This window comes from Cololabis saira, chromosome 1, assembly GCF_033807715.1.
Source record: "Cololabis saira isolate AMF1-May2022 chromosome 1, fColSai1.1, whole genome shotgun sequence".
NCBI lineage: Eukaryota > Metazoa > Chordata > Actinopteri > Beloniformes > Belonidae > Cololabis > Cololabis saira.
The window spans coordinates 51,262,180-51,334,268 of NC_084587.1; the positions used below are offsets into that span (position 1 = coordinate 51,262,180).

The 72,089-nt window shown below is 38.1% G+C and overlaps 3 protein-coding genes across 6 annotated transcripts in view; 1 reads left to right on the plus strand and 2 right to left on the minus strand.

The window, feature by feature from the left end:
• The window catches only part of dctd (dCMP deaminase), an 11,588-nt gene extending 10,745 nt beyond the window's left edge, over positions 1–843 (minus strand). Inside the window, exon 1 of the mRNA XM_061733136.1 lies at positions 741–843. Within this exon, the coding sequence (XP_061589120.1) occupies positions 741–775 (35 nt within the window). The 5' untranslated portion in view covers positions 776–843. The remainder of the gene's footprint in view (positions 1–740) is intronic.
• A 13,393-nt stretch (positions 844–14,236) lies between these two features.
• On the minus strand, positions 14,237–23,393 carry cep44 (centrosomal protein 44). Of its 2 annotated transcripts, XM_061733138.1 has the most exons (5): positions 23,324–23,393; positions 23,026–23,119; positions 20,604–20,751; positions 16,334–16,471; positions 14,237–15,139 (listed from the first exon to the last, which is right to left on the minus strand). In XM_061733138.1, exons 2-5 carry the CDS (start codon positions 23,115–23,117, stop codon positions 15,002–15,004), a joined length of 516 nt encoding a protein of 171 aa, XP_061589122.1. In that variant the 5' UTR covers positions 23,118–23,119; positions 23,324–23,393; the 3' UTR covers positions 14,237–15,001. The 2 variants fall into 2 exon arrangements, with proteins under 2 accessions (XP_061589122.1, XP_061589121.1); XM_061733137.1 differs by having other exon boundaries at positions 14,238–15,139; positions 23,026–23,389.
• A 2,570-nt stretch (positions 23,394–25,963) lies between these two features.
• fbxo8 (F-box protein 8) lies at positions 25,964–51,475 on the plus strand. Of its 3 annotated transcripts, none has more exons than XM_061725772.1 (8): positions 25,964–26,127; positions 30,415–30,526; positions 37,960–38,043; positions 40,263–40,407; positions 40,525–40,651; positions 43,720–43,838; positions 45,071–45,267; positions 47,049–51,475. In XM_061725772.1, the coding sequence occupies exons 2-8, from the start codon at positions 30,415–30,417 to the stop codon at positions 47,234–47,236; spliced, it is 972 nt and encodes a 323-aa protein (XP_061581756.1). In that variant the 5' UTR covers positions 25,964–26,127; the 3' UTR covers positions 47,237–51,475. The 3 variants fall into 3 exon arrangements, with proteins under 3 accessions (XP_061581756.1, XP_061581765.1, XP_061581775.1); XM_061725781.1 differs by having other exon boundaries at positions 45,140–45,267; XM_061725791.1 differs by lacking the exon at positions 37,960–38,043.
• Positions 51,476–72,089: the final 20,614 nt, after the last annotated feature.

Genomic DNA, 72,089 nt, shown 5'->3' on the forward strand with positions numbered 1-72,089 from the left:
AATCAACTGAAATATTGCAAGCCTTTTATTATTTCAATATTGCTGATTATGGCTTACAGTTTAAGATTAAGATTCCCAGAATATTCTAATTTTTTGAGATATGATATTTGAGTTTTCTTAAGCTGTAAGCCATGATCAGCAATATTAAAATAATAAAAGGCTTGCAATATTTCAGTTGATTTGTAATTAATTTTTGTTTTTGTAATTGCATTACAGAAAATCACAATATTCAAATTTTCTGAGACAGTCCTGTAAGAGGGATAAAGTACATATGATTCCTTCTCAGAATGGTTTAACCTTGTGGACTTTAAAGTGCATAATGTTAAAGCAGATCTTAAAGCCTGATTTATGGTTCCGCGTTAAATCGACGGCGTAGCCTACGCCACGCACCGTACGGTGAGCGTCACCGTGTTCCCTACGACGTAGGCGTCGACGTCGATTTAACGCGGAACCATAAATCAGGCTTAAGCCAGCAGGCAGCGCCTCGGCCGTAAAGCATCGCGTCAACTGCAGCTAGAACTCTGCACGCAATAAAAAAAACACTAGTAGCGCCAAAAAGAATGTTTGCAAGCATCTACAACCCGCGTTAATTAGGCCTAATTAATGATAAAAGCAATACAAAAGTGATAACGCATTAAAAAAGAAAAAAATATAGACAAAAAAGCTGAAGCAGCAACATTTCCGGGTACACTCAAGCGTCTTTAAGTGTTTGGCCTGTAATAAAAAAACAAACATGTTACCTTTGTGCAGGACCAGAGTGTTGAGTTTCGTCCATGACCACGTGGCTCAGAGCAGAAGGAGAGGAGACGGACAGGAAACCAAAACAACCCAGCTCCCGCGCTTTCAGCCTAATTTATGCTTCCGCGTTAAATCGACGTCGCCGCCTATGCCGTACGGTGCGCGTCGCCGCGTACCCTACGGCGTAGGCTCCGCGTTGGTGTAACGCGGAACCATAAATCAGCCTTTATATTTGGGTTCTGGGCCCCTGCTCTTTACCTCACAGGAGAGGGACTGAAAGTAGTCCGAAACGACAACTTAAAATAACGAAAATGAAACTTTATAACCTGTTTGTTGGAGTGCCAGTAGAAAAAGACTTTTTCAAAAATGCATTCATTAGTTATTTTCAAAAATAAGACTTCATTATATCTGTTGCAAATGGTAAATTTGATATATGACGTCGGCTTGATATCCTTTGCGACGTCACTCACAAGCAGTATATTTATCTGTAAATATTCCTCTGGACCGAGTCAGTTCAACTGAAAATTCGAAAAATAATTACAGTGAGAAGATACCAAGCTGAATGTTAATAACCAACTGACTCAGTTGGTTATTAACATTCAGCTTCGTATCTTCTCACTCAAGGACGTCGTGGAAACTGATCTCATTGAGGTTAGTTGTGTTTCTTTCAGTTATTTGGTGGTATTTGGTTGTATTTGGTGGTATTTGGTTGTATTTGGCGCCGTATTTGGTTGTATTTGGTGGTATTTGGTGGTATTTGGTTGTATTTGGCGGTATTTGGTGGTATTTGGTGGTATTTGGTTGTATTTGGCGGTATTTGGTGGTATTTGGCGGTATTTGGTTGTATTTGGTGGTATTTGTTGTATTTGGCGATATTTAGTATTTGGTGGTATTTGGTTGTATTTGGTGGTATTTGGTGGTATTTGGTTGTATTTGGCGGTATTTGGTGGTATTTGGTGGTTTGTCCAGCGCAACATCAGTCCGTCTCCCTGTGTTTGAGTTTTATGTAAAAGTTCTGTCAATTTAGCTTTTTTTTTGGTTTCTTTTCTTGTTTTTTGCCAATAGTCATTTAAAAAAGTACATGGCATAATTACTGCAACTGGTAGCACAAGAAACTGGCCCTTTATAAAAAAAAGCTGTTGTTGTTGAACGAGATCGAGAGTATGATCAAAACAATGCGTCGGCCCGTCCACTTTTTGTGAGATACCCATTGATTCTAGAAGAGAATTGAAAGCTAATTTAAGATTATCGCTTTCAACATCCATATGAATATTAAAATCACCCACTATGATGAATGTATCTGTACTGATCAATAATCCAGAAAGGAGATCTGAAAATTCAGACAAAAACTCTAGATAAGCGCCAGCAGGGGGCCGATACACTACCACTAACACAACTGGCTTCTCTGATTTCCAGCTCGGAAATTTCAGACTAAGCGTGAGGCTTTCAAATGTATTATAATTGCACTTAGGTTAAATTTTTGTTTGGAGACTGGAGTTATAAATTGCTGCGACTCCTCCGCCTCGGCCCGTGTTTCTAGGAATGTGATGATTAAAGTAGCCGGGCGGAGTTGATTCATTCAAACTAACATACTCTTCCTCCTGTAACCATGTTTCTGTTAAGCAGAAAACATCACTCCTGCTCTCTGTAATTATATCATTTACTAACAGAGACTTGGAGCTTAACGATCGTATATTTAGTAGTCCGCATCTAATTTTTCGGTCTCTTATTGGTACCAAATGTGCATTGGTTTTAATTTTTACAAGATTATTTTGGTTAACGCCTCTAAAACGCCGCACCTGGTGAACTTGTGGAGGGCGGGGAACTGCAACCACTTCTATTTTGCTAGGCACCTGGTTAGAGTTACCAGTTACATCATGTAATCCTACAGTTTTGTTGGCAGGCGTTGGTCCTCGAGAAGCAGCAGAGAAGTATCTTAAACTGCAGCTCTGCATCCTGGCCTGGACCCTGCGATGTCAGGGAGAGGGTCTAATGAAACAGGCCAAATTACTAGAGACAAGAGCAGCACCATCCCGGGTGGGATGAATGCCGTCTCTTCTAATCAGACCGGGCTTTCCCCAGAACGTTTCCCAATTGTCAATAAAGGCCACGTCGTTTTCTGAACACCACCGATACAACCAGCGACGGAGCGAGACCATGCGACTAAACATGTCATCGCTGGTCAGATTTTTTCAGTTTCCTTGCTAGTAACACTGCTGATTTGTTGCATTCAGCTTTAGATGAAGTTGCTCCTTTGAAAAGGAGGGTTTCCACCCACAGGAGCTTAACTCCCTGGTATAATTCAGATATTCGCATGTTGAAATAAAACATGCGTAAAATGGAAAGGAAGTGGTACTCTTGTAAATCTGTAGACTCCTATCGTGAATGGAAAGATATGCTAATTGTATATAAAAAAGCCATTCCCAAAGCCAGAACAGCTTATTATTCATCGTTGATAAAGGATAACAAAAGTAACCCACGTTTTCTGTTCAGCTGTGTAGCCAGGCTGACAAAGAGTCACAACTCTGTTGAGACGTGCATTCCTGCAGCTCTCAGTAGTGAAGACTTTATGAGCTTCTTCAACAGTAAATCATCAATATTAGAGAAGAAATTAATCAGGCCCACCCGGTAACGGTTGTGGGCGTTTCTTCAGCTTTAGCGACTTCCCTAGGCTCTGACTTGACTCTAGACTGTTTTGATCCTATAGACCTCCCTGAGCTGACCTCACTCGTCAATAGAGCTAAATCAACCACATGTATGTTAGACCCCATCCCGACTCCACTATTCAAAAATGTTTTTTCTCTTATTGGTGCGACAATACTGGACCAGATCAACTTATCTCTAAACTTATGATATGTACCACAGGTTTTCAAAGTGGCAGTAATTAAACCTTTTCTTAAAAAACCTTCTCTTGACCCAGATATCTAAGCTATTTATAGACCAATTTCCAACCTTCCATTTGTATCTAAAATTCTGGAAAAAGTAGTTTCAAGCCAGTTGTGTGACTATTTGTATAGAAATGATCTGTTTGAAGTCTTTCAGTCAGGGTTCAGAATGCATCATAGCACAGAGATAGCACTGGTTTGAGTCACGAATGACCTTCTTATGGCCTCAGATAAGGGATTAGTGTCCATACTGGTTCTACTGGACCTCAGATAAGGGATTAGTGTCCATACTGGTTCTACTGGACCTCAGATAAGGGATTAATTCAATTCAATTCAATTTTATTTATATAGCGTCTAATACAACAGATGTTGGCCGGGTTTCCCAGATCAGTTAAGTAGTTCTTAACAGCGAAAGACTTCTTTCAAACCTTCTTAAGGAGCCTGTTAAAGAAAATCGCGTTTCCCAGAGTCGCTCTTAGCTTAAGTATGTCTTTCATTAAGAAGGAAATGAAAGATGCTGCTGACCCAGTCTTTACAACCATCTTAGTGAACAAAGACTCACAGATCCAGCCGCGTCAGGCAAATCAATATCACACCAAGCAATGAGATATTAAAACAATGCACCCCGCACAAATTTTGATCTATTTTATACTTTAGATTTATATTGTTTAGCATTTATTGGTGACAGCAAAAGGGGAAAAAAAAGAAAAATAAGGAATAACAAGTGTGTTCCTGTATATGCTTTATGCATTACGCACAAATAAAACGATCATCATGAATATCATTTATTTGATAATTTGGCTGCTATACAGCATGTTCTCTCTGCAAATCAACCGCGTCGCCGTGCGCGAAGCAGAACTGTTTTTATGAACGCATTTGTGCGTCAGCACTTCAGTCCCCTGGACGTGCTGTCGGACCGCGCTGTCCAGGCAGCCGGGACACCGATCCTGCCCGAGCCCGAGCCCGAGCACCTACATGTGATGACAGGGAAGCAGCAGCTGAAAGAACGGGATCCTTTGATGAATTGTTCATTACAGTCTCAAATATAATCAATGGTGTCGGTTTATACACTTTGACCGAATCAGACGCCATCATGAAGAGATGGGCAGAGTATTGTAACCAACTCTACCATGAACCACAACACCACCAATGGGAAAACCCCAATGAGCATGAGGAAGAGCCAGAACCAACAAGAGAAGAGGTACAGTCAGCTCTGAAGGCAATGCCCAACAACAAAGCACCAGGGACAGATGAAACACCAGCCGAGTTATGGAAAGTGTCAGGAGAAGAAGGCGTCACATTATTATGGAAGATAAGTGTGAAGATATGGAGGACAAAAGAATGGCCCAAAGATTGGTGCAGAGGAATATTCATGCCTATCTTCAAGAAAGGGAATGTGAAGGAATGCGCTAATTACCGAACAATCAACCTTATTGTACATGCCAGCAAAATACTCCTGAAAATCATCATTGCACGAATACAACTCAAGTATGCATATGAAATCTCTGAAGAACAATCAGGCTTCGTGAAAGGAAAGGGTACAAGAGAACAATTAATCAACATCCGGATCATCATGGAGAAATGCAAGGAATACAACATCCCCCTATACATGTGTTTCATTGACTATGCAAAAGCATTTGACTGCGTCAGTCACCAACTACTCTGGCAAGATATGTACAAAATGGGCTTTCCAGTACACACGATCAAACTCCTGGAAAACCTATACTCCAACCAGGAGGCCGCAGTCAAGACCAAAAGCGGAACATCAGAGTGGTTCTCGATTGAGAGAGGAGTGAGACAAGGCTGTATTGTATCACCAGCTCTATTTAACATCTATTCGGAAAACATCATGAGGGAAGCCACGGAAAACACAAGCACCGGAATAAAGATTGGAGGAAGACTGATTAACAACCTGAGATACGCAGACGACACAACACTGCTATGCGAAAGCAAAAAAGACCTCATGGAACTACTGACCCACGTGCAACATCTGAGCGAAGAAAAAGGGCTACTCCTGAACACGAAGAAGACCAAGATCATGGTGATGGACAAGAACCGGACAGATTTCAGCAATTTCACGCTCAATGGAGAAGAACTGGAAGAGGTGAAGAGCTTCGTCTATTTAGGATCCACCATCACAACGGAAGCTAACTGCATGGCAGAAATCAGTAGAAGACTGTGCATGGCCCGGAGCACAGTGGAGAAGCTTACACCAATATGGAAGAGCCAAGAAGTCAGCAAAAGCCTAAAACTGCGCATAGTCAGGGCCACAGCTTTCGCAGTTGCCACTTATGGCAGTGAATCTTGGTCTTTCTCAAAGAAAGCAACAAAGAAAATTGAAGCCTTTGAAATGTGGACATACCGACGCCTGCTGCGTGTGTCATGGAGGGAGCACAAGACCAACGACTGGGTTCTAGAACAACTAAGAACAAACCCAATGCTGATGAAGCAGATAAGGAGGAGAAAGATGAAGCACTTCGGCCACACCATCAGACATGACAGCCTGGAGAAAACCATCATGCAGGGCATCACGGCAGGGAAGAGATCCAGAGGGAGACCGGCAAGAACCTGGGAAGTTGACCTTACCGAATGGAGAGAGCCTAGGGGCAGTTACAAGAACGGCCGAAAATCGGGATCTGTGGAATGCTTCCGTCGATGTCACAGCAGCTCAACCAAGAGCCACCTGACCCAGAGAGAGAGTCGGTTTATATTAAAGAATCTTTTTGCCCAGAAGAAAAAAGAGCGAAGACAACGACCCATAACTATTTTCTTCTCTTGAAAAAACCCACCTGCACCGCGGGGTTTAGGATAAAAAGACGCTACAGAGTCGGGATGCAGCGTCTCAGAAGAGCAGTGGAATGCGTGGCGGGGATGATCTCTGCAATCTGAAGCCCTCTATAATTGTAAAAAGAATTTCACTTATCACGGGTTCTTTTTGGAACATAACCCCTGCGAAAAACCAGGGATTGCTGTAATTCCACGTTGCGATTTGCGAAACTCGCCTTCTCTTGGCTCATGTTTTTGAACGCACACACACGCCCACCACGTTTCCTCCCGGTCTCTGCGTGTGGGGAAAAAAAGCCTCACTGTAGCCAGAAATAACGGAGTAACGCACCGTTTGGATGAAAAAGGGTCATTGAATTATATTTATCATCTTAATTTTTTATTATAACGCACAGGCAGCAGGGAATTAGTGCGTTAGGTAGCAGTGTTGCATGTGAAAATGCGCTGATAGTGATCGGTGATCGATTTGCCTGGCATCGATTGATTTGGTTTCAGAACCAGACAGCTGCTCCAAAGAGCTTCTGAAAGAGCGAAACTAAAGGACGGTGTTAAGAAGTCATCTGGGAAACACCCATATCTTAGGATTCTCTCTTAGTTCAAACCTTCTTTGAACCTCTCTTAAATCCTTAAGAGAGGTTGGATCTGGGAAACCCGGCCGTTGTCTCTAGACGCTTTCCAGAGATCCAGAACATGAACATGAACATGAACATAAACATAAACATAAACATAAACCCCCGAGCAATTATTATATAAACAATGGCAGGTAAAAACTCCCATAGTGGGAGAAAAGCCTTAAGCCAAACAGTGGCAAGGAAAAACTCCCCTTTAGGAGGGAAGAAACCTTGAGCAGGACCGGGCTCATAAGGGGGGACCCTCCTGCCGAAGGCCAGACTGGGGGAGTCAGGGACGTCGACAGCACACAGCAGGCAGGTGGAAGCAGCAGCGGGATGACCAGAGGGGGGGGGGGGGGCGTCAGCTGCACACAACAGTCATGTGGAAGCAGCAGCGGGATGACCAGAGGGGGGGGGAGTTGGGGTGCAGGCAGGCGGAAGCAGCAACAGCAGACATCCACGTAGGCAGGTGGAAGAAGCAATGGGATGACCAGAGGGGGGGGAGGGCCGGGAACACAGGCCAGAACGCAGCTCCCGAGGCTCCGGCCTGCAAACATACACAAAAGAGAAAAAAGGGGGGCCGGCACAAGAAACTACAGGAACGATGGACAAAAATGATAGCTATGAGATATTTATAATAAATAAAAATGGTAATGGAGAAGAGAGGCAGGGAAAAGGAGAGGAGAAGAAGGGTGAGAGGCACCGCCCAGCGGATCATGTCGGTGCCCCCCTGCAGCATAAGCCTATAGCAGCATATCTACCGCGAAGCTATATTTGAGACTAACTATTATAGTTTTGTTCTATAGCTGCAACTATGACTACTGACTCTAACACACTAAAGTTTACACTACCTAGAGATTTACCAACACCAGCTAGAGGTTTACTAAACACTAACTATAGGCTTTACTAAACAGAAAGGTTTTAAGTTTAGTTTTAAAGGTGGAGGTGGTGTCAGCCTCCTTCATAGGCGCCGAATTATGTTTTTTCTGGTGGGTGCTGAATGTCATGTAGTGTCGTTTCGCACGAGATTCAGCAATTCAGCAACGTAGATTCAACAGCGGTAACGGACATGAACGCCGCACGCACACACACACACAAATAATAATCAAATTCTTAACAAATTCGGGTGTTCATCTGAGAAAAAGGAGGCTATATTTCTATAGTTCATAACCAAGATCATTCTTTCTTCCCTCTTGATCGTTTCTAATCTACAACAGTAGAAATTATTTTTTTTTTTATTTCACCGTGCGCCCTGTGACGGCATCTCGGCGGTGTAGGAGAGAAGGTGGAGGGAGAAAAAAAAGTTGCAGCTTGTAGATCAGAGACGATCAACATGGAAGAAAGAATGATCTTGGCTGTGAGTCTGTGAGGAGCTGTGGGATGAGACTGCAGGACTATCGGGACATCAATAAAAAGGGACAAAAGTGGAGAGAAATCTCACAGAATTTGGACACACCTGTTTAAGTGGTAGAAATGTGATATTCTTTTGCTCTTTTAACAATAAAATGTCAATTTAAAATAAAATATAGCATTTCCATGCCTCATCTGGGGACCAATTGAATCATTGATCAATATATGGTTATGAAAAGACCACATGTCAATACTTTTGCAAACTGAAGCACTACAGGTCCGCTAAAATGACTGACATGAGCTACAAAAAACAACAAAATAGTTCGGAAAGGTTTTTTAAGAAAATATGATTCAGCCTGAAGTAGACCTGGCCATCATGGAGCTGTAGCTCCCGAACGAGCCTGTATTCCCCCAAATCCTGTGTTCTCATGAGGATTTCATGGACCCATCCCCTCCTTGCTGCTGCTGCTCGTCTCCTCCTCCTCAGAAGAAGAACTAAAGCCAGAGCTTTTCTTTGAATCAGGGACACATGCATTTTGCAAACCGAGCTGTAGCTACTGTACGTCCAAATGAGTGGGAAAACGGCGCCATGACCGGAAAAACTTTTTTTCGGTCGCCAAGCAACTTGCAACAAATGTGTAGCCTACACAGGTGTATGCGCGCAGGCTCTGCGCCGAGTTCTAGGTGAAAGCCGCGTTGCGCCCGCCGTGCGTCAGGAGCGCGCTCTTGCGCAGCGGCAGCACATACACTTGAATGGGAAAGCCGGCACCGGCTGTGCGCCCTCTATTTGAAAACCGCTTTAGCCAATCAGTGATTGTTGACATGAGGGCTCGCCTACTCTGCTCTCCCCGTGGGTGCTCGGCCATCTCCGTGGCTCGGGCCCCGAAGCACCCACGGTTCCGGCGCCTATGGCCTCCTTAACCCAGATTGGAAGTTGGTTCCAAAGTAATGGTGCCTGATAGCAGAACGCCCGCCCTCCAAATCTACATTTAGATACTCTAGGAACTACGAGTAAACCTGCACCCTGGGAGCGGAGAGCTCTGCCAGGAACACAAGGCACTATCAAATCTTGTAAATACTGCGGAGCTAAGCCGTTTTGGGCTTTATATGCAAGTAATAACATTTTAAATTGAATTCTGAATTTTACAGGTAGCCAATGGAGCGACGCTAACACTGGAGAGACGTGGTCTCTCCTGCTGATTCCTGTCAGCACTCGTGCTGCTGCATTTTGGATCAGCTGGAGCCTATTCAGCAAATTACTTGGACATCCTGCTAACAACACATTACAGTAATCCAGTCTAGAAGATACAAACGCATGAACTAGTTTTTCTGCATCCCTCTGCGAGAGGATTTTCCTAATTTTTGCAATATTACGGAGATGGAAAAACGCTATTTTACAAACCTGATTAACATATGGTTTAAACGACAAATCCTGATCGAAAACAACACCAAGGTTTCTCACAGTTGCACTGGAAGCCATCGCAACACCATCTAGTCCCTTCCTAAGATGCTCTGGACCAAGAATGATAACCTCTGTTTTATCTGAATTTAGAAGCAAGACATTTCTGGACATCCAGTCCTTGATGTCCCTAAGACATACCTGAAGTTTAACTAACGGTTCTGTTTCATCCGGCTTCATAGACAAGTAGAGCTGCGTATCATCAGCATAACAATGAAAGTGTATGCCGTGATTCTGGATTATACTTCCCAACGGCTGCATGTATAAACTAAACAAGATTGGCCCTAGCACTGAACCCTGCGGAACACCATAACAGACCCTTGATTGTTCTGAAGAAACCTCATGTACATGAACAAACTGGAACCTGTCAGATAGATATGATTTAAACCAACGTAGAGCTGTCCCTTTAATCCCAAAAACATGCTCTAACCTGTGCAGTAAAATGCCATGATCAACAGTGTCAAAAGCAGCACTGAGGTCCAGTAAAACCAATATGGACACTAATCCCTTATCTGAGGCCATAAGGAGGTCATTCGTGACTCGAACCAGTGCTGTCTCTGTGCTATGATGCATTCTGAACCCTGACTGAAAGACTTCAAACAGATCATTTCTATACAAATAGTCACATAACTGGCTTGAAACTGCCTTTTCCAGAATTTTAGATACAAATGGAAGGTTAGAAATTGGCCTATAATTAGCTAAGGTGTCTGGGTCAAGGGAAGGTTTTTTAAGTAAAGGTTTAAGGGTTAAACCTTTAAGTAAATGATTAGTGTCCATACTGGTTCTACTGGACCTCAGATAAGGGATTAGTATCCATACTGGTTCTACTGGACCTCAGATAAGGGATTAGTTTCCATACTGGTTCTACTGGACCTCAGATAAGGGACTAGTGTCCATACTGGTTCTACTGGACCTCAGCTAAGGGATTAGTGTCTATACTGGTTCTACTGGACCTCAGTGACACTGTAGATCAGCATTTTACTGCGCAGGTTAGAGCATGTTGTTGGGATTAAAGGGACAGCTCTACGTTGGTTTAAATCATATCTATCTGACAGGTTCCAGTTTGTTCATGTACATGAGGTTTCTTCAGAATAGTCAAGGGTCTGTTATTGTGTTCCGCAGGGTTCAGTGCTAGGGCCAATCTTGTTCAGTTTATACATGCAGCCATTGGGAAGTATAATCCAGAATCACGGCATACACTTTCATTGCTATGCTGATGATACGCAGCTCTACTTGTCTATGAAGCCGGATGAAACAGAACTATTAGTTAAACTTCAGGCATGTCTTAGGGACATCAAGGACTGGATGTCCAGAAATTTCTTGCTTCTAAATTCAGATAAAACAGAGGTTATCATTCTTGGTCCAGAGCATTTTAGGAAGGGATTAGATGGTGTTGCGATGGCTTCCAGTGCAACTGTGAGAAACCTTGGTGTTGTTTTCGATCAGGATTTGTCGTTTAAACCACATATTAATCAGGTTTGTAAAATAGCATTTTTCCATTTCCGTAATATTGCAAAGATTAGGAAAATCCTCTCGCAGAGTAATGCAGAAAAACTAGTTCATGCGTTTGTATCTTCTAGACTGGATTACTGTAATGTGTTGTTAGCAGGATGTCCAAGTAATTTGCTGAATATCCTCCAGCTGATCCAAAATGCAGCAGCACGAGTACTGACAGGAATCAGCAGGAGAGACCACATCTCTCCAGTGTTAGCGTCGCTCCATTGGTTACCTGTAAAATTCAGAATCCAATTTAAAATTATATTACTTGCGTATAAAGCCCAAAACGGCTTAGCTCTGCATTATTTGCAAGACCTGATAGTGCCTTATGTTCCTGGCAGAGCTCTCTGCTCTCAGAGTGCAGGTTTACTCGTAGTTCCTAGAGTATCCAAATGTAGATTTGGAGGGCGGGCGTTCTGCTATCAGGAACCGTTACTATGGAACCAACTTCCAATCTGGGTTAAGGAGGCTTACACCACCTCCACCTTTAAAACTAAACTTAAAACCTTTTCTGTTTAGTAAAGCCTATAATTAGTGTTTAGTAAATCTCTAGTTAGTGTAAACTCTAGTGTGTTAGAGTCAGTAGTCATAGTTGCAGCTACAGAACAAGACTATAATAGTTAGTCTCAAATATAGCTTCGTGGTAGATATGCTGCTATAGGCTTATGCTGCAGGGGGGCACCGGCATGATCCACTGGGCGGTGCCTCTCACCCTTCTTCTCCTCTCCTCTTCCCTTCTTCTCTTCTCCTCTTTCCGTCCTCTCTTCTTCTTTCCCATTTTTATTTATTATAAGTATCTCATAGCTATCATTTTTGTCCATCGTTCCTGTAGTTTCTCCTGTAGTTTCTTGTGCTGGCCCCCTTTTTTCTCTTTTGTGTATGTTTGCAGGCCGGAGCTTCAGGAGCTGCATTCTGGCCCGCACTGAATTGAATTGAATTGGATTGGATTGGATTGGATTGGATTGAATTGAATTGAATTGAATTGAATTGAATTGAATTGAATTGAATTGAATTGAATTGAATTGAATTGAATTGAATTGAATTGAATTGAATTGAATTGAATTGAATTGAATTGAATTGAATTGAATTGAATTGAGTTGATTATATTTGGGCTGACTTTAACATTCCTCATTAAGATTTTTATGTCTTTCCAAATTCTTCCTTTTACAGTTGGTCTCTTCAGGACAGATGAACTCTGCATGGACCTGTCTGTGCTGGCAAACATTAAAGTTTTCTCCAAATCTCCTAAAGGGTCTGATTACTGTAATTCTATGCCTCATTACTTGACGTTTAGTTTTTTAGACTATGACTCTTGGAAGCAGCCGTGGAAGGCCGATCTGGAAGTGACGTTCAGCACTGTAGACTGGAATAAGATTTGCAACAAGGTTTTTCCAAATTGCACTCCTTCCTCTATACATGAACAAAACTGAATTTTTTCAGCAGATTTATTGCACTCCTATTGGCCTCCAGAGAAAGTTTCCTGAGAACTCCAATCTTAGTTATAAATGTAAAGTACAAAAAGATACATTTATCTAAGGAAGAGTATTAGAGCCATGCAGGAGAAAAATAAAAGTAATATTTTAAAGGAGGAAGATTTTTTTTTTCATTATGCACTTTGAGAAAAAAGTCGAAATGTTGAGAAAAAAGGCAAAATTTCGACTTTATTCTTGAAATTGTATTTCAACATTAATCACGACTTTTTTATTGAAGCGCACAATAAAAAAAAAATCCCCCTCTCAAATATTTTTTCTCCTGTATGGGCCTGATACTCTCCAGTATTTATCCACTTGTGTTGGTCATGTGAAAGTGTTTCATCTTTCATTCTGTATTTCAGGTCATTGCTAAACAAGTTTTCACTGACTCCTTTCTGTCTTCTGAACAATACTCCAGACAATCTTTCTGACACTAATACTGATTCTCTGTTAGTTGCTTTTATTTTTGGCTAGAAATGTATTTTGTTGTGGTGGTCCATTCTTCAGGTACCTGCAGTCGGCATGTGAATTTCAGACTCATGATCTTAATCAGAAATGGGTCTGGGTTCTCCGGGAGCCGCTGCACTCCTTTTGCAGACACCGTAACTCAGAATCTGGCCCTAAGACAGGATGACTGGCGGTTTTTCCACACACTTCATATACGTGCTACCTATTTACGTCTCTCCCGTCATCCGCTTATGTACAGAGGTGGGTAGAGTAGCCAAAAATTGTACTCAAGTAAAAGTACTGTTACTTCAGAATAATATGACTCAAGTAGAAGTAAAAAGTAGTCATCCAAATAATTACTTGAGTAAAAGTAAAAAAAGTACTCAAGTACTGAGTAACTGTTGAGTAACGTCTTGATTTTTTTTTAACACAACCATTCAAACAGACAAAAGTACAAAATAATCATCTTCAGGTAAATTAAATCAATAAAATAAATTAAAATTAATAAAAAATAAAAAATAGCTTAAATTAAAATAATCTTAAAGTAAATTCAAGTACTTTAATAAAAATTTCAAGCCTTTGTACTTTTCTTTTTTAACCAGGCAGAACTAGAACAAACATGAACTCATAGAAACTCTGTGTGTGTTTGAGTCTGTGTAAATGTGACAAAACATGCAAAAACTAACATTTTTTCCAAAGAATCACCCAGTGATGTGACAGTGATGTCATGAGATTGACGCGTACGTGGATAAAAGGAATAAAAGAAAAGTAACAGCTCAACGTAGCCTAATGTAGCGGAGTAAGAGGAACAGTTTCTTCTTCACAAATCTACTCAAGTAAAAGTAAAAAGTATAGTGATTCAAAACTACTCCTAAAAGTACAACATTTCCCAAAACTTACTCAAGTAAATGTAACGGAGTAAATGTAACTCGTTACTACCACCTCTTATGTATGTGTATAGTATGTCATAACCTGTCCTGTTTATACTTGTGTATGTATGTGTGCATGAATATAAACACACTTCAACTGCCATTTATTTGGTGTATTTTGGATACATTTTATTGTCACATCTTTAATTCCTTCTCTCACTTGTGTATTACTCAGTTCTAGCGTGCGTTTAATAACAGAACTCTCCCTGGAGACAGAGATAACTATATAAACTATCATTCTATAACATATAATAATAAAAGCACATAAGGTGGCACTACGCTGTTAATAAGATACAACTCATTTTTCATTATATTGATTTTGGAACTTAGCTAGTAAAACAATAAATACATTTAAAAAAAAAGAATTTGAAGAATATATTAAGCAAGCACAGGATATGTTGTAAACCTTTTCTATGTTTCTGAACTTCCTCCAGATGTTTCTCCAGAATATTCAGCGTGTTGAGACGACCAGACAGACCAGGTGGAACAGACGGAACTCCAATGCCAAGATGATTGAACAACAAAAAGGGCCGTTTATATCGCATAAAATATTCAACCACCAATTAAAAGACCCACACTTCAGATGTTATTCCCAAATGCAAGGAACTGTAAAGGTCTAACAACATTACAAATGGTGTTATAGTAGTAATAATAATCAATCATCATCATATAGGCAATCATTGTATTCTGAAATGGGCGATGTGATGTAAAGTTTTCTTCAACTTGTGTCTATAACAAGCTTTCAGTGAATCATTTTACTTTCATAGACGCTTACACACAAAAGGTTATCATTGTGCTTCTCTCCTTTCAGCGGTTTTATGATCCCATCTCAAGAAGTATTGGAATAATAACTTTGTTTATAAGAAGTACTGGTCACATTGTGAGAGGAAAAGGCGTCTGCATGAGAGGAACGTGCAGTAAAAGCTGAATCCTGCTTTATGCCCTTCACAACTGGCTTCCTGGACACCTAAAACACACAGAATACAATGGTATTAAAATCAGTTTACATTTCTAATCATAAATCTGATTCATCAGACCTGGCTGTCAACTTAAAGCTTAAAGTCATCCTGTGTGTAAAAGTACACAAAGTACACGCAGGATGAGGGCAGAGGATATGAGAGAGCATATCACATGTAAATATTATTCTTTTTTTTTAGTATTTCTGTTGTACATTGATATACTTTTTTTAATATACCTTTTCATACTTCGTGTGTTTTTTTGTAAAACTGTTGAGTGTGTACAGGACTGTCTCAGAAAATAAGAATATTTTGATTTTCTGTAATGCAATTACAAAAACAAAAATGTCATACATTCTGGATTCATTACAAATCAACTGAAATATTGCAAGCCTTTTATTATTTTAATATTGCTGATTATGGCTTACAGCTTAGGAAAACTCAAATATCCTATCTCAAAAAATTTGAATATTCTGGGAATCTCAATCTTAAACTGTAAACCATAATCAGCAATATTAAAATAATAAAAGGCTTGCAATATTTCAGTTGATTTGTAATGAATCCAGAATGTATGACTGTGAGAAAGTGAGCAACCCCTCCCCTTCTCACCGGACTTTTTTTTAACGTGTGTGTCAGAGTGGAGGATTGGGCGTGGTCTGCGGGGGAGCAGCACACAGGTGTGCCTGGTTCTGCTGATTGTGGCGCACCTGTGTCCAATCAACCTCTCCACCTGCCTGGGTTTATAAACAGCAGCTGGATACCAGAAAGGGGGGGCTGCTGAAATGGAGGAAGCTTGTTGAGAGGCTATGCCCCTTTGTGCCTTTTTTTTTTTTTTAGATTACTGATTTTGCCCTCTGCCTGTATGTGTTTTTTCACATGGAATAAAAAGCCTTATTTTTTGGCATTCTACGCTCTGCAAGGTTTTTTTTACACCTCATCACCCAGGTCCAGTTTTGCCTTGTCCCCTTGTACGTGGGGAGGCCGCTCTGGTTCCTCACAATGACATTTTAGTTTTTTTTTTTAATTGCATTACAGAAAATAAAGAACTTTATCACAATATTCTAATTTTCTGAGACAGTTCTGTATGTTTGCTGCTGCACAAGCAAATGTCTCCTCTGGGGGATTAATAAAGTTTTATTCTATTCTATCCTCTGCTGGGACATATGATGTGAACATTTGTGAGAAGCCAATCAAACATATTGTACCTTCTTTAGCTGATTGTGTCTCTGTAGGACCAAGTTAATGACGTCACAAATGAAGGAAATCTTTCTCTGAGCGAAGCCCCACTGGAGGAACTGCTGCTTGGTGAGGACGGGCTTGTAGTGGAAGACGTCCCGCAGAACCTGGAGACACACACACACACACACACACACACACACACACACACACACACACACACACACACACACACACACACACACACACACACACACACACACACACACACACACACACACACACACACACACACACACACACACACAGGGATATTAGATTTTGTCATTCTAAACACAAACTATACATCTACAAAACATGGGGCATTACCTCTACATTTCATGGAGAAAAGAGACAGATGTGAGACAGAGAGACAGAGACAGAAAAATCTTAATTGCACAAGGATTCAAAAATGATGTGAGGACCTGCGGTAATCTCTAATAATCTCTACTAATCATGGAGGATGTCTTGAGTTTTTAATCCCGTCCGACATTTCATGTGTATACGACGGAGTATTAGGGCCAAACTAAGACAAAAAATTGGAAGTCATAATATTACGAGAATAAAATCGTAATATTACGAGAATAAAGTCGTAAAATGACGAGAATAAAGTCGTAATATTATGAGAATAAAGTCATAATATAACGAGAATAAAGTCATAATACTATGAGAATAAAGTCGTAATATTACGAGAATAAAGTCGTAATATTACGAGAATAAAGTCGTAATATTACGAGAATAAAGTCGTAAAATGGCGAGAATAAAGTCGTAATGTTATGAGAATAAAGTCGTAATATTACGAGAATAAAGTCGTAAAATGACGAGAATAAAGTCGTAATGTTATGAGAATAAAGTCGTAATATTACGAGAGTAAAGTGGTAATTTATGAGAACTAACAGGAAGAGCTTCTTCTCCCAGTGTTAAAATGAGGAATATTGAGCATCTTGTGAAGTTATATTTTGGTATCGGTTTCACAAATAAGGAAATACTTAATCTTTTGGCACATCAGCATCTTTATAATCATCCTCATTGTTTCCTGAGAAACAACAAAACCTCTTTGAATGGAAGCAGATGGAACCACCGCTACTATACTATACTATACTATACTATACTATACTATATTATACTATACTATACTATACTATACTTTACTATACTATACCAGACAGCTTCTCTTCCATAAAAGACCTATGTGCTCTTCCTGTTAGAGTTCTCATAAATTACCACTTTATTCTCGTAACTTTAAGGGTTTATTCTCATATTATTACAACTTTACTCTCGTAATTTCCAATTTTTGTTTGTCTTAGTTTGGCCCTAATACTCCGTCGTATGTCTATGATTTGTAAAGTAAAATTTCCATAGCAAATTACCTCCCCTAATTTCACCAAACACTCAGGACGCGAGATCATTTTAATTCGGTGATGTGCAGGCTGGAAAAAAAGGCCTTTTTCTGCTTTTTTGTCAGCGTAATTTTGGCAATTGTGGTACCTAGTATATTATATTACAACTTCAACCTATATCCACCCCATATAGTGGAATGATGGGATATTTAGCTGATAAAAATACGTGAATTAATAAACATCAAGCTTCACATACAGACTTATGAAACAAGTCCAGATCAGCAGAAGAACAATGAGATGAAGACACATGTGGCTGCATCACGCAGTAACAAACTTTATCTCTCAACCGCCAACCCTCTTAGGCCCAGTCCCAATCCCCCCTAGTCCTACTTTTCATTCCTACCCCTAAATTTTGCGTGTTCCCGTGAGGGTAGTGGTGTCCCAATTCTTCTTTTCATCTAGGGTTAGTGGACATAACGAGGGTTAGTGTGTATGAATCTAGCCCTTCACAGCGAGGGTTTTCAGATACTGACTCGCCGACCGAGGGCTAGAAAAATTTTCCAGAATGCTTTACGTCATTTGCAGACTGAATGAAAAAAAAAAACATGGCGGACATTTCTTATTTTTAATGAATAAAATCAATATTTTGAGTTAGTTTCTGCATAAAAATGCATTTTGATTACATTTCTAGCGAGAAATATATATTTTACTTTCATAATATTCACTCAGTGGATGTACATAATCACTCGCTTGCCTGTTGTTTCGCGAAGATCTCGCCAGAATAAAGGCTGATTTATGGTTCCGCGTTACACCAACGCAGAGCGTACGGCGTAGGTTACGCTGCGACGCGCGCCGTACGCCGTACCCTACGCCGTACCCTACGCCGTACCCTACGCCGTACCCTACGCCGTAGGCTCTGCGTTGATTTAATGCAGAACCATAAATCAGCTCCCGAGCCGGCAGGCCATTCTCATCCCGAAAACATCAGATCAAATTTCTTATCAGGCGTTATTTGGATAAACTGAGCCCAGGTTGGGGATCTTAACGGTTACTTTTACGCCTGAAAAAATATTAAAACTTAATAAAGTGGCATATTAACAGCGCTACAGCTGAAATTAAAACAGCTTTTATCTCTCAGCTTCCTGATATGGTGTGACGTTTGTGCAAACGTAACTACACAGTCGCTTACGTACCCGAACGTAAACCACGCAGTGACGTAGCAAGTGGTGTCCCAATCCCTAGGGAAGATTACAAGGGCCCTACGGTTTGTGGCTTCATTTTTAGGGTGAAGTGGTAGAAAGTAGGGGGTGTATTGGGATTGGCCCTTTGACAACGCAAACGAGTTTGAACTAAAGCTTCAGTATCATGGCAACTTCAAATATGCCAACACGACATTTTCCCATTTTGTCACTTGTGAAAATGTGACGTGTCGTCACTCAAATCCAGCTCTTGAGTGTCTGATCAGATGTATTTCTCTCGTTTTTCAAATGTAATGTTAAAGAAAAGATAATTGTTTTATAAAAAGCAAGGCCCCGAGGTCACTCCAATGTCTGTAAATTACAAATAGTTCAAATAGTGCATTAGCCTTCTGGATTCATTCATTCTACTTTACACAACGGTCCTAAATCTGATAAATAGAAATAGAAAGCCTTTATTGTTTTACTTCTGAATACATTTCAACAGGAACTGAAAACCCTAAAGCCATGGTTTGAAACCAATAAATTATCATTACATTTAAATAAAACAAAATGTATATTATTTGGATATCGGAAAACTAATAAATCACACAAAAATTATGATAAATTATTTTGAAATAGAAAGAGTTTATGATCATACATTTTTGGGTGTTTTTATTGACCATAAATTGTGCTTGAAGCCACATGTTGATCATTTAAAGGCAGAAATACAAAATGATTAATACATATAAAACAAAGGTATAATACACATAGGCATGTACCTATGGATATATATATATATATATATATATATATATATACATACACATATATGTGTATTTATGTGTGTGTATGTATTACTGTATATACACAGTATGCGTGCGTGTATGTATACATGTAGGTATGTGTATACATTACTGTATTATTGCTGCGTTTTTTGTTGTGAAAAGGGTAGGCGTCATTAAGCTCAGCCTTCAGTCTACACCTTTTGGTTTTTAGTTAAAATTTCATTCAATACTATATATATATATATATATATATATATATATATATATATATATATATATATATATATATATACATACATACATATACCAAAAAAATAATATTTTTTTGTATAACACTGACGATTTACACCTGTACTTTGGGTTATTTGTGTTGTGGAAATTGAAAGGACCAATAAAATAAATTAAACTAAAATTGTCATTATAGACCAGGGGTCGGCAACCCAAAATGTTTTAGATCCATATTGGACCAAAAACCCAAAAAACAAATATGTCTGGAGCTGCAAAAAATGAAAAGTCTTGTATAAGCCTTAGAATGAAGACAACACATGCTGCATGTTTCTGTATTAGTTAGAACTGGGGGAAGATTTTGTTTTTCATTATGCACTTTGAGAAAAAAGTTGAAATGTCGAGAAAAAAGTTGAAATGTCGAGGAAAAAGGTCGAAATGTTGAGAAAAAAGTCGAAATGTCAAGATTAAAAAATGAAAAAGGAAGAAAAAAAGAGGAAAAAAGAATAAAAAAGAGGAAAAAAGAAAAAGATCAAGGTCAAACATTTTTGAAAAAGCTCCAGGAGCCACTAGGGCGGCGCTAAAGAGCCGCACGCGGCTGTAGAGCCGCAGGTTGCCGACCCCTGGTCTAGAATAATGAGATTAAGCCTCAGCTCCATAAAAGTACACACATAAAAGCCTTTACTAATTCTCCATACACTTCCGTACTGCAATAATGAAGATACTGGTTACCTTGTAAAAGGCATCAGTAAATCGTAGGTCTGTTTTTCCAGTCAGTTCCAGCCCAGCTGCCATAAGTTGCTCAGCAAAAGGTTCAGAGAAAGATGTTAGGGTGAAGCCCACAAGTGGAAGAAAGGCTGAGGGATCTCCTTTGGAGAGCCTGGGGGAATAAGATGGCATTAGACATTCCCCAATAAAGCTGCATCCATCCGGCATCACAATACACAAGTGAACTTTACAGAAATCAGATCAACAAAGTGTTACAAGCGGAACCAGATAAGTACGAGGAGCCTCTGCTTTTGACGGTCGCCACATAAAAATGTCTCAACAGGACATGTTGGCCTTCTGGCTATATGGGAAGACTAGAAATAAGGGACTTATTTTCATTTAAAATATTTCAAATATTGTATTTGGTTATATTCCCAAGTATCAAAAATGACCTTTGATTAGTTAGGATTACTCGCTGACCAGTAAGGCTTACAGTGACAGATATCTACAAATACATTTGCGTGTCAAAAAAACCCACACAACTCACAATTCAGCTCTAATCAGTATGTTCCTTGATCACTAGCCTGAGATCTTCCACAAAACGATATCATAGTTTATGAAATAACTGTTATTTACCCATAACAAAAATCAAAAACTCATCCTTCTGTGTCTATACACACACACACATGCATACATACATATTTAGATAACCTACACCTAGAAAACAAGTTTGGTCAAATTATCTGATAACTTTAATATCATATCATTATTAATATATATTAATAAAACGATTTAGGAAACTATCTGCGGACTTTGATTCTTCAAAACAAATCTATTTCCTGTTTGTTACTGCAGCATAGCCGAGCGGAGCTGAGCGGACTAGAATATCTCCCGTTGCTGAGTCGTATCTCAGGTCCGTCCTAGTTCCTGCAGAATCAACACTGTGTCCATTAAGGACCTTATGGGACGGTAGTGATTGTTCCAGGTATTAGTCAGACCCTCAGGTCTGACTAAGGAAACTGAGTTATGGCTTGTTAAAAAACTTTGTAACTTACCAGGTTCCAACGGCTGCAGACGAGAGATTAAATAGTCGCTCAGCTGTGGCTGGTTATAAAACTAATGATTTACACTGAAAACACATTAAAGCATGAATAACTCATTTAATATTTATGTTTTTTGGTAAGTGACCGTGGTATAAGCGGATAATGCCCTTCCAGGTGACATTATCATAAATATATGGACGACACGGGGGCGGTTTGCCTCCGCAAAGTTAATATACACCTCGTCGGGCATTACACACACACACACACACACACACACACACACACACACACACACACACACACACACACACACACACACACACACACACACACACACACACACACACACACACCCCTGTCTCAGAAAATTAGAATATTGTGATTTTCTGTAATGCAATTACAAAAACAAAAATGTCATACATTCTGGATTCATTACAAATCAACTGAAATATTGCAAGCCTTTTATTATTTTAATATTGCTGATCATGGTTTACAGCTCAAGAAAACTCAAATATCCTATCTCAAAAATATAATAGAATATTCTGGGAATCTTAATCTTAAACTGTAAGCCATGATCAGCAATATTAAAATAATAAAAGGCTTGAAATTTTTCAGTTGATTTTTAATGAATCCAGAATGTATGACATTTTTGTTTTTGTAATTGCATCACAGAAAATAAAGAACTTTATCACAATATTCTAATTTTCTGAGACAGCCCTGTTCATACATACATACATACATACATACATACATACATACATACATACATACATACATACATACACACGAGAAGATGTGTTGCTGCTATTCATCAATCTGTGCTTTTTCCTGCTCCACACCATTAAACCCAGAACTATTCAGAGTAGGTTTTGTTCCGGCCATTCTTCAGTATTCTTAGCTGTGTTTTGTCTCGTCCCATGACCTGTAACTGAGACCCGGGGCAGTAGTTTCCCTTCTGAATGCCTTGCTAGTTTTAGATATCCTTGTACCTGCAGTCCCCACACCCCAGACCAGACCATGACACTCCCTCCTCTGTGTTGCACCTTAGACACAATATTAGTTTCTTTCAATGCTTCACTTTTGTGTCTGTTTTTTTTTTTTTAAACGGTTGTGCTGAACCACAATTCAAAAGGCAATGTCTGATTTTCTATAGTTGATTTTCAGTGAATTATTTATTATTACTTTTACCAGTTTCAAATGGATTCAGCGACGTTTGTGGGCTTTTCTTAAGGCTGATTTATGGTTCCGCGTTACACCAACGCAGAACCTACGGCGTAGGGTATGCGTCGCCGCGTACACCACGCCGTAGGCTACGCCGTCGATTTAACGCAGAACCACAAATCAGCCTTTAGTTGTATGGAAGGGAAATATGCGATACTCCACCGTGTGTTTTCATGGCTTACCCAGCAAAGTCCACGTATCCAGGGTACTTGATCCTTCGTATGTGGGTCTCCAGTTTACGGAGACAACTTTGGACATCTCCAGTAGAAAACATTTCTAACATTTAGGAGGAGAAATACGCTTAAAAAAGTCTAAATGTCCAGGTCCATTACTAATGTTACAACACGTGAGGTAATGTCTATGCTTCAACTGTAACGGTGAGCTACAGCTCTACTGGAAAACATGCGGCAGACATTAAAGAATCAAAGATATACTTATCTAAGGTTCTACGGTTTGGTGTTTGATGTAATCATTAATTACCACTTAGTCACTGGGTTCCAGAAAAGCTAGAAGCCTAGACGCCTTCGATTTGATTCTGCCGGAAGCCGCCTGCAGCCCGCTGATTGGCTGCTCCGGTTGTGACGTCAGTACCTGCAACCCGCCTGATTGGCTGTTCCGGTTGTGACGTCAGCGAATGGATTCTTGTGGATTTTTTTTTTTTTTTTTTTTTTTTTTTTTTTTTTATTAACAGAACAAACAATCAAACAATACAAACGCAAGTCTTATCAATGAAATATCAAACATCAGCCAGGGGGTAGGCTGCTAAATAAATACAGAAAATAAGGTGCACAAATCACAAGTTTTCATAGCTTTCTTGTTATTCGAGTCACAAATACTTTTTAAGTACTGTTCAGTTTCCTTTTGGAATGCAATAAAGCATGGTTTCGAGTGAGTAAATTTCCCTTTGTGTATGTGATACTTCCCTAATATTATTAACAAGTTTATGACATACAGTTCTTTCTGTTTCTTACTTTTGACATCGTGGACACCAAAAAGTACATTGTTCCAATCTAAAGAAAAATCTGAGTCAATCTTCAATGTGATGTAACGGGTTACTTCTCTCCAGAAGATGGCAGTAGAGTTACACAACCAAAATAAGTGTATTACAGTTTCAGGTTCAGATTCACATGGATTCTTGTGGATGTTTGTGTTTTATATTAATGAATGATGTCTGCCATTTATTTTAATGTTATTGTATTTTCTGGAATTGATTTAATTTAATGTTGTTGTAGAGGATTAGCTTCACGGTGAAAGGAATGACAAAATATGAGGGAATAAACATACAAACATGATTTTCACAAGGTACAAAGAGGAAGGGGTTTAGCAGCCTTTAGGGGCCTGAGTATTTGTTTATATTTATGTACAGAAATGGGCAGCTAATTATATGTGTATGTATGCATGTGTATATATATATATATATATATATATTATATACATGTATGTACATGTATATTATGTATGTATGAATGTATGTATGTATGTATGTATGTATGTATGTATGTATGTATGTATGTATGTATGTATGTATGTATGTATGTATGTATGTATGTATGTATGTATGTATGTATGTATGTATGTATGTATGTATGTATGTATGTATGTATGTATGTGTGTGTGTGTGTGTGTGTGTGTGTGTGCATCCATAGAAATAGTAATAACAGTAATAATATCAGTATGATACACTATAAACAGTAAACTGGTATATACAATAATTATAATAATGAGAAAAATAAATAATAAGAATACTGGTATATAAAAAAATAACAGACGGATATTTACAGATGGGTATTTACATATTGCACGTTGCAGTAAGTGTGTGAGTACAGTATGTGAGTATAATTATAGAATAGTTAGTTATTATAAATACGTGTTAATAAATGATTAATCAATGGGGGTAGGCAGAGCCGGATTAAATAAATGGACTACACTAGGCAGACTGTGATTTTTGGGCCCCCCTCCATCGATGTTATTTATGAATTGAAATCTTAAACTTACCAAAGTTACTAATAAAAGTTAATTCACATTTTACATAGAATAGTCATAGGCAAGTTGGTTCTTTGTATTCCAAAATAAATCATGTGTTGTATATTAAACAGTCTATCAGACTATTTTTTTATTTTTATTATTTATACGTTATTACACCGCTCTATTAAATGATATTAAATTATCCTTATCTTATCGATTGCGAGTGTCATTGTTAAGGTATTAGTACCAGTAAATCACCAATAGGTGTCAGCATTGCTATGTAAACAGAGTAAAATAAGATAAAGGTTTTAAGCTATTGCATTTTGCAGAAAATCTTAATTAATTGTGTTGATTAAATTGAATAGTTAAATAAGAAGTCAAATCTACAAAGACCAATAAAATTTGCCGTACGTGTGCCTCCTTGTGTTCCTGCTTCCTGGATTGGCAGTGAATGTCACCCACCCCCCCTATCGGCGGGCGTGTGTATGTGTATGCGTATGTATGCATATATATATGTATTTATACTAAATATAGTATGCCTTAGGTTTTTACCGGCATGGTATCAACCATTAATATGTGAGCAGACAAAAAAAAAAAAAATGTTTTTGTCCCTCTGTCTGGGCCCCTCCCCTGTCAATCGGGCCCTAGGCACATGCCTAGTTTGCCTTTGCGTTAATCCGGCTCTGGGGGTAGGATTAAATAAATTTAAACTTCTTCCTACTCCTTTTTGCACATGTAATTATTAAGATATTAAGTGTTAAAGTATGAAATTCTTTGTTTTGTTGCTTTTTTTGTTTGCTTTATTTTGTTTTCTTATCTTCTCTTTAATTGTTGTCTTTTACATGTACAAAATAAAAAATCTAATCTAATCAAATTTGACTCGCAAAAACTGTGGGATAAAAATAGTTCCAGCAGATGGCAGTAACGGGCAGTTTGGGCTGCAAGTTGCCGTTAAAAACCGAAGAAGAAGAAGGTGGGGAGTGAAGGGGGCGGGGCTTAGGTGACAGGATGGGCGGGGCTTAGTGACATGAGGGGCGGGGCTTAGTGACATGAGGGGCGGGGCTTCATGACATGAGGGGCGGGGCTTAGGTGACAGGAGGGGCGGGGCTTAGTGACATGAGGGGCGGGGCTTCATGACATGAGGGGCGGGGCTTAGGTGACAGCAACAAACAGCAGCGGAAACATCTTCCTAAATCAAAGCAGCAGATCTATGTGTATCACTACTTGATTGGACATGGCAGCGGGAGACGTCTGATAACAGGGAATCCATACTCCCAGCTGTTTCAGCGTGCGGTTATCAGAGAAATATCTAAACTCAGGTAGGTAGCACGGTTTGCTTTTCTCGTAATCGTTAAGAAGTATTGTCTCATGCTTGTAAACCAAGAAGATATGCGTCTTTAAAAATAACAGAATAAAGTCTTTTGGACTTTTTTGTTTGTACTCGTCAACTTAAACTAGCCTGTGAAGCTAACTGTGATGTTTGTAACGTCTTGGGGGATGAAAACGAAACAACCAATGACATTTCAGTTCTATTGGAGTGACGGTGCTCTCAGCCAATGAGGGTGAAGAGAGGGCGGGGCTACGCGCCAACCTACCTTGATACTGAAACTCCCAACGTTGTTGTTTACAGCGTTGTTTCACTTGTTTCTGCTGCACATCTGACGCTGGCAGTGGACATGTCTGCTGGAGACGCTGCAGAAGTTATCTGTGGAAATACCCAGTACTGGAGTTGTAAAGAAAATCAGGGGGGATGGTGGATTTTATCATATGGGGACAGATAATTTGTGCTGACTGGGCTTACATCAAATACATCAAAACACAACAATAAAAAACAGTTTTCTGAACTTATCAATATGACTCTGTCCTTCACAGGATAAGTAAAATGGATCACTGCAAAAACTCAAAATCTTAACAAGAATATTTGTCTTATTTCTAGTTTAAATGTCTCATTTTAGTAAAAAAAAATTCATTACACTTAAAACAAGATTCATCACTGGAAAAAACAACAATTTTCACCTGTTTCAAGTAGATTTTCACTTGAAATAAGTAAAAAAATCTGCCAGTAGAACAAGATTTTTTTTGCTTGTAATAAGAAGATAAATCTTGTCCCACTGGCAGATTTTTCTATTTATTTCAAGTGGAAATTTACTTGAAACAGGTGAAAATTGTCAAATAAGTTATTTTTCTGGTGTTATTTTTCTGGTGATGACTCTAAATGTTGAAATAGCAGTAAAACCACATTCATTGATGAAATGACATAAGGGATGGAAAGGGGGGATGGCAGTTTTACAGGGGGGATGATTTGGACCGTTTTTATTTCAGGGGGGGGATGCCATCCCCCCTCACCCCCCCTCGACTCCAGTACTGGAAATACCCACTTATGATGGTTAGAGAAGACATTCGTCACTCTCAGGTCTCTCCTGAACTGAAACAGCTCTGCATTAAAGGTTTATATTTTTGTGACTTTAAATGTACTAACAAACTCATTAGAAACATTTTGCCAGAATAATATTACCCTAACTCAATAAAAAGATGGTACATCCTAAAGGAGTTTGAAGTGGAAAAGATTAGGAAAATTAGAAAACATTTTATTTCATTTCCACTTCCACCAAAAATAAGAGGTAAACTTCAAATTTTAAATGACATTTACCCAACAGACGAGTTTTCTAAGATTAAAATTTAATTTTGAATTGAATAATTGTGTTTTTTGGGAAAAGAGAAATTGAAACTTTGCAACTTCTTTTCTTTCATTGAGATTCAGTGCAGTATTTGTGGAGTGAGATGCAGAGCTGCTACAGTCCAAGGACATTCAGCTACATTTAACAGTGAAGACAGTTATATTTGGTGTTTTTGTTGAAGACAAGAATTTGGACTTTGTCCTTAATAATTTGGTTTTATTGGGAAAGTTCTTCATTCACAAATGTAGATTTTTTTAAGTCCAAACCGTGTTTGACCCATTGGAGAAATGAGCTAGAGCTCTTGAGTAAGTCCTTGAGTCTTGTTAAAGAAAAGAAAGCCCTTAAACTGTTTTCTTTACTTGAAAGATATGATTTAATATGAGATGGCCCTTGTGTGTTATTTATTTATTTATTTTTTTAATTTAATTCTAATTTTATGTTTTACGATAATTAGATTCTCAGTGTATATTTTGTGATACTGATGTTGCTCAACCCAAGGCAAACGTTTGTAAGTCTGATATGACTTTTATGTGCCTTGTTTGTTTGTATCTATGTTTCAATTAAAAAAAAAACAAAAAAAAAACACTTATTGACAAAACCGATTCACTCATGTGAAAGGAAAATGGATGGGTAACTTATATACAAGATCAGCTAAAGCTAATAGTTTCAGTTGAATTCGCAATGACAATATTCAAAAACGCTGATTTATAAACATATCTTAATAGCATGCAACACATTAACGTTAGTGTAATTAACAAATAGCTACTGGGATTGCTGGCATACTGTCACACATTTAGTCGACGTTATCGCTGCAATTCGTTCCTTCTATCAGAAAGTCAGTGACCCAAATCTAATGTAACTTTGTAAATCCGTGACTGTAGCAGTGCAGTCATTTCAAGCACCTGATGTTACTGACAGTCAGCTGGATTAGGATTAGTTTACTTTCTTAGGTTCTGAACTATTGAAGATCATAACATCCAGAGAATCTTATTCAGAGGTGTCTAGTAACGAAGTACAAATACTTCGTTACCATACTTAAGTATACATTTTGGTTATCTATACTTCACTGGAGTAAATATTTTTCAGACGACTTTTTACTTTTACTCCTTACATTTTCACACAATTATCTGTACTTTTTACTCCTTACATTTTAAAAACAGCCTTGTTACTCTATTTCATTTGGGCCTTTAAAAAAAACTATCCAGTTAAATTGCTCCATCCGGATAGAGTGAATTTGGTTGTGGTTGTTTCAGATGTTCTTGTCCAGTTTTGTTCTTACATCCGTTCCCTCAGATTCCTGCAACTAAACTTGGATGTACATTCCAATAAAGGTTAGGATAAATGATAACATGCCTCTGAAGTTTGACTTTTTGCACCATTACAATACTTATAGGCAACTAGTCATCATATCTGCTGCTCTCTGAAACACATGTTAATACTCAATAGTACACATATATGCTTCTTTAATATATTTGCATTATACTAAGATGCATTCATTTTCAATGGCTTTTGTCCTTAATGGCTTTTTTCCCCTTACATTACTTTTACTTTTATACTTTAAGTAGTTTTGAAACCAGTACTTTTATACTTTTACTTGAGTAAAAAACTACAGGAGTATTTTTAAACTCTAGTATCTATACTTCTACCTGAGTAATGAATGTGGATACTGAAGACACCTCTGCCTAGTTTTAGTACTCCTATGGCACTTTTCCAGAGCTGGTAGAGTAGCCAAAAATTGTACTCAAGTAAAAGTACTGTTACTTCAGAATAATATGACTCAAGTAGAAGTAAAAAGTAGTCATCCAAATAATTACTTGAGTAAAAGTAAAAAAGTACTTGGTGAAAAAACTACTCAAGTACTGAGTAACTGTTGAGTAACGTCTGATTTATTTTTTTAACACAACCATTCAAACAGACAAAAGTACAAAATAATCATCTTCAGGAAAATTAAATCAATAAAATAATAAAATAAATGTAAATTAATAAAAAATAAAAAATAGGTTAAATTAAAATAATCTTAAAGTAAATTCAAGTACTTTAATAAATAATAAAATAAATAAAATAATAACAGAATAAAAAAAAACTAATTAAGCACAAGTAGCACAAAATTTCAAGCCTTTTCTTTTTTAACCAGGCAGAACTAGAACAAACATGAACTCATAGAAACTCTGTGTGTGTTTGAGTCTGTGTAAATGTGACAAAACATGCAAAAACAAACATTTTTCCCAAAGAATCACCCAGTGATGTCATGAGATTGAGGCGTACGTGGATAAAAGGGATAAAAGAAAAGTAACAGCTCAACGTAGCCTAATGTAGCGGAGTAAGAGGAACATTTTCTTCTTCACAAATCTACTCAAGTAAAAGTACAAAGTATAGTGATTCAAAACTACTCCTAAAAGTACAACATTCCCCAAAACTTACTCAAGTAAATGTAATGGAGTAAATGTAACTCGTTACTACCAGCTCTGCTAATTAGAGAGGATGCTTTTTATTTGAGGTATCCATGAAGGAAAGAAAGACGAGGGTCGACCCCTTGTGGCAGTTTCATTTGGGTCATTAGAAATGGATCCTGCTATTATCATGCTATTACAATTCAATAATATTCAATTTAAGATCTCTTACTGAGATATGGAATTCACTTCCTCCCCACCTGGTCAAACTTTCTCATGGATTATTAAAAAAATCTGTGAAACATATTTTGCTATATCAATAATATGATGTATGTTGGGTATGTACTTTTTTCTTTGTCCGTGTGTGCGAGTGTGGTGTGTGTGTGTGTGCGTGCTGTGTGTGTGCTGCCTATGATATGTATTCATGTCCATGATAATGTCCATTTTTATGCTCATTTAAGGAAGTCCTCTTGTAAAGCCCCTAGAGGGTTTTTAGTTTTTTGTTTAAATGACGTGCCTGCAACTGTGTGTCCTCCAGATGGGTCAGGCACTGTGGAGGCTCCCGCCCAGACACCAGCAGCACCTCCAGGACAAGCTAGACGAGCAGATGAACGACGAGGGGGGAGGAGCAGCAGGCAGACGAGAACTAGGTGGTTATTATTATTATTATTATTATTATTATTATTATTAGGGCCCGAGCACTGAAAGTGCGAGGACCCTATTGTATCTGTGATGTTTATTATTATTATTATTATTATTATTATTATTCTCGCCGTAAATAAATTGCCTTTTTGGAGGCCTTAAAATGCTGGAAAACTCACCAAATTTTGCACACGCTTCCAGAGTCGCGTAAAATTACGTATTTTATGGGCGACAGGCATGGGTCCACAAGAATGGGCTCTATAGCGCCACCTATTTTATGTTTTTTGACGAGCCCCACAATATGGTTTGACTTACAGCAATGACCTTTATGTGAGTATTATATTAGACAAAGAGCTACAAAAAAGTCTTTTGGACCCATGGTCTAAGTTACACAGGAAGTCCGGCATTTTGAACAGAAAATGTCATTTTTCATGAATTCTGATCATTTCTAGGCCTCGTACTTTAACGAACTCCTCCTAGAAATTTTATCGAATTGGCTCACAACTTGGTTTGTACAATCTAGACACATGGCCGACGCTAAATTGCGAAGCTTTTAAGTTTCTGCCAGAGGGCGTGACCGTAGTGATCCGGCGAAGTTTGAGGTCATTTTTAAGCTTCGCCATGAAACATCAATTGGCTGTAATTCAGCAATACATGATTTGATGTGGTTGAAAACGTATGTGCATGATTGTAGGTTGAGCCTGAAGACATCTATGGTGGAATATTCAGGATCGGTTGTAGCGCCACCTGTTGGCACCAGGAATTGTCATGTCTTCTAGTTTGCATCTGTGCTCCAAACGAGATCAGTTTCTTGATCTCAAAGTTGGTCAGATAATAGGTAAGGCATTGACGATGACTGACAGAGAAAACTGTACGTTCTTATCGAAGGGCGTGGCCGTTAGAGGGTGTCAAATTTCGGTGTCTCGCCATGAACATAAAAGTTGTTGTAACTTAAACCTAATTGGTCAGAATTAACCCAAAATCAATACATGTAATCAGGCTTCCATTCTGAACAAGTGGATATGACAATCTTGGATGAACTCCATAGCGCCACCTTTTGGTCAGGTATACATTTTTCATCAAATTATGTGCTTTAGTTACTGTTTGGTTCATCCAATCACAATGAAATCAATACATGTTATTGTTGTAAGTCTCCTTATTGACTGCATAGCCTATTGTGGTCAAAGCTTGAATGGAATTGCCATTTTTCGTCACTCTGAATTTTTTGGTAAAATAATAATTTAAAATCAGAGGTTTTGTTAAATGTCAATTAAATGTCAGATTTATATACCTTTCAACATGACTAAAAAATCATACACTGGTACCTATAGGTTTTTTTAAAGTTTGTAACTCTATTTTTTTCAAAATATGAACTTATTTTAAAATAAATCACATTTTTTTTTCTTATGTCCTCCAACCTCCGTAACTCCCTAGATATATTGTTTAATGTGTTGGTTAAAGCTACAGTTAATTCTATGAAATTGTGTCGAACATTATTATTTTTAAATAATATTTATGTTCGATCAGTCTATCTGAAGGCTGGTCTGATCCTTCTCTGTCAGCAGAGAGGAGAGGAGAGGGGAGGGCTGCAGCTCCCGCAGGAGGACGGGGGGAGGGGGGGAAGGGGGCGGTGGGGGGGTGGAGGGGGTTGGGGGGGGGGGGGGGGGGCTGATGTTCAGCGCGGCCGCCATCTTGGTCGAGGCGCCGCATTGACTGCCTGAGAACGTCGGGCGTGGCCGCCATCTTGGATCGGTATCGCTTTCACTCTAGACTGCGTTCACTTCTATTGAGGAAGGAGGTGTCTGCATAAGTAAAATAACTATAACTTGCTTAATTTTCAACCGATTTTCACGCGGTTTGCTTTGTTACAAACGGCAGACATGTAGCTATGATACAGGATGCTTGATGTACGTTAAATAAACAAATAAATAAACAATCTTTTGCTTGCTGCATAGCAGTAAGCAGTTGAATATTTTGATCTTAATAGACATTTTAAATTATCGATTTGCTTTATTACATTTATTAATCATCAGTTTTCACAAGATGGAACGTCATCACGTACGGGGAGCCGGGAAAAAAAAGCAGGTGGGAAAAAAAAGCACCGACACCGGCTCTCCCCCGGAGCCTACGGCGTAGGGTACGCGTCGATTTAACGCAGAACCGTGGACACGCTTTGCTACGGAGCAACGCTTTGTCTCCTCCCCTCCTACACGTCATTCAAGCAGCCAATCAGAGCAGAGCCTCATTATCATAGCCCCCACCGCCCTGAAAATGAGCCACAGATTAGATTAGATTGTTTTTAAGACATTCAAGGCCTTTTTAAAATATACATTAAATGCCATAATATGTCTCCTTTAAGCCTGAATTACAGTTCTGGGTCAATGATGTATAAGGCCTATTTCTTAAAATACTTAAAATAAAGATATATTTGGCCATTTTCCAAACATTTGGAATGTAGTGTGCATATATGTGAAAACTTAAAACAAAGGTATTTTAGTGTTTTTAAACCTACATTAATAGGGCAACGACCTTAAAAAAGTAATTGGGGGCGACCCTTATCTATCTCAAAATTAATAGATTTCCTTAACAAAATTTATATTTTAATAAGTATCAGTAATTAAATTAACTGTTCAAGAAAGATAGACTCATGTGTCCTTTCATTTTCAAAAACCATTTTTAAATATATTTTATCTATAATGGAAGTGTCACCCTCATAAAGCCATTATATATATTTTTTTTTTTCTCTACAATTCATAAAACTGATTTAAAATGTGTACAAGTAGTATCCACCTATGCATACTATACCAATGATTTATATTTGAACCAAAACTCATAGACATTACATTTTGAATTTGGTACCAAATTTCCATTCGTTGGTTACCCCACATGACGGGTGGTCGCCACAAATGATGAGAAACAGCAGACAGTTAAGATTTGAGACAAATTTAAAGACATTTTATTAAAGAATCAGCATAACTATGTCGTTGTATGTTCCTATGTTTTTCATAATAGGTCTTCTTTAAAGAGGGATAAACTTCATTTATAGTTAGAAGGAGAACCATGAACATTTTTAAGATGTTTTGCAAGACGTGGACCCACATTTATAAAGAAATCATTGAATTTATTAGCAATTTGTGTATGCTCTGTTATCTTATGCGCCATCCTGAAATGTAGACTGGGCTGGAATAGATGATTTTTTTTATCTTGTTGAGTAATTCTTTCAATATTTTCCATAGATCATTTATTTATTTCTAATAAGATGGTTGTATTTATTCCTATAATTTTTGTATGTAGCACAATTTAAAGGACTAGGACTTTGAAAATGCCTTTTATAAAGCTTGTTTTTCTTTAAAGCAGATTTCCTAAGTTCTATAGTAAACCATGGTTTGTTAAGGTTTTCAGAGCTTCCTTTATCTTTAGAAATAAGATAAAAGTTGTGTTTAGAATTGTACTGTGTGGCATGAAGCTTTCATCCAACCAGTGTGCTGTTAAACTTAAAAGTATTAACGTTTTACTACCTCCTCTCGAAACACTGAGTCAGGCCTGGTGAAAAATGTGATATTTAATGGTTTGCATTAATGGGCGTGGCCTAACGGCTCAACAGCGCCCCCTAGAAAACTTTGTGCCTCAAGCCCCACAATACGGTTTGACGTACATGCACCAAAATCGGTACACACCTGTATCATGTCACAACTTAAAGAAAAGTCTCTTGGCGCCATGGCCCAAACCCAACAGGAAGTCGGCCATTTTGAACATTTTGAATTAATCGTGTAATTTTGGCGCAATTTATGCCATTTCTTCTGTCATTAATACGGCCCGAACGTAACGTGCACCCAGGTGTGTTATACATCAAAATGTGCGTCTCCATCCTCCGACACCACGCATTACTTTTCTCTTTCAAAAGTGTTACCGTGGCGATGCTAGACGGCAAAAAGCGCGCCCACCCTTCATCTGATTGGTTCAGACAGAAAAAACTTTGCGCCTCAAGCCCCATAATACGGTTTGACGTACATGAACAAAAATCGGTACACACCGTATCATGTCGCAACTTAAAGAAAAGCCAGGCCTGTCGATACATTTGATATTTCATGGTTTGCATTAATGGGCGTGGCCTAACGGCTCAACAGCGCCCACTAGAATACTTTTCTCTGCCATAACTTTTGAAAGGTTTGACATAAAGAGTCGTGGGTGGTGTCATGGGACTCGGTATTGAGTCCTTGACCATAATTGGTGAAAATTAGCCCCGCCCCTTCTTCTGATTGGTTGTCCCTTTTTTCTGCTATAACTTTTGAATGGTTTGACATAGGAAGTCGTGGGTGGTGTCATTTCTGATATGCTTATGGGGGGCGGTGGCCGTGAGTGCGAGGGCCCGTTCATCGCTGCTTGCAGCTTTAATTATTATTGTTATTGTTATTATTATTATTATTATTATTATTATTATTATTATTATTATTATTATTATTATCATTATTATTATTATTATCATTATTATTATTCAATTAATCAATCAAGACTCAGGTCCATTAAAAAAGACAAACAAACATACAACAATATTTAAAAAAGACTCATACCAAGAGTCATACCAGTGTTTCCACATAGCAGACTGGTATCTTCCAGCACTGAGGACTGGGTTGGTTAACATCAGAATAATGGCATCACAAGAGCTATTAAAGCAGCACTATGTAACTTTTCCAGCTTAATGTAATATTTCATCATCATCATTGTGATGGTACATCAACTTCCAACAGGTTTAATGAACCTCTGTCATGGTCTGAGGGGTCTGTATCTCCTTCACTGGCACTATGTAACTTTGAGGAGCATGGTAGGAACCCTGCCACACTACTGGTAAAGCACTACCGCTTTTGTCCAACGGAGCCGCCAAACTCAACAAAAGCTGAAAGTTACGTTGTGCTGCTTTAAGTCGACATTTGAATTTGAACATCAATCGCCTCAAAAGAGCATGAAAAGTGATAACGTGTACTTTACAAAAGAGTTTACTTGCACTAGGCCAGGGGTCGGCAACCCGCGGCTCTAGAGCCGCATGCGGCTCTTTAGCGCCGCCCTAGTGGCTCCTGGAGCTTTTTCAAAAATGTTTGACCTTTTTTTCCTCTTTTTTTTCTTCTTTTTTTCTTTTTTTCCTTTTTTCCTTTTTTCTTACTTCTTCCTTTCCTTTTTAATTCGATATTTCAACTTTTTTCTCGAAATCTTGACTTTTTTCTCAACATTTTGACTTTTTTTCTCAACATTTTGACTTTTTCCTCAACATTTCGACTTTTTTTTCTCGAAATTTTGACTTTTTCTCGACATCCCAGTTCTAACTAATATAGAAACATGCAGCATGTGTTTCCTTCATACTAAGGCTGATACAAGACTTTTCATTTTTTGCGGCTCCAGACATTTGTTTTTTGTGTTTTTGGTCCAATATGGCTCTAAAACATTTTGGGTTGCCGACCCCTGGACTAGACCATCTTGGTTTCCCAAGCAAAATACGCAGACAATCGTTTTACCCAACCTGTAATTTATGGATGCTGGCCTTCCTAAATTTAATCCATAAGGGTGCAGTATAAAAAGGGGTACAGTACGCCCTAAAAAGACCCACTTTCTCCCTCTGAACACCAGGAAAATCTTCTGGTCAACAAATTAGCCTGCTTATATAAAATACCACGCTGTCTATTCATATCTTCATCATATGTCATGTTATCAGTGATGATGACAGGTAAAAGGATGGAAATATTTTTTTTTTTTTTAAACGTGGGTTGATATCCCTTTCCAATTATACATTTTTATGGATCAGATCTCTGAGAACTCTAGATCTCAGTCTTTTTCTTAATGTTACATGAACTTCAACCTTTTCCCGTCACAACTAAGGCCTGAAGAGTCTGAAATAAAGCTCTTGAGGTTGTTTGTTTTTCTAATTCACTGACCACTGACCAATATGACCCTTGAGAAGATTAACTGTTTTGAATGTTTTCCATTTGTTCAACTGTCTGAATATAGATTAGTGGTTAGTACCAAATTTTGCAAAGCCTTAAAGTCACATATCTGTGCCTTTTGATCTTGCAACCATTTTTTGTGCATGGGTGTGTGTCCTTCACCAGCCTTCTTGATAGTCTACCAAATGTATCGACCTCTGGAGCCCTGGTTCTTTAAAAGGGGATTCACATCACTGACAGTGAGACAGGAAGGACAGACATGTAACCGTAGGGCCAACATATGGACAAACATGAATACCAACAGAGAGGACAGACAGACAGACTCCCTGTTCAGTAGTATTTGTTTGTACGGCTGTGTGTACTGCAGTGATTTGAATAGGGCATCTAGATTCAGCTGGAGCGTGGTATTAGTACTATAGGGTATTAGTACAGATCAGAGCCGGTCCAAGGCATAAGCCAACTAAGCGGCTGCTTAGGGCCCGTGACCACTAGGGGGCCCCCAAAAGTTAAAAAATAAAATAAAAAATACAATTATTTTTTTTACGTGTGAGTTATACATTATCAAAGGTATGTTATTGTACAAAAACTGTAACAAAAGTATTTGTTTCATTTTATTTGTTTATTCTATTTAATAATGTCTGTTTTTGTACATTTTAATGTATTCTTATATGGAGAACATATTGATGAGGTTCTTTTTATCTACAGGACTGTCTGGGAAAATTAGAATATTGTGATTTTCTGTGATGCAATTACAAAAACAAAAATGTCATACATTCTGGATTCATTACAAAGCAACTGAAATATTGCAAGCCTTTTATTATTTTAATATTGCTGATCATGGCTTACAGTTTAAGAAAACTCAAATATCCTATCTCAAAAAATTAGAATATTCTAGGAATCTTAATCTTAAACTGTGCAGGTTTCTGTTAAAGCACTCATTTTGCCAGTTTATCTATGACTACGTTTCCATGCAGTCAATAACCTTTTTCTGCGTGCGTGCGTGCGTGCGTGCGTGCGTGCGTGCGTGCGTGCGTGCGTGCGTGCGTGCGTGCGATCAGGGGTGTGTTAACACAATACCAAGTAGGAAATGGAAGTGATAGTATTACTATGTTCAGAAACTGTTGCTGTACATCCTTCTGGCAGTATTTGTTGAATTGCCCCCGCAGCAATTTGAGAAACGCAGGCTTCAAGTACTTAAAACGTAAAAACCAGATGTGGAACAAATAAAACAACAAATTTGTTGGTACCCTTATTATTACATAAAGAAAACCCACAATGGCCAGTGATATAATTTACTAAAGCTCAGACATTTATTTTAAAAAGTAATACTACTGAAACTGGCCCGGACAAAAATATCCGGGATGGTTGGTACAAATAAACCATAAACTGCATAAAATAGTCTGTTTTCTTTAGTTCTTTTAAGTGTTGATGATAACTGTGCCCTTACATTCTTCGGTTATCATTTTGAGTAGCCATAAGTTCTATATTTTTTTCTTTTGTTTTGCTAGGGGGAGACGGCGGTGCCCAGAAAAGAGGCCCCCAAAATTGCTATGGCCCTGACATCTATCACCTGCTAAAAACCCGTAGGGGAGGTATGAACACATACGTACATGCAACTGTCATCACTTCAGGAGTGCACTGCTCTCCCCTTTCTACTCTTTAAAAAACTCTTTGCAATGTTATTTCATTCTTCCATGCATTCTTTCCTGATGTTGCATTCTTGGAATTGGGATATTTCTAAATTATTTGCTTAACCCTTGTAGTGTCTTTGTGTCAAAATGACCTAATTCACCTGTTCCTTCTTTCCTCCTGCTCTCTCCTTCCTTCTCCCTTCCTTCCTTCCTTCCTTCCTTCCTTCCTGCCTTCCTTCCTTCCTTCCTTCCTTCCTTCCTTCCTTCCTTCCTTCCTTCCTTCCTTCCTTCCTTCCTTCCTTCCTTCCTTCCTTCCTTCCTTCCTTCCTTCCTTCCTTCCTTCCTTCCTTCCTTCTTTCCTCCTGCTCTCTCCTTCCTTCCTTCTCTTCCTTCCTTCCTTCCTTCCTTCCTTCCTTCCTTCCTTCCTTCCTTCCTTCCTTCCTTCCTTCCTTCCTTCCTTCCTTCCTTCCTTCCTTCCTTCCTTCCTTCCTTCCTTCTTTCCTCCTGCTCTCTCCTTCCTTCCTTCTCTTCTTCCTTCCTTCCTTCCTTCCTTCCTTCCTTCCTTCCTTCCTTCCTTCCTTCCCTTTTCCTTTCCTCCTGCTTTCCTTCCTTCCTTCCTCCCTTCCTTCTTTTCTCCCTTCCTTCCTTCCTCCCTTCCTCCCTTCCCCTCTTCCTCCTTCCTTGACCCAAAGACAGCACAAGGGTTAAACTGTAGTTTTGTTCTAGTGGACAAATACTTATCTACATAAGAGTAAACAGTGTTTTTTTTTTTTTTGCTTTTATTTTCTTTTTTCACTTTAGTTTTTTTGTCTCTTAAAAGTCTTACCGCAGCACTTCACTCGGGTTGGATTTGTACTTTGACTCAGCCTTTCCAAACTGTTGATCCATGAATCTTTCAGGTATTGTGATGTAGATTTACTGGTCGGCCTCAGTGTTGTTGGTTTTTTCTTAACAACCATAGTTTAGCAGCTTGAGTTATTCGACAGATCGGCCTCACATTTGCCTCTAGAATGCTTTGGCATACAGATGAGTTTATGGTTGAACATATAACCCAAAACCATCACCCATCTGCCATGTTTCACAATTATTCTGGGTTTCTGCTGGAATGTTGTGTGGTCTTTGCCAGACATGATGATGGACATTAAGGTCAAACTACTTCACTTTGATCTCATCAGACGTTTGGTGGTTTGCATTTTAAAAATGCAGTTTTTACAAACCTCAGTTGTGGTTCCATGTTGTTGTTTTTAGAGCTTGGAAGCCCAACTGAGGCCCCCGTCCTTTTCAAAATGACCATACTTGTTCAGTCTTTCAGAGTCTGAACTTTATGGTAAAATTGCAGAGCGTGCCCACTTCTGGGAAGATCTGAAACTGTCTTGAATGCTTCCCATTTGTAAATAAGTTAAATCTTGAACTCCTAATTGTTTGAAAATGGTTCCGCAACCAATTCCAGACGGATGTACAGCAACAACTGCCTCTCTGGCCATTACTTACATACCGTATGTATTTCCCTTTTGACAGTGAGTTAATATGCACCTAAATGAGCCAAATGGGAAAATTGTCAAAACATGTGCTTTTACAAAGGTCTGCAAACCTGCTGAAGATAACTTCATCAAAGGCTCCACCTAACTCCAGAAAACCATCTTAAATTATATGGAAGCTCAAATAAATGAGGTTATTTTATTGTTAACATGAGCTTGTATTTGCCTATTACTATGATCCCAGTCAGATCAGATGATGTAACAACCCCAATTCTGATGAACATATAACGAATAACGTAATAAGGTATTACATTATCGGTAAAAATATTATTACAATATCAGTCAGGATATTTTATTACATTATTGGTGAAGTTATTGGGTTTTATTACATTTTAGAATGAGTTAAGTGCAAATTTTATTACATTTTCAGGCATTATTACATTTTCAGGAAATTATTACATTATAGGACATTATTATACTATAGGAAATTATTACATTATAGGAAATTATTACATTATAAGGTGCTACAATGTATAATAAAGAAAAAAAGTGCTGCATGCATAAAAAAAGTAGTAGTACAGAGAATCTTGTTTTGTCACAGGAACAGACTGATTCCTCTGCTGCACACCTACGGGGAAGTTTACTAAATGTAAAAAACGTGTTGTCCCTTTTTTTTAATTCTTTTTTTGTATGTGGTTGTAGGTAAAGAACAGCATGGTTTTATAGATTTGGAGATGCTGCCACCAGAGTTAGGTGTTGCTATACTGTCATACCTGAATGCTACTGACCTGTGCTTGGCTGGCTGTGTGTGGCAGGACCTGGGGAACGACGAATACCTGTGGCAGGGGTATGGAACTTCCATTCTTCTTTTTTCTTTTTTTTTTGTCTGCTTGTTTTTTTATCTGCAACTTCTGTTGTGTACATGTTTTTATTGTTCAATAACCAATGTGTCTCAATCCATCAGGCTGTGTAAATCCACATGGGGACATTGCTCCATCTATAACAAAAGACTCCCTGCTGGTTTCTCATATCGAAGGCTGTACCTACAACTAGATGAAGGCAGTTTGACATTCAATGCTAACCCGCAAGAGGTAAAACATGACAAACATCTCAGATCTACAGTCACCAGCCACTTGTATCAGGTACAGCTGGTATTCCTGATACAGTAGTGAGTAGTGGCTGGTGACTGTGTAGCCTAGGTGTACACTAATGTAGTATTTGCAGTAAGTCTGAAGTCACACCCCAACATCTGCATTTAGGACTGTGCATTCACGCTGGATAGGAGATGCGTGTGTTTTACCGTAATTTACAGCCATAGAGGGAGTTTACATGGGAAGTTTAATTCCTCTTTAATTCAGAATTAAAGTTAAATCCGATTTAAAATGAGTATGCCCACAAACTCCCAAATGAATGGCAGCACCTACTGTAACTTTCCACAAGCACTACATGGATTTTTTTCCGTCTGGGCCACTGTAACAAGTTGGTTGGAAGAGGAGAGCAACCTGCAGTGTTTTCCAGTACAAATAAATTATTCTGAACTTGTGAAATCTCAACAATTCTATTTTTAATGAGTGCGTTTACGTGGGTAGTTTAATTCCTCTTTAATTCATAATTAAATTAAATCCGATTTAAAATGAGTAAAAATGACCATGTAAACACCTAATTCTGAATGAAAATGGCCATTCCGAATTAAACTTAATTCTGAAGTAAGTGCTGGTTTATTCTGATTTTTAAATCTGAATAGAATAATTCCGCGATCATGTTTACACTCATTCCTCTTTAAATTAATTCTGGTCTTTCTGCTTGTTCCCTCGCCCGTCCGTCTCCATGACGCTTATATTCCGCACTGGGCTGGTTTTTGAAACAAATGGTGCATCCGAAACGCCATACTAAACAGTATATAATAAAAAGTATACTTTAGTTTGGCACACTTTAGAGTAAATATCAGTAGTGTGCATTAATCCGGACGTACTACTCAGAGCCACGGGGAGTTGTTACCATGGTAACAACTCCTGTCACAGCAGCAGTAGCAGCACCGCTCCTCTTATATAATATTATTATATACGAATATTATGATATTAATATTATATAATAATATTATTATACTTAATATTATACTTATGGCATATAAGTATCACTTAGCAACCAAACACCGCTGCATTGCATTGTGGGAAGTTTCTTCTCAGCTAGTGTCCATCAATCCACACTAATACATTTCTCCAGAATGAGTATGGATAGTACATACTATTGAGAACGTACTAATGTTTCGGACGCACTAAAAAATCTCACATACTGTTTTTGCTACTCAGGGGGGAAGTTTGGGATTTTGGACGCATCTAAAGTTTCAAGATGCAGCTCGCAGTAAACGCTGGTCAAGAGCAGAGACCATTTATTTAATAAATAGCTTGGAGGAACTGGAAATAATTAAAAGAACAGATGGAAACAGGAAACATCAAAATTGTGATCTTTTCAAAGTTGTAGCGGCTAAGTTAGTTTTTCTTCCGGTAGTTTAACTTCCGGTCCCCCCCCCTATCCAATCAGAACCTTCCCAACCCCCAGACCTGGAGAGGAATTGGAGAAAGACCAGCAAACGTGTTTTCCATGTAAACCTCAATTCAGAATTACTGTTTCCATGTAAACTCGAAGGAAAATAGTTTAATTCGGAATGATTTTTATTCTGAATAATTAATTCAGAATTAAAAACATCATGTAACCGTGGCCGTTGATCCTGGAAGTGACTTTGAGGTCTTGCATTTTCTGGAAAAATTATCTTTTATTTAACAATAAATTTGAATATGAAGTTAAAAGCATCCGATCAGACACACGAGTTGGATTTCAGTGATGATACGTCGCATTTGTATAACTGTGTATGTGACAAATGAAGATTATCTCATCTAATTTTGATAAGTGACAAAATCGGAAAATGGCATATGGGCCCATGTATTAGGTTGGCATGGTAACAGTAAACGTAACCGGAGCTTTCATTAAAGCCCTAAAGGTTTTGCCGTGTCTAGAGAGGCTTTGATGTTAATGAAAGATAAAAGTGATGCAGCCGTCCGTGTCTTCATCTCATTATGGTTCTGCTGATCTGAACTCGTTTCTACGACGGAGTATTAGAGTCAAACTAAATTACGAGAATAAAGTCATAATAATATGAGAAGAAATTCGTAAGATTACGAGAATAAAGTCGTAATATTACGAGAATAAAGTCGTAATATTAAATATATTATAAATATATAAATATAACTTCACAAGATGCTCAATATTCCTCATTTTAACACAGGGAGAAGATGCTCTTCCTGTTAGAGTTCTCATAAATTATATTCTCGTAATGTTACGACTTTATTCTCGTAATATTACGACTTTATTCTCATATTATGACTTTATTCTCTTATTACGACTTTATTCTCATAATATTACACCTTTATTCTAGTACGACTTTATTCTCGCAACATTATGACTTTATTCTTGTAATTTTACGACTTTATTCTCATTATATTAGGATTTAATTCTCGTAATTTCTCGTAATTTTTCTTGATGTGATTAATTTCTGTGTGGTTATCAGCTAAAATCATAAGATCATTACACCATGGCGTGGATATAGGCTGAATTGTAATATAATATCACTATGTATTGCACTTGCCAAAATGAAAATGGAGAAAAGCTGAAAAGTTGGGGAGAGGATTTAAAAAAAATAAATACAAAAAAGATTCCAACCGGTATATCACTGAATTACTGACATGTGCATTCAGACGGGATTAAGATTATTTTGTGACCTTTGTGTTTGCTGAAATAGGGTAGGTAATTTGCAGTGGAACTTTTACTTTACAAATCATAGACATGACACATTTGGATGGAATTAAAACCACAGACTTCCTCCATGATTATTACAAACGACCACAGGATCCCCAGATAATTTGAATCCTGTGCAAACGGGGCATTAGTCTGCAATGTATGTGATGACTGTGGGCACACTGTGGTTGATGCTGTTATTGTTTTGTGTCATATCCACCACCTCAGCATCAAAATGTGTTTGTCTGTGTCTGGATCTTTGAGTTTAAATGAAGACAAACATACACTCCATATTTGATTGTTCATCTTTTTTTTTCGCTCTCCTTATGTGTGTTTTGTATGTGCATGTGTGTGCATGTCCTTGCAGGGTATCAGTTATTTTATGTCAAAAGGTATACTGGTGGATCATCCTACAGAGCTGGCTAAGTTCATTTTCTACACTCGACGACTTAATTGGAAGATGCTACGGATTTATCTGGATGAGAGGTAAATACACAACTCCAGAGCCCACACGTCATGGATGTGTAACAGTTACAGCCCAGACGGAGCAGCAGAGCTGCTCATAGCCGTAGAGACACCAGTGTGCACTTGCTGTGTTCACACTGACACAAATGAACCGTACCCATGTCTTGAGTGCCTTTGGGTCGACCTAAATGGTGTCAGCGTGAAGACACCCAAAGTCCAAGGTCATATATTAAGGCCCAGTCCCAATCCCCCCCTAGTCCTACTTTTCAGCACTACCCCTACATTTTGCGTGTTCCCGTGAGGATAGTGGTGTCCCAATTCCTCTTTGCATGTAGGATTAGTGGGGAAAACAAGGCTAGTGTGTATGAATCTAGCCCTACAGATCGAGGGTTTTCAGATGCTCACTAGCTGAACTAGGGCCAGAAAAATTTCCCAGAATGCTTTACGTCATCATTTGCAGACTGAATAAAAAAAAAAACATGGCGGACATTTCTTATTTTTTAGTGAATAAAATCAATATTTTGAGTTAGTTTCTGCATAAAAATGCGTTTTGATTACATTTCTAGCAAGAAATATATATTTTACTTTCATAATATTCACTCAGTAAATGTACATAATCACTCGTTTGCCCGTTGTTGCCAAGATCTCGCCAGAATAAAGGCTGATTTATGGTTCTGCGTTACACCAACGCAGAGCCTACGGCGTAGGTTACGCGTTGACGCGTGCCGTACGGCGTGCCTTGCCGCGCCTTGCCACGTAACCTACGGCGTAGGCTCTGCGTTGATTTAATGCAGAACCATAAATCGCCGGCGACTCTTCTCATCCCAAAAACATCGGAGCAAATTTCTTAACAGGTGTTATTTGGATAAACTGAGCCCAGGTTGGGGATCTTAACGGTTACTTTTACGCCTGAAAAAATATTAAAACTTAATAAAGTGGCATATTAACAGCGCTACAGTTGAAATTAAAACAGCCTTTAGCTCTGGGCTTCCTGATTTGGTGTGACGTATGTGCAAACGTAACTACGCAGTCGCTTACGTACCCGAACGTAAACCACGCAGTGACGTAGCAAGTGGTGTCACAATCCCTAGGGAAGATTACAAGGACCCTAAAGTTTGTGGCTTCATTTTTAGGGCTAGTGGTAGAAAGTAGGGGGTGTATTGGGACTGGCCCTAAACCTTTAGTGAACTAGATCCAAATTGAAAAATAATTTTTCTGTGACAATATTCTGTCTGTCTTTTTTCTCTGTGCAGGCGGGATGTGTTGGACGAGTTGGTGACCCTTCATAACTTCAGTAATCAGTTCCTCCCCAATGCTCTTAGATATTTTTTTAGACACATTCATGCACCTGAGGAAAGAGGAGAGTATCTGGAAACGCTCATTACCAAGTTCAGCCACAGGTTCTGTACCTGCAACCCTGGTCTTGTTCAAGACCTTGGCCTTAGCCCTGGTAAGTGTGTGTGTGTGTGTGTGTGTGTGTGTGTGTGTGTGTGTGTGTGTGTGTGTGTGTGTGTGTGTGTGTGTGTGTGTGACTTGTTTTTTTCCGTCTGGGCCACTGTAACAAGTTGTTTGGAAGAGGAGAGCAACCTGCAGTGTTTTCCAGTACAAATAAATTATTCTGAACTTGTGAAATCTCAACAATTCTATTTTTAATGAGTGCGTTTACATGGGAAGTTTAATTCCTCTTTAATTCAGAATTAAAATTAAATCTGATTTAAAATGAGTAAAAATTACCATGTAAACACCTAATTCCTAATGAAAATGGCCATTAATTCTGAAGTAAGTGGCAGGTTTATTCTGATTTTAAATCCAAATACATTAATGATTACCAGATTAAGAACATTATATTGCTTTTCTATCAATATACAGTAGTTAAAATTAAAATGATTAGCTTCCTTTACGAGATCAAACAATATGAAACATTTCGGGTTTGTTGTTTTTTGCGTGTGTTCTTTGCATTTTAATCATGGTAGATTGCACCATCGTCTATTTGACTTAAACAGAATATTTTATTGTTTTCCATAGTGCACAAATGCTGTCTTTAATCAAAGTATTTTGATTGATTGATAGAATTGAATTGTTTATTTCGAACACATAAGGGAAAAATATAAAATTTTAAAACAAATTCAAAACATACAAAAAAAAGCAACAACAACAAAAACGTAATATAAAACAGGGGGAAAAAAAACAGTGTCTGAAAAGGAGCAGGTAGGAGTAAAACGTATTTAACCCCGCCCCTTTGTTACCTCTATTATAAATTAAACATAAATATTAATAATAAATATCTGCTATATTACACTATTAGGCTACAGATTTTCCCATTGTTTGTGCCTTTGCACCTAACCAGCTAATAAATACAATCTTTCCTTAACATAACTCCTCAATCAAATAACTTCCCACAATTTCCTTTTTGTACCGTTTTTTAAATTGATTTATATTTGTACATTGCTTCAACCCATCACCCAACCCATTCCATAGATCCACTCCAACAACTGAGATACACATGCTTTTCCTTTTACAATCAACACATTGTTTTTTTAAATTAAATTTTCCTCTTAAATTGAAGTATGCTCAGAGGTGTCAAGTAACAAAGTACAAATACTTTGTTACCTTACTACGCAACTTTTCACTTTTACTCCTTACATTTTCACGCAATTATCTGTACTTTTTACTCCTTACATTTTAAAAACAGCCTCGTTACTCTATTTCATTTCGGCCTTTAAATAAAAACTATCCAGTTAAATTGCTCCATCCGGATAGAGTGAATTTGGTTGTGGTTGTTTCAGATGTTCTTGTCCAGTTTTGTTCTTACATCCGTTCCCTCAGATTCCTGCAACTAAACTTGGATGTACATTCCAATAAAGGTTAGGATAAATGATAGCATGAACATGAAGTTTGACTTTTTGCACCATTACAATACTTATAGGCAACTAGTCATCATATCTCCTGCTCTCTGAAACACATGTTAATGCTCAATAGTACACATATATGCTTCTTTAATATATTTGCATTATACTAAGATGCATTCATTTTCAATGGCTTTTGTCCTTAATGGCTTTTCCCCCCTTACTTTTATACTTTAAGTAGTTTTGAAACCAGTACTTTTATACTTTTACTTGAGTAAAAAGCTTGAGTTGATACTTCAACTTCTACAGGAGTATTTTTAAACTCTAGTATCTATACTTCTACCTGAGTAATGAATGTGAATACTATGCTATTGTGTTTGTGCAGACGCCGTGTACGTCCTCTGCTACAGTCTCATCCTGCTGTCCATCGACCTCACCAGCCCACATGTGAAGAACAAGATGTCAAAGAGGGAGTTTATCAGGAACACGCGGCGAGCAGCCCATAACGTCTCGGATGATTTTGTGGGCCACCTCTACGATAACATATACCTGATAGGACACGTGGCCGCGTAGCTCCACCCGGCAGTTCTTCATGCTGCACTGAAAAACACCACATGTGATGGGGCTCCTATTTATATCCTCAAGGATGGAACATTGTGTAAAGGAATTTTAACAATTTTGATATTCTGCAAGGAATAACTCGTAGGAAGTAAGACTTAATCGAAATGTTATAACAAATACAACTTTCCACTCCACTGTGAGAAAGGCTATGCTACCAAATATCGGCTGCACAGCTTTAATGAAAAGTGAAAAGTTGGAACTTTTGCTTGGAAAAAGAAAGTGGGAAAAGATGTTTTGAAGGAGACGAGCTCTGACACGGCACTGACACAGCGGGATATGTGGAGGAGAAATGAAGAAGAGTAAGTACACTGCCCTCAGTCTGCTGCAGAGGTGTTGACACTGACGGGCTGCTTGGTGAAGCTCCGCCCTCTACTGGTGGCAACATAAGACTCTAAAACTAACTCTAGTCACTCTAATGGCGCTTATATTCTAATAATGCAACATTGGAGCAAATAAGCTAAGCTTAACCACTTCATCCAATAGTAAGTGAATTGGATTTGGTGGCTTGCACTTTTCCTTTGACGGGACATGAACAGAACTCTTTAGGCCTTATGCCAGAACTTTTTATATTATCTTGAATGTTTTATGTTTTTCTCCATAAGTTGCTTTTATTTGGTTTCACAATGAACATTTTTTTTCCAAATATTTGACAATTGTCACGGTCACTAAATTCCCACTTCATGTGTCTAGATTAATCCCCCTCAATCCCCGTCCACGGCCGAACACGACCGCTATGTTTCATGGAACTATTGTAACAACTACTGGTTTCTAAGCGCCACTGTCTGCTAAAGTGCAACCGGAAATACAAAAATACATAATAAAACTGTACAAATTCAATTAGATTCTTAAATCCTATACTAGATAACGCATTTGAAAGGAGAGTTAAATACATATTTAGTCTTTTCAATAAATTAAATTGTTGAATCTGAACAGTTTCTGTTGAAGCTGAACAAATGCATGACCCTGGCAGTGACGGATATAAACTGTATTCAAATATATTAAAAGGATTAAAATAGTTGAAGTGTTGAGAATGATAGTGTGCTTTTATTAGGGTGCATGGAATTGTTTTAAAAATAAAAATAATAAAGAATAAAGAAAAAGACAGCAATTTGTAATTTATTTATATCAGTTGTCACACATTTACCTAAAAGTAATTCCATTGTCTTACAAGTTCCTGCCATGAAGTTGAAGCACAATGTACTACATTTAATTAGATGTGATGACTGGAGCTAATTTAAAACAAATAAATACAAATTAAAGCTGCAAGCAGCGTGTCACAAACCAGAAAGCCCAAATTTAAAGCCCAGATTTTTTTTTATTGGGAAAAGCAGGTTGAAGCGTCAAGAGCAGAGACCATTTATTTAATAAATAGCTTGGAGGACCTGGAAATAATTAAAAGAACAGATGTAAACAGGAAACATCAAAATGGTGAGCTTTTCAAAGTTGTAGCGGCTAAGTTAGTTTTTCTTCCGGTAGTTTAACTTCCGGTCCCCCCCCTATCCAATCAGAACCTTCCCAACCCCCAGACCTGGAGAGGAATTGGAGAAAGACCATCAAACGTGTTTTCCATGTAAAACTCAATTCAGAATTACTATTTCCATGTAAACTTGAAGGGAAATAGTTTAATTTGGAATAATTAATTCCGAATTAAAAAACATCATGTAACCGTGGCCATTGTCAACTTATTGAGTACTTCCTCACACTATCTGCACAAACAAACATCTACTTTCTTCCTTTCACTACATGGGAGCACTGAGTACGAGCACTTATGAGCGTATAGATCTGATCAGAGCGGTGATGATACACAGGAAATCTAAACTCTCTCGGACAGAACACGCTAGAGTCAGAGCAAGCCCAACTGCTGTGGCCAATAATCCAAATTCACTGCATTGCAGTCACCGCCTACGGAAGAGTATTAGGGCGACGCAGGAGAAAAATAAAAATAATAATTTACAGGAGGAAATCTTTTTTTTCATGATGCACTTCGAGAAAAAAGTCGAAATGTCGAGAAAAAAGTCAAAATGTCGAGAAAAAAGTCAAAATGTCGAGAAAAAAGTCGAAATACCGAGAGAAAAGTCAATATGTCGAGAAAAAGTCGAAATGTCGAGATTAAAGTTGAAGTACAATTTCGAAAAAAAGGTTGAAATGTCGAGAAAAAAGTCGAAATATCGAGAGAAAAGTTGAAGTAGAATTTCGAGAAAAATTTAGAAATGTATTTCAACTTTATTCTTGAAATGCCGACTTTTTTCACAAAATTTCGACTTTATTCTTGAAATTGTATTTCAACATTAATCTCGAGATTTTGACTTTTTTCTCGACATTTCGACTTTTTTCTCAAAGTGCACAATAAAAAAAAATCTTCCCCTCTCAGATATTTTTTCTCCTGCATGGCCCTGATACTCTTCCGTACACCGCCACATGCAATGCAGTCATAATCTTTTACAACAACGCGTTGTCGAGCTGTGAATTATCAGCTCATGTTTCACAGAGCCAAGAGAGAAAAATATGTTGAAGCAGCAAAAAACTTCTTATCAATTAGCCACACTGTCCCAGCCAGGCCCCTAAACGTTATTTCTGTAAGGCTTATTCACACATGGAGGTAGTTCCTTCCTCTCACCACACGGGGGTGCTGTGAGCATGAACATGGCTCATAGCCAGACCTGGTAGAGTAGACAACAATTGTACTCAAATAAAGGTACTGTTACTTCAGAATAATATGACTCAAGTAGAAGTAAAAAGTAGTCATCCAAATAATTACTTGAGTAAAAGTAAAAAAGTACTTGGTGAAAAAACTACTCAAGTACTGAGTAACTGTTGAGTAACGTCTGATTTATTTTTTTAACAACCATTCAAACAGACAAAAGTACAAAATAATCATCATCAGGCAAATTAAATCAATAAAATAATAAAATAAATTAAAATTACTAAAACATAGCTTAAATTAAAATAATGTTAAATAAAATAACAGAATAAAAAAATAAATGAAGCACAAGTAGCACAAAATGTCAAGCCTTTGTACTTTTCTTTTTTAACCAGGCAGAACTAGAACAAACATGAACTCATAGAAACTCTGTGTGTGTTTGAGTCTGTGTAAATGTGACAAAACATGCAAAAACAAACATTTTTCCCAAAGAATCACCCAGTGATGTCATGAGATTGACGCGTACGTGGATAAAAGGGACAAAAGAAAAGTAACAGCTCAACGTAGCCTAATGTAGCGGAGTAAGAGCAACAGTTTCTTCTTCACAAATCTACTCAAGTAAAAGTAAAAAGTATAGTGATTCAAAACTACTCCTAAAAGTACAACATTTCCCAAAACTTACTCAAGTAAATGTAACGGAGTTACTGCAATCTCCTGTTGCAGGTGGCGCTATAACTTTTCCTTAATATTACACAGCAGATTTGTTCAGTTCCACATTTAGTGCCAGCCATGTGTTTTACATTATAGAGCCTTTTTGTGGTTGTAAACAATGATGACGTAGACCAGGGGTCGTCAACTAGATTAGGCCGGGGCCACATCTGCAAAAAGACTGTATGGAGAGGGCCGCACTGACAATTTGGGGGTTTTCAAAATGTATTTTGCACTCAGAGACGAAGATTTATGTACGGTATATGTAATACATTTGTGCAGGAATGAGCAGGAGAATATATCTGTCTAGTTTACATAATAATTATGTATTAATTGTCTTCAGATTTAGTCATTGTGAATGTTAAATATAATATTCAGATAAAGAAATATTATTTTAAATGCAAGTTCATTTTGAAACCATGCATTGTGCAAACTTAATAAAGTTGATATTGACCTACTTTTAATAAAACACGCCATAATGACAAAGCACCACTTTCCACCAAGATTTCCTTATTTGAATATTATATTAAGCATTGAGCACAAGCATTTCAGTCCATAGTAGCCAGTTTGATGTTATAAATAAGCAACCAAAATATTAACCATAAGCTCCTTTATTTATGACACTTCTGTGCATTATATCAGCAAAACAAAACAATCACATGAAATTATAGGAGGTTTAGAAATTCATCTGAAATGCAGAGTCCACATTTAGAGATTCAAATGAAAAACATTTCAGGCCAATCCTAGAAGCCTAATGATGTAAACAAGTCCTCGTTACAACGGAGGTTAATAACAAATAATGTGACAAACATTATCACTGTGCAACACTGGCAAAAAATCTGAAGTAGTAAAAAACATCTCCAACAGAGATTAACATAAACACTGTCCAATGAAACATTAACCAACTGAAAAGGCTACCAAGCATCTGAAACTTTTATTAATTAACAAAATGCCATATGTAAACCATGTTAGTTTTGCTTGCCAGCCGGAAGTGACGGCCGATCGACCGGGACAACACTAACTACTTTCCCCCCCTTTTTTGAAATATGACCAGGGGCCACATAAAAGCTCCAGGTGGGCCGCAAGTGGCCCGCGGGCCAGTTGAATATCCCGTAGACCGTATCCACGCGCATTTTGGCAACAGAAGTATGACGGAGATAAACAGCTGGTCAAGCTATGCAAGGGGATTATCAACTAAAGATCGCAGACGTTACCGTAACAAATTTACTTTTGACAAACGCTGTCCGACTTCCAGATCTAGTAGTTCTTCATGCTGAACAAGGAGCTGTGGCCTCTGAGACCCCGGAGGAAAAGAAGAGAAAGAGAGGAGAAACGGGGGAGCCTGCTCTTTATAGCTGAGTAGGCCTGTGTTGAAAAAATCATTTTTCCCATTCTAAATCGATTCTCATATTAATTCCTAAAAATCAATTCGTATGTCTAAAGATCAATTTTTTTTCTTTTTTTTTTCATTATTACATTACAACTTTTGGTATTTTGTTGGACACAATGTTTTTGCCTTTAAATATGTTTAAAGGTATAAAAACATTCAAGTTTTCAGTTATAATTGTCTATATTTCATTACTTTATATACTGTCTTGGGGTAACATTTGCATAAAATGCTAAAATTCTCTAAAATTAAAAACCCGAAAAAGACAGAAAATTGAAAAAAATAAAACCGGAATCTGGGAAAAAAATAAAAGTGATTTCATCCGTCTCTGTTTCCTCCCTGGATCTGTTTGATAATTCTGCCCCACCATGTTTCTGAAAGCAGTTCTATCAGCATTCTGGGAGCTGATTGGTCCTTACAGCATCATTAGCTGCAATACTTGCTGATGAATCTCAATATAATACTAGCATTAATGTTTTGCATAACTACAGTCATATAATTCATGCAAGAGCTGAAAAAACACTTTTAATAACACTAACCCAAATCAATATCCGAATCGAATGGAATGAAATCTTGATAATCGATTCTGAATCTTAAAGGGGACCTATGGCATCTAATACCTATTTTAAACAGGCCTTGAATGTCTTAAAAGGAACCCTGGCTATTAAGACATGTAGTCTTAAAAGATAAATGTTGGTATCAATTATAACAATGTGATATAAAAAACCTTGTTGATGTCTTCGTTTTTATAAAATTTGAAAATATAAATTTAACTCGTAGGTCGCCATTGTTGTTTACATTCTGGGTAGTGACGTCAGACGGTGGCTCCTGCTAACCCCCGTACACTGTTTTGACACCCAGAAACAGATCAAAACACACCTAAACAGGTGACGGCGCACCAGAAACACAGATCAAAACACAGCTGAACATTAAGGTGACGGCGCACCTACAAAAAAGTAAAAAAAAAAAAAAAAAAAAAGTACCGCACCATAAAGCATGAACTATAAAAACACCATAAAACTCAGATAGACTAACAGACCACACGTTTCAACTAGCAGATAGCCGATGCTACAATAAAAACCCCAGCCAGATCTGGCGTCTCGTAGATCCACATCACACTGGATGGCTCATCCGGGCAGCTGTACAGACACTGCAGAATTTAGTTTCTTTCAATTCAATTCAATTCAATTTTATTTATATAGCGTCTAATACAACAGATGTTGTCTCTAGACGCTTTCCAGAGATCCAGAACATGAACATGAACATGAACATGAACATAAACATAAACATAAACATAAACCCCCGAGCAATTATTATATAAACAATGGCAGGTAAAAACTCCCATAGTGGGAGAAAAGCCTTAAGCCAAACAGTGGCAAGGAAAAACTCCCCTTTAGGAGGGAAGAAACCTTGAGCAGGACCAGGCTCATAAGGGGGGACCCTCCTGCCGAAGGCCAGACTGGGGGAGTCAGGGGCGTCAGCAGCACACAGCAGGCAGGTGGAAGCAGCAGCGGGATGACCAGAGGGGGGGGGGGGGGCGTCAGCAGCACACAACAGTCATGTGGAAGCAGCAGCGGGATGATCAGAGGGGGGGGGGGGGGGGGGGCATCAGCAGCACACAACAGTCATGTGGAAGCAGCAGCGGGATGATCAGAGGGGGGGGGGGGGCGTCAGCAGCACACAACAGTCATGTGGAAGCAGCAGCGGGATGACCAGAGGTGGGGGGGGGGGGGCGTCAGCAGCACACAACAGTCATGTGGAAGCAGCAGCGGGATGACCAGAGGGGGGGGGGGCGTCAGCAGCACACAACAGTCATGTGGAAGGAGTAGCGGGATGACCAGAGGGGGGGGGGGTGCAGGCAGGCGGAAGCAGCAACCGCAGACATCCACGTAGGCAGGTGGAAGAAGCAATGGGATGACCAGAGGGGGGGGGGGGCGTCAGCAGCACACAACAGTCATGTGGAAGCAGCAGCGGGATGACCAGAGGGGGGGGGGGGCGTCAGCAGCACACAACAGTCATGTGGAAGCAGCAGCGGGATGACCAGAGGGGGGGGGGGGGGGGGGGGGGTGCAGGCAGGCGGAAGCAGCAACAGCAGACATCCACGTAGGCAGGTGGAAGAAGCAATGGGATGACCAGAGGGGGGGGGGGGCCGGGAACACAGGCCAGAACGCAGCTCCTGAGGCTCCGGCCTGCAAACATACACAAAAGAGAAAAAAGGGGGGCCGGCACAAGAAACTACAGGAACGATGGACAAAAATGATAGCTATGAGATATTTATAATAAATAAAAATGATAATGGAGAAGAGAGGCAGGGAAAAGGAGAGGAGAGGAAGGGTGAGAGGCACCGCCCAGCGGATCATGTCGGTGCCCCCCTGCAGCATAAGCCTATAGCAGCATATCTACCAAGCTATGTTTGAGACTAACTATTATAGTTTTGTTCTATAGCTGCGACTATGACTACTGACTCTAACACACTACCGTTTACACTACCTAGAGATTTACCAACACCAGCTAGAGGTTTACTAAACACTAACTATAAGCTTTACTAAACAGAAAGGTTTTACGTTTAGTTTTAAAGGTGGAGGTGGTGTTTCCTCCTTCTCTGAGTTGGCAGGGTGAGGGGAGACCACTTTATATATGTTAAAGCAAGAGAAAACCTGTTTTTCATAATAGGTCCCCTTTAAGAATCGAATGGATTCTTGACATTTGAATGGATCCCCAGCCCTGCCAATGAGGGGGCTATTCCTCAACACGAAGGGCCGTGAAGGCAAAGCCTGCCAGGGCTTCGAGTCATTCTGGAGGTTCCTTTGTCTCAAACCATGCTGTAAGAAATCAGGGCTGGTCTCAGAGTGAGGCCTTAAAGTTGAAATGAAGGCTTCCAAGTTCACATACGTAGGACTATGGCCAGTACTGGAGTTGAGGGGGGATGAGGGGGGACGGCATCCCCCCTGAAATAAAAACGGTCCAAATCATCCCCCCTGTAAAACTGCCATCCCCCCTTTCCATCCCTTATGTCATTTCATCAATGAATGTGGTTTTACTGCTATTTCAACATTTAGAGTCATCACCAGAAAAATAACTTATTTGACCATTTTCACCTGTTTCAAGTAAATTTTCACTTGAAATAAATAGAAAAATCTGCCAGTGGGACAAGATTTATCTTCTTATTACAAGAAAAAAAATCTTGTTCCACTAGCAGATTTTTCTACTTATTTCAAGTGAAAATCTACTTGAAACAGGTGGAAATTGTTGTTTTTTCCAGTGATGAGTCTTGTTTTTAGTGTAATGAGATTTTTTTACTAAAATGAGACATTTTAACTAGAAATAAGACAAATATTCTTGTTAAGATTGTGAGTTTTTGCAGTGATCCATGTTACTTATCCTGTGAAGGACAGAGTCATATTGATAAGTTCAGAAAAGTGTTTTTTATTGTTGTGTTTTGATGTATTTGATGTAAGTCCAGTGGATATTTAAAGCTTACAGAAGGCTGCATTTAACTGCTGCTATGTCATTCCTGCAGTATTTCTGCAGGTGTTTTGGTCACTGCTATTATTTGTAATATATTATATTATTTGTAATCAGCACAAATTATCTGTCCCCATATGATCAAATCCACCATCCCCCCTGATTTCTTTTTACAACTCGAGTACTGACTATGGCCCAACAGTAGATGTATCACGGTTACAGCTGCTCTCACTATCATGAACATGCACCAAATGAGGACGACGCGACTTTTATCAAGGAATTGGCTTCCATACGGCAAGAGAAGCTAAAGCTAATTCTAAGAGGTGACGTTGACTGTGTCTTAAACTTAAACTTAAACTTTATTTATTTGTATAGCACCAACTCATGCAGTGTAAGTGCAACTCATGGTGCTTTACATACAGAGATAAAATAATAATCAAAAGTACAATTTAAAACATCCCATACGACCCCACCCCCCACGCATACACACACCCTCACTCACACTCATACACATGTGCATACACTCACACGCCCACACACACACACACACACACACACACAGTAAGTGGACTGGTGACATGGCTTAGCACTAACGATCCAGGTGAGGAAAACACTACCACTACCTATTAAATAGAAAACGTGATAAGATCATGGTCCTTCCAGTAAGAAATCTAAAGACTATTTTGGGTGTGCATGGGTCATATCCTAGAAGTATAAGGGCCATGCAAGAGAAAAAATATTTGAGGGGGGAAGATTTTTTTTTTTATTGTGCACTTCGAGAAAAAAGTCAAAATGTCGAGAAAAAAGTCGAAATGTGGAGATTAATGTTGAAATACAATTTCAAGAATAAAGTCAAAATTTTGCCTTTTTTCTCAACATTTCAACTTTATTCACGACATTTCGCCTTTTTTCTCAAAGTGCATAATGAAAATTTTTTTTTCCTCGTCTAAAATATTATTTTCATGTTTCTCCTGCCTGGACCTAATACTCTTCCGTATAGAATTGATTTGATTTGTGTATGAAAATAGGATTTTTTTTAAAAAGTGAGGAGCGTATAATAAAGTCATTACTCTTTCTGACCATGGCCCAATACGCCTAAAACTAACTTGGGATGGTAAATGCATTGAAATAGCAGTCAAACTAAATAAGCAACAGCTCCATAAACAGAAACAATAAATGGGTTGAAGCACAAAATACTGTAGGTGTATGAGCATTTGGTTTTCTTTTGTTTTATTAAAAGTCCATTCTCATCATTATCGGCTTTGATGCAGTGTCTGGACAAGGTCTCTTGGTGCAAAATTAATAAAACAATAACTAAAGCATAGCAATGACTATAAAATAAGACTGGCCCCAACGGTTAGAGAGTAAGATAAATTCAAATGATAGATAACTGGGGATGATGTTGATTTGTAGCTCTTCTCAGTTATACAAAGCCAATTATGACAAATTCATTTTTCAGATTAAAAAAGACCTGGAAAGGAGGGACATCCTTCCCTCGTCTTTAAATAGTGGAGTGAGTTTTTTTTAAGACACCATTAGTAATTGTGGCAGGGGGGAGAGGTTGATGGGACACGCGCACCTGTGTCCCATCCACCTGAGTGGCTGCCGCTCTCCACCCTGCCTTATAAGGCAGAGCTGGACAGCAGCAAAGGGGTCGGAGGAGCTGCTGGCATGCTGATGTGTGATGCGGTGCTTGGGCACGTGTGGCGGGTGATTTGCGTTAAATAAAAAAGGGTCTGCACTGAACTCCGTGTCTCTCCATCCTGTCGGTCGGGCGCGTGGCACACGCCGTGCTACAGTAATATACCATATCATGACAATAAGGCCTTGTTCACGCTGCAAGTCTTAATGCTCGATTCAGATATTTCTGCTTAAATCAGAGTCCAGTGTGATCTGTTTGCGGTTTAGAACTGACCCGCATGTGCAGAAGAACAATAACAAATGGTGCTTTTCCACTAGTATCTACTCAGCCCGACTCCACTCGCCTCGGTTTCCCACCAGGGGTCTAACATGCTGAGTAGATACTTTTCTGTATCTACTCTGCCGAGGTTCTAAGCGGCTGAGTCGGCTGTATCTGACATCATCACACTACAGGCCACTGATTGGTCGGGGGGTTGGAGTCAGACGTCTGAGTCAGGAGGAGGAAATCAGAGAAAGAGACTCTGACGGATTCTTGTTCATTTTATTCGACCAGCAACGGCAGCAAAAGTCTGTTTCTGATCCAACTCTGAGGTGCAGATGTTCATAAACCTGGTGCTGAGGAGAGAATTAAAAAGGGATGTAGACGGTGATAAGGAACGACCAGATCTAGCAGGAGCTGTCTCTTCATAGCTGCTCACGGTTCCAGCTGACTTTTCAGCAGCGCCGAGACAAACAAACAAAATTAAAAAGCGCTTGAAGTTTCTCTCACTCATTTTTTAACTTGATATCAAACAAAAGCCACAGACCCAGCAGCACATCTATCATCTCCTCCAGGTTCTACATCTTTAGTGTTGTTGTCTTCTCCCTTTAGATACACAATCAAATATGTCACAGCAGCTTCTCTCCAACCTCCTACTTCTGATCCAGGTGCTGAATTTTTATGGAAAAGCAACTTGGCCAAGCTGAGTTGAGTAGAGCCGAGTAGGTGCTAGTGGAAAAGCGCCTAAAGAGGGCAAAGGCAACGGATTGGAACTATGGCAGGGATTGTAGCACCCTATAATGTAATATTTTCACCCTATAATGTAATAATCTCCTATAATGTAATAATTTATCGAAAATGTTTTAAAACCCAATAATGTAATAACTTCACCAATAATGTAATAAAATATCCTGACTGATATTGTAATAACATTTTTACCAATAATGCAATACCTTATTACATTATTGGGAATTTATTACATGGCACTCAAAGTCTGCAATTTAACCCAATAGTCGTTCTGGTGTTTCAAATCCAGTGTATATAACATTCTTAGATACTTAAAACACAAAATGTAGAACTCTGGACTGAAAATGAACATATATATTACATTATTTGTCAAGTATTATATTATCAGTTTTGGAAGAAAAAGACCCACCTAAAAATGTAATAAATTCCCAATAATGTAATAAGTTTTACATTATCGGTAAAAATGTTATTACAATATCAGTCAGGATATTTTATTACATTATTGGTGAAGTTATTACATTATTGGATTTTATTACATTTTTGATTGAGTTAAGTGCAAATTTTATTACATTTTCAGGAAATGATTAAATTATAGGAAATTATGACATTATAGGAAATTATTACATTATAGGGTGCTACAGGGATGAACAGTGACATACGGCGACGTAGTTTGACGTAAAAGTCGCATCAAATCCGCCTTGGCTGTTCACGCTGCAGCCACATTGAAAATAATCTGACCTGGGTCTGGTTTCAGGACCAGATGTGGAAGTGGCCCAGATCTGGGACAGATTTGAGTGTTGACACTACGCCTAAACTAGTGTGACCCGGTCACATGACCCGGTCACATGACCCGGTCACATGACCCGGTCACATGACCCGGTCACATGACTCCCAGCAGAGCAGATCTGAGCCACTTTGGCCTGCAGTCTGAACACGACCTAAGTCCAGTCCTCTCAATATATCCTCTCAGTATATCGTCAAATTATGACCTACTAGTCTAAACTTGTCAAAAAGGTGAAATTAGAGGCTTACCTTTTCACAGAAGAAATTTTAAGATAGGTCAAGGTTTTTTATATATTATATTAAGTTTTTTTAAGACGAAACTTAAGAAGAAATTTGAGAAAATACTTAGAACTTTTTTGGAGAATATGACTTCTTCTTATTTTTCTTCTTAAGACTGAACTTAAGAAAAAAATGACACTTAAGAAGATTTTCTTTCTTAAGAATGTTTTGTGAATCCGGCCCCTGATTTGAATAGTGTATAAGATGATAATAAACAGGCGTAAGCCACATCCACCTACAATACACCCACGGATTCAGAGACTGAAACATGTGAACTGCACGGGAAGCATAAAGCAAAACTACAACTCCAGAGTGACATGTATTCAAGTAATTTCTTTGTAGTATTGTATTTAGCAGACTGTGAATACCTAGATTTCTTTTTTCTAATTTCACTTATTTTCCTCCCTCTTTTGTTTATCTCTTTAAAGTGAGATCACGTGTATAGGTGAGGTTCAAACAACATTATTTTTATTTTGGTTTTATATCTAACCTTGTAAATATATAGCTGCAACTTGTATTATGTATTTTTGTACAGAAAATGCTGTGAGACTGCCTGTCAAGGATCTTGTTCCTGTCTTAATAAATGTTTTTTTTTAAAAGTCACTGTATGTGTACCGTTGGGCCAAAAAGAATGAAACTCACAAGGATTAATGGGATCAACGCGGACAGTGTTTGGTGAGTTGTAAGTCAATCAAACAGAGTATGCAAAACATATATTAGTAGATATTGTATGATAATAGATAATGATTTTGAAATTTCTAAAATACAGAGTGATGAACTTGTGAATGTTGCAGTGTATGAAATGTTTTCATGTCCGGCATCCTCGGTGCATGCATGGCTGCAGGGGGTTCAGGCCCTAAAAAGGACATTCATCCTACATTTTCAGATTAGATTTCCACTAGTGCTGTCAGGCGATTAAAAAAAATGTATCTAATTAATTACAGGATTTATAATTAATTAATCTAATTATTGGCATTTTAATCTCATATCTGCTAAAGGTCCCCATATAAAGAATTAGAATTCTAGGACATTAGAACATTGCAGTGCATGACTAATCAACTGAATACACTAAGAAGAGAAGATTTGAAATCCACATTTTTATTGGTGAAGTGTGTGTCATGAATGAAATTCAAAAGAAAAAGTATCTTCCTGTTCAGTTGGTCGTGCATCTGTGCACGTTGGCCTGTGAGTGGTTTTAATACGGTTTGGTTATGACACCATTCCTCCTTGATCGTCTTCCACGATTGAAATCGGCTGCAATCAGCACCAACCCACTTTATGATTGAGTTTGTCAGTTTTTCTGTCGTGGCTTTGCTCATTCGTTTCCCAGATTCTGCAAGCGTGTGTTGGTGAAGTGAGCTCACGCTAGCACTAGTAGCTGTAACGTTTACAGTGGAACTTGTCCGGACATGTTTAGCATTTAAATGATAATTCAGGCTGGAGCAGCTCCGCTGATAGAAACATTCTTTTTTACAAAATGTACAAATCACCACGTTCTTGTTGATAGTCCCGTCTTCTTTCTTTTTATACATAAACTTGCCGTTCAAAGGCCCTAGCAGAGATTTGCTGAGTCTCCCCTGAGTCGTCCAGGTCTGTCACTGCTTTGTTAGTTTGACCAGCAGCAGGAGGGAAGTGACCTGTTACTGCCAAGTGAACTACGGCTCCCTCAGTGGGACACATTTAACCATGGTGCTGTCTTTGGGTCAAGGAAGGAGGAAGGAAGGAAGGAAGGAAGGAAGGAAGGAAGGAAGGAAGGAAGGAAGGAAGGAAGGAAGGAAGGAAGGAAGGAAGGAAGGAAGGAAGGAAGGAAGGAAGGAAGGAAGGAAGGAAGGAAGGAAGGAAAGAAGGAAGGAAGGGAGGAAGGGAGAAAAGAAGGAAGGAAGGAAGGAAGGAAGGAAGGAAGGAAGGAAGGAAGGAAGGAAGGAAGGAAGGAAGGAAGAAAAGAAGGAAGGAAGGGAGAAAAGAAGGAAGGAAGGAAGGAAGGAAGGAAGGAAGGAAGGAAGGAAGGAAGGAAGGAAGGGAGAAAAGAAGGAAGGAAGGAAGGAAGGAAGGAAGGAAGGAAGGAAGGAAGGAAGGAAGGAAGGAAGGAAGGAAGGAAGGAAGGAAGGAAGGAAGGAAGGAAGAAAAGAAGGAAGAAAAGAAGGAAGGAAGGGAGAAAAGAAGGAAGGAAAGAAGGAAGGAAGGGAGGGAGGAAAGAAGGGAGGAAAGAAGGAAGGAAGGGAAAAAAGAAGGAAGGGAGGGAGGAAAGAAGGAAGGAAGGGAGAAAAGAAGGAAAGAAGGAAGGAAGGGAGAAAAGAAGGAAGGAAAGAAGGAAAGAAGGGAGAAAAGAAGGAAGGAAGGGAGGAAATAAGGGAGGAAGGGAGAAAAGAAGGGAGGATGGAAGGAAAGAAGGGAGAAAAGAAGGAAGAAAAGAAGGAAGGAAGGAAGGAAGGAAGGAAGGAAGGAAGGAAGGAAGGAAGGAAGGAAGGGAAAAAAGAAGGAAGGAAGGAAAGAAGGATCTATCTATCAATCTGTCAGCAGCCAAGTAGGTTTAAAATGGCTTTAAACTTCTTCTCATTGTTGCCACTTTAGCAGCCATATATGTTAAATCTTTTATTTTTCTTATGTTAAATATAGAAACTTTTTCAACTGTGATTTTATCAAACAACTTTGTAATTGTAAAAATGATTTTAAGAAAATGTTAACATATATTTCTGCTATAGTTCTGCTAGTAATACATTTGATTTCAGTTTGTCTGCAATAGTCAATAAGTGCAGTCATTAGTTGTGCTTCTATTACACTTCGCAAAAGAAAAGCATCGTTACATAAATAGTCAAAGGAGAAGGAAAGAAGGAAGGAAGGGAAGGGATCACTGGAATGATTTTTCAGAGGCAAAGCTCTTCTTTAATGCAGGATTGCATAATGATTAAATGGTGTTATAGCACAGCTACAACAAAACAGCTAGTGAAGCTTCAGCTTCTAATGGCAATTTGTTTTCCTTATGTTATCTATCTATACTGAAGTATTGAACTATGAATCCATGCTTTAATGGCACTTATGCTCTGGCATAAGTAATGGATGTACTGAAAAATGTTATCGTCTTGTGTAATCTCCTTGAAATTATTTTTTGTTTGTGTTCATTTGGTTTGTTATTTAGTCGTTTATTTTTTGTTTGTTTCTTAATTATTAAATTGTACTCTATCGTTATTCATATATCCGATAATTTTCCTTTTGTGTAAATTCTTTGTAATTTACATTTATTTCTATCATCTATAGATTTCTAACTGCTCATTTTATATATTTTGTTTTTATAAGTATGATATTAAATTGTATGTTAACTATAGGTGGAGGCACCTGATAAGCTCTTTGAGTTTTTGCCTCTTCCTGCTTTTTAATTTATAAAGTTGTTACTTTTATTTGTGTAATTTTTAACTGTGCAAATAAATAAATCTAAAAAAATAAAATAAAAAAAACAATAGTGAGCTCTTTTACATCCTTATTCTTTTTTTTTTTTTATGTGCCGCTGTTGTGGAAACAGGTATTAACACCTCTGTTTAATATGTTTAAACCACTAGGTGGCTGTCCAGACTGCAACTGAATGCTCACATTACCAGGAATAAAGACTTGAGAGATCCAAGTTTCAGTAGATTTAATTACACAGTTTTACATTAGTTAGGTTTATAGTCGGGCTTAAATCAGAAATGAATGTGATTAGGATAAATGGTTGAGGTATGGGCAGAATACAGTTAGGTTAAAGTCGGGAAAAGCTTCAACTAAACCCGTGTAAAGCCTTCTGGAGTGATGAGAATGTGTGTTTCTGATTGTGTGGCTGTGTTTGAGTATGGTAAGGGTTGCGGGGATGCATTTTGTTGTCATTAACGTCTTAACGAAATAGAAGTATGGATGTTTGAGGTCAAACAGGCAAGGACTTAATCCTCTCCAGACACAATATGACCTTTGACACTTGACCTATGCACGTACATACACACCCATACCCAGTACTGGAGTTGGAAAGAAAAATCAGGGGGGATGTTGGATTTTATCATATGGGGACAGATCATTTGTGCTGATTACAAATAATATAATATATTACAAATAATAGCACTGACCAAAACAGCTGCAGAAATACTGCAGGAATGACATAGCAGCAGTTAAATGCAGCCTTCTGTAAGCTTTAAATATCCACTGGGCTTACATCAAATACATCAAAACACAACAATAAAAAACACTTTTCTGAACTTATCAATATGACTCTGTCCTTCACAGGATAAGTAACATGGATCACTGCAAAAACTCACAATCTTAACAAGAATATTTGTCTTATTTCTAGTTAAAATGTCTCATTTTAGTCAAAAAATCTCATTACACTTAAAACAAGACTCATCACTGGAAAAAACAACAATTTTCACCTGTTTCAAGTAGATTTTCACTTGAAATAAGTAGAAAAATCTGCCAGTGGAACAAGATTTTTTTGCTTGTAATAAGAAGATAAATCTTGTCCCACTGGCAGATTTTCCTACTTATTTCAGGTGAAAATTTACTTGAAACAGGTGAAAATTGTCAAATAAGTTATTTTTCTGGTGATGACTCTAAATAGCAGTAAAACCACATTCATTGATGAAATGACATAAGGGATGGAAAGGGGGGATGACAGTTTTACAGGGGGGATGATTTTGACTGTTTTTATTTCAGGGGGGATGCCTTCCCCCCTCATCCCCCCTCAAGTCCTGTACTGCCCATACATATCTCACCGCATCAAGGCCAACAATTCTACAAGCAACCAGCAACTAGCGTGTTCAGCAGCAGAACCATTAGTTTTAATATTGCTTGTGATGCCTGTAAGATTTAATCGAGATGCAAGTCATTCATGGAAGCTCCAGCAGAATTAATCCAGAGAGCAGAACACAGGACTAACATTTAAATAATCTATTTCCACCAAACTCAAGAAACAGGGCTTCCAACTGATCATTAGAACAATTGAATGACTAGATTTAATGTTAAAGATAATGTGTTGCGGATATGTTTTGATCGGTGTTTGGTGCTGCACACACAGTCCAGACAGGAGAGTGCTGTCACTCATCTGAACAAGTTTGGTAAAGTTTATCAACTTTACTTTAATGAGAACCTACTTACGCACAAAACACATGGTTTTATCAGCAGAATGTTGTTTTCAACAGACTTGTATCTGGCACTCACTGAATTTGTTTTTTTGAGTAATTTTTGTGCATCAGTATTCCAGTTATTCATAGCTTTTTTTGCAAGCATAAACACATTTTATGACAATACTTGTGATGCAGAAATACATTAAGATATCAGTTAAGGAATAAACTACGTGACGAGGAGAATGTGCTGCGTAAGCCGTCAGCTCCGTTCACTGCTGCTGATGTTGACACAGAATGATTCTCAGGAGGATGAGGAGGATGAGGATGATGAAGAGGCGGGTGTTTGCTTAGCCCAGCTCAGCCTGATGGGATCGGGGTGTGATGGCGCTCCAATCGGAGCCTCACTTAGGCCTGATGGAGATGATGGATGACTCCAGGAGCCCGGGGTCTCTGCACTTCATCAGCAGGATCAGTCCCTGTGGTTGACACCAGAACCAGGCAGGACAAAACACAGCTCCTCCTCTCACGTACAGGACTGTCTCAGAAAATTTGAATATTGTGATAAAGTCCTTTATTTTCTGTAATGCAATTAAAAAAACAAAAATGTCATACATTCTGGATTAATTACAAATCAACTGAAATATTGCAAGCCTTTTATTATTTTAATATTGCTGATTATTTCTTACAGTTTAAGATTAAGATTCCCAGAATATTCTAATTTTTTGAGATAGGATATTTGAGTTTTCCTAAGCTGTAAGCCATGATCAGCAATATTAAAATAATAAAAGGCTTGCAATATTTCAGTTGATTTGTAATGAATCCAGAATGTATGACATTTTTGCATTACAGAAAATAAAGGACTTTTCTGAGACAGTCCTGTATACATATACTATGCACTAAAGTTACAATACATATTCTGTTGTCTACAAACAATCGCCATGGCTGTTATTTTAATTGGAATAACCATGTGACCAAAATGGTGACAGTAGGGATCGTCTCCAGCAGATCCCCAGCAGAAACAAGTATGGAAATGAGTGGATTAAAAACATGTGAGCAGAAAGCAAAACTTCACAAGATGGTGTTGCTACAATTATTCTAAATGTGTAGCTTGTATGTGTTCTGTTTTGTAGTTTCCTGCGCTACAGGTATGGGCCCTAGCAAAGCATGTTTTAGTACACTTATGATGATGTTGTGATTGGGTTTTTGTGTTTTTGTTTTGTGCTCACCAGACAGTATTTTCACTTTTTTCTGCTTCTGACTGACTTTCTTTTTTTCTTTTTTTTTAATTTTTATCTTTTATTTGGAAGAGCGTTGATTTCACAGATGCAGATTTACATAGTTTCAAAATCACTTCAAGTAAGTTGACATAACCTTGGCATGACATTTTGTAGAACTTCTGATGTCCAATTTGCCCCCGGCTCTTTCCAGAATTTTCTTTGTAAAATATTTGCACGGAACATCAAATCAAATCAAATCAAATCAAACTTTATTTATAGGACCGCAGGCCAACATGCAGCTCCTGAAGCTCCGGCCTGCAAACATGCACAAAAGAGAAAAAAGGGGGGTCAGCACAAGAAACTACAGGAACGATGGACAAAAATGATGGCGATGAATTACACACAAAGCAGAATGAGTAAAGATTGTGCCGTAGATTATATCAATATATCATATTACAAAACACATTTTGATCCCACTCCTTATTCTTGTCAAGTTAGCAAAAGTCAGACCCAATAGGTTTTACTTTTACGTACTCACTCCACTTAGACATCTGGTAAAATGTCTCCTCCTCGATTTTTAGAGAGAATGGCAACTTTTCCATTCCATATATTTCATATATTATTCCTATCCATTCATCTATAGTGGGGGATTAAGGTTTTTATAGTTGTAGTGGTAGTAAAGGGGTGGACTGTAGCTAATGACCAATCCTTCTGGCTGCATCCATGTATTTTGGATGTGAGATTAAATTCTGCAATCTGTTGTTTTTCCATAGTTTCCATAAAAACTGGAATTTTGGATTGCAACACAGTCTCCATGTAATTTAGTTATGACACAATCATTTTTTTAAATGTTCTAAATAGGCTCATGTAAATTTTACTAGATTAAACTTTACGAAGCTGAGCTTATTTTCATGGATAAGTGCTACAGAATTGTTGTGTCTTTGAACGCCTCAATGGAATTCTTCCACAGTTTCTGAGCTTCTTAAAGGAGATGAATATGGTCACATGAAGTAGAAAGTACTGTTATTTTCAATGTTCTGTGTTACAGAAAAATCCTAAAGTCCAAATTTGACAACTTTGACAAAACCGGCTGAAGAAATCACACTTGTGTGGAATACTGTTAGAGTTAAAAGCAGCAAATGCTTCAAAACACTGGCTGTGCTAGAAGGCTTCACACAGATGAGTGTCCATTGTATAAATTGTACATTTACGAGCTTTTACAAACATATAAGTTGCTGTTACTGGTGGCATTTTAATGTGGGCAACATAAGGAGGGACTAAAATACTGCTATGCAAATTAAGGAGTGAGCACTTTCTGTACATTTGGACAACAGTACAGTTAATTTCATGGAACAACTTTTGAGTTGTAGGTTAAAGGCAGTTCTTATGGGGTTTGAATACACGAGTCTTATGGACTCTTAACTTCTGTTTGTGTTACTCTCTTAATCCCCCCCTACTGACGTAATCGCCTGCTCCATACTCTCCCTTCCTTTTAAAAGACAAAATCGAAATAAGCATTTATTATTTTCTTGTTTTCTAAATATGCTGACCTCTGAAAAAAAGAGTATGATCTTGTTTGTACGGTATGTTTGTCCAGCCAGATAAAAGAGATCCCCTAGGGGGCGTAAGTGGTTTAAAACTGATCCTGAAAGGTTGTGGCTGACTGGCAGTGTCCAATATATGTCATGAGCCCCTTGCATCACACTGACCCCTTTTTATTTTCTGTGGAAACAAGGCTTGTTCATCATCACCTCTGCATATCGGTGTGCAGAGAAATGAGGCTGGGAGGAAGGAGGTGGAGGTGAAGAGCATCGGCACGCTCATTTACAAACCCATCACTTGTCTTTGGTGAACACGTGCAAAGAGCCGATCAGGTAGAATCAGTACTGGAGTTGAGGGGGATGAGGGGGGATGAGGGGGATGAGGGGGGATGAGGGGGGATGAGGGGGGATGAGGGGGGATGGCATCCCCCCCTGAAATAAAAACGGTCCAAATCATCCCCCCTGAAATAAAAACGGTCCAAATCATCCCCCCTGTAAAACTGCCATCCCCCCTTTCCATCCCTTATGTCATTTCATCAATGAATGTGGTTTTACTGCTATTTCAACATTTAGAGTCATCACCAGAAAAATAACACCAGGAAAATAACTTATTTGACAATTTTCACCTGTTTCAGAGTAAATTTTCACTTGAAATAAGTAGGAAAATCTGCCAGTGGGACAAGATTTATCTTCTTATTACAAGCAAAAAAATCTTGTTCCACTGGCAGATTTTTCTACTTATTTTAAGTGAAAATCTACTTGAAACAGGTGAAAATTGTTGTTTTTTCCAGTGATGAGTCTTGTTTTAAGTGTAATGAGATTTTTTTTACTAAAACTAGACATTTTAACTAGAAATAAGACAAATATTCTTGTTAAGATTGTGAGTTTTTGCAGTGATCCATGTTACTTATCCTGTGAAGGACAGAGTCATATTGATAAGTTCAGAAAAGTGTTTTTTATTGTTGTGTTTTGATGTATTTGATGTAAGTCCAGTGGATATTTAAAGCTTACAGAAGGCTGCATTTAACTGCTGCTATGTCATTCCTGCAGTATTTCTGCAGCTGTTTTGGTCACTGCTATTATTTGTAATATATTATATTATTTGTAATCAGCACAAATTATCTGTCCCCATATGATAGAATCCACCATCCCCCCTGATTGTTTTTTACAACTCCAGTACTGGGTAGAATCCCATCCCCATCCCGGCTCCACAGGTGGGAACAGCTAAAGGAATGATAAGGATGTACTAATTGTCCCACTGATGTGGTTTCCATGGAGCTGAAAAGAAACTGACCACGTCAGCACGTTGATAATAATGTGTTGCTATAGCTAATGTTTGATCATCTTTTTTTTCCAATTCCTTCCCTAGACAAGTGAGGTGAGGTTGGTTCCTTAGAGTTACTCTGTTAGATATGAAATCTGATGTAAATGACCAGTAGTATGTTCTGGAAGCTAACATAAGTCAGGAGGCTTTCAACATGAATTTACCCATGAAACATTGTGTTTTTGAGATGCATTTTTTTTCTTAATTGATACTTGTTTAACCAAAATTGAAATATTAGGACATAATATGTAAAATTGTGAAAAGATTCAGCAGTTCTAGAATAAACAGAATGAAGTTTCCGTCATCTGACATGAACCTAGTGAGCACTACTGACGCTTACAACACTATCCTATAATGTTCAAACGTATTTGGAAAAAATGTATTGGTTTTTGTCTTGTCTATTGCCAGTGTTTTGACAGTAATACGTGTGAAAAATATAAGATATCAATTCAAAGGACTTACCAATCAAAATACTTTAGGGCGGTTATCCCCTTCACGTGGCATGGATCTGCTGGCGTTTGCTGAATAAAGTTCCACAAAGAAAAAATACACACCAGCAATGAATTGCTGATTAAACTGCAAACAAAAGAAAACAAACGCCCAGCATTTAGTTGTGCTACTATGTATGTATGTAAAAATAGAAGTAATTATAATGCATAGTATTACATTATCATTATTTTACTATAATACTACAATATAATAGAGAACAATAGACAGCAATGATATAACAATATACTTGAATAACTATATAAGAGTAGATATGATGTATATACACTGGTTCATATATTTACCTCCAATTATATACATAAAAATAACTATAAATCTTTACATCAACATATCTATATATAACTATAAATCTATATATATATTAATAGAGATATAAATACACAAATACTGTACATATGATACAACTCAATATATCAATATATCTCAATACATACAGGACTGTCTCAGAAAATTAGAATATTGTGATAAAGTTCTTTATTTTCTGTAATGCAATTAAAAAAACAAAAATGTCATACATTCTGGATTAATTATAAATCAACTGAAATATTGCAAGCCTTTTATTATTTTAATATTGCTGATTATGGTTTACAGTTTAAGATTAAGATTCCCAGAATATTCTAATTTTTTTAGATATGATATTTGAGTTTTCTTAAACTGTAAGCCATGATCAGCAATATTAAAATAATAAAAGGCTTGCAATATTTCAGTTGATTTGTAATGAATCCAGAATGGATGACATTTTTGCATTACAGAAAATAAAGGACTTTATCACAATATTCTAATTTTCTGAGACAGTCCTGTATACATACCTACATCCAACATATCTCAACCCAGTCTCACACAAAAACGTACCCTGCCTACGTTGGTCCAAAGTGCAAAAACGTAGAGGGGCTACAATATTAGCCCTTGAAATGTATAACTGTTACGTTTTTTTAGCCCTTAAAACGTATAACTGTTACATTTTTCTGCCGATTCGTTTTGCGCCCAAGTCACGTGACTTTTAAGATTCTGGCCGTGATACCAACAAACACGGTGGACATTTTTCCATTTTTGAGTGAAGAAAATCAATATTTTGAGTTAGTTTCTGCATAGAAATGCGTTTTGATTACATTTCTAGCAATACATATTTCACTTTCATAATATTCACTCAGTAAATTTATATAATCTCTTGCTTGCTCGTGGTTGCAAGGTTTTTTCAGATCTCGTCAGAATAATGTAAATCTGGAACGTTTTAAAAACGTGAAATGGTTACATTTTTGGTTGCTGTACACGCTGTGAAGAAAATCAATATTTTGAGTTAGTTTCTGCATAGAAATGCGTTTTGATTACATTTCTAGCAATACATATTTCACTTTCATAATATTCACTCAGTAAATGTATATAATCTCTTGGTTGCTCGTGGTTGCAAGGTTTTTTCAGATCTCGTCAGAATAATGTAAATCTGGAACGTTTTAAAAACGTGAAATGGTTACATTTTTGGTTGCTGTACACGCTGTGAAGAAAATCAGTATTTTGAGTTAGTTTCTGCATAGAAATGCGTTTTGATTACATTTCTAGCAATACATATTTCACTTTCATAATATTCACTCAGTAAATGTATATAATCTCTTGCTTGCTCGTGGTTGCAAGGTTTTTTCAGATCTCGTCAGAATAATGTAAATCTGGAACGTTTTAATAACGTGAAATGGTTACATTTTTGGTTGCTGTACACGCTGTGAAGAAAATCAATATTTTGAGTTAGTTTCTGCATAGAAATGCATTTTGATTACATTTCTAGCAATACATATTTCACTTTCATAATATTCACTCAGTAAATGTATATAATCTCTTGCTTGCTCGTGGTTGCAAGGTTTTTTCAGATCTCGTCAGAATAATGTAAATCTGGAACGTTTTAAAAACGTGAAATGGTTACATTTTTGGTTGCTGTACACGCTGTGAAGAAAATCAATATTTTGAGTTAGTTTCTGCATAGAAATGCGTTTTGATTACATTTCTAGCAATACATATTTCACTTTCATAATATTCACTCAGTAAATGTATATAATCTCTTTCTTGCTTGTGGTTGCAAGGTTTTTTCAGATCTCGTCAGAATAATGTAAAACTGGAACGTTTTAATAACGTGAAATGGTTACATTTTTGGTTGCTGGACACGCTGTGGAAAAAATCAATATTTTGAGTTAGTTTCTGCATAGAAATGCGTTTTGATTACATTTCTAGCAATACATATTTCACTTTCATAATATTCACTCAATAAATGTACATAATCTCTTGCTTGCTCTGGTTGCAAGGTTTTTCAGATCTCGTCAGAATACCCTGGCTACGTTGGTCCAAATGCAAAAACGTAGAGGGGTTACAATATTAGCCCTTGAAATGTATAACTGTTACATTTTTCTAGCCCTTGAAATGTATAACTGTTACATTTTTCTGCCTATTCGTTTTGCGTCCAAGTCACGTGACTTTTAAGATTCTGGCCGTGATACCAACAAACATGGTGGATATTTTTCATTTTTGAGTGAAAAACATCTATATTTTGAGTTAACAAACACGGTGGACATTTTTCAGTTTTGAGTGAAAAAAATCTATATTTTGAGTTAGTTTCTGCATAGAAATGCGATTTGATTACATTTATAGCAATATATAAATGTAGATAATCTCTTGCTTGCTCTGGTTGTAAGGTTTTTTCAGATCTCGTCAGAATAATGTAAAACTGGAACTTTTTAATAACGTGAAATCGTTACGTTTTTGGTTGCTGGACAGTGCTGTGAAAAAAAATCAATATCTTGAGTTAGTTTCTGCATAGAAATGCGTTTTGATTACATTTCTAGCAATACATTTTTCAATTTCATAATATTCACTCAATAAATGTACATAATCTCTTGCTTGCTCTGGTTGCAAGGTTTTTTCAGATTTCGTCAGAATACCCTGGCTACGGTGGTCCAAAGTGCAAAAACGTAGAGGGGTTACAATATTCAACCCAGTCTCACAGGAAAACGTGGTACAGGCTACGTTGGTCCACATTGCAAAACGTGGCCAATGTTACGATTTGCCCTCCTAAAACGTGAGATGTGAAACCGTTCCGTGGCTCATTCATTTTAATAGGTTTCGTTAGGTTTCGTTTCTGTCACGTGACTTTCAAGTTTTCGGCTGTGGAGGAAAAATAAAATTGCTGCCATTTCTTTGATTCTCGGTCTAAATTGCAATATTTTAAGATAGTTTCGCCATGAA

Coding starts and splice junctions, on each gene's coding strand:
- fbxo8 (XM_061725772.1), top strand. CDS start 30,415: ATGGGTCAGGCACTGTGGAGGCTCCCGCCCAGACACCAGCAGCACCTC. Junction 30,527..37,959: donor AGCAGGCAGACGAGAACTAG/GTGGTTATTATT, acceptor TTGTTTTGCTAG/GGGGAGACGGCGGTGCCCAG. Junction 45,268..47,048: donor AGACCTTGGCCTTAGCCCTG/GTAAGTGTGTGT, acceptor GTGTTTGTGCAG/ACGCCGTGTACGTCCTCTGC.
- cep44 (XM_061733137.1), bottom strand. CDS start 23,126: ATGTTAGAAATGTTTTCTACTGGAGATGTCCAAAGTTGTCTCCGTAAA. Junction 20,752..23,025: donor GGATACGTGGACTTTGCTGG/GTAAGCCATGAA, acceptor TTATTCCCCCAG/GCTCTCCAAAGGAGATCCCT. Junction 16,472..20,603: donor TTACTGATGCCTTTTACAAG/GTAACCAGTATC, acceptor GTGTGTCTCCAG/GTTCTGCGGGACGTCTTCCA.